At 44.7% G+C, this 72,089-nt stretch overlaps 1 protein-coding gene across 1 annotated transcript; it reads right to left on the bottom strand.

Annotated features, from left to right (window-relative positions):
* Nucleotides 1-41,809: 41,809 nt before the first annotated feature.
* GALR1 (galanin receptor 1) lies at nucleotides 41,810-53,354 on the bottom strand. Its single transcript, XM_059894870.1, has 3 exons — nucleotides 52,689-53,354; nucleotides 48,715-48,780; nucleotides 41,810-42,127 (listed from the first exon to the last, which is right to left on the bottom strand). Exons 1-3 carry the CDS (start codon nucleotides 53,352-53,354, stop codon nucleotides 41,810-41,812), a joined length of 1,050 nt encoding a protein of 349 aa, XP_059750853.1.
* Between the last annotated feature and the right edge of the window lie 18,735 nt (nucleotides 53,355-72,089).

Here is a 72,089-nt window from a genome sequence, read left to right as displayed (position 1 = left end):
GGGTCTTTGGGGAAGCTTATCTCCTTTTCTGACACTTAGGGTCCATATCGAACCTGATGAGAAGTCTCTAGTAACTGCAGGCTTTTCTGTCTGCACCCCTGCTATTGTAAAGGGTCTTCCCAGTGTCCAGGACACATATATTGAAAACTAAGTAACTGCAGTGCAATGAGAGGGTTTTCTAAATGGACTCTGGAAGCATCTTCTGACTGATACACAGCCCCTCCTCAGCAGAGGTGGGTACCCAACACCCACCTGCCCACGGCCAGGGCTCCCTTCCTGCCACAGGAGGGGCCATCAAAGCTGCAGAACCCGGGATCCACAAGGACTGACCTTCCAAACACCTGTCATCTGATGGCACCTCAAATCCAGACGGCCTGGCCCCGGGGAGCCTGAAGGTGCCCCCAACGAGCCGCAGGGCTGGTCCTTCCCCTGGCATCAGACCCTCCCTCGGTGCCTGCCCAGCCCTGCAAGCCCCGCTGAAGGAGGTGGAGGGTAGGGACCCCGGGCTTCTCTCGATGCCTCTTGGCCTAATTAAATTCCCCCCCAAAGACCTGCTCCAGCCTCACCGCAGGCTTTTGCAGACTTCGCCCCACAGACTGTGCAGTTCAGGAGGTGAGCCTCCAGCTCAGCCCGGCAGACAGTGTTCCCCACAGACACTCCACCCGACGTGACAGCTACAGGGCCACTAATCAGACACCCTGAGATACAGGGCATGGCAGGAAATGTGTGAAAACACCACCCGCCCCAGACACATGCACAGCCCTGCTGGGCCCAGAGCCCCTTGGAGAAAGAAGGGCCCCTGAGGCCCGGTCCTGCTGACCCTCTGAATTTCTATCTGCTCCAAACACTCCCCTTTCTGAGGTCCCCTAGCTGTATGGACCCTGAGGAACCCGACCCCTAGTTCGTGGCTTCCTGAAGGGCCCCAGTACTGAAGCCCCTGTGGTTAAGGACATTTTGCAGGGAAAGGTGCATTGGACCAAGAGCCAAGTGTGGTTTCAGGGATTCTTTTTTTTGCTTTTTTGGTTTGTTTTGTTTCCATGGTTGAGTCACTTAATCTCTCTGAATCTCAGCTCCTGATTGAAAAGACAAATATCCTCTTTCCGCCACCGCTGTCTATTAACAAATCCAAATTCCATCCAAACAGATCCTGCAGACGGGACCACAGGACTTAGGAAATCCTCAGGCGGTTCAGGGCACTTCTCGTGGGTGTCAGCACGCTCTGCCCTCCCAACCCCAGGCCTCTGCTGGACCCGGTCACCGGGCGCTGCTTTCCCGACATACAAAACGCACCTTCGCAAATCGGTGCCTCTTTAAATCCTTTCCAGCTCTAGAATTCAATTAATTCTGTTCCACCAGAATTAAGTGTCTGAGAGGCCATAAATGATTTAAATTGTTATTATTGCTGTGGTGGCCAAGTCAGCAGGCGATCTGGGCTTCCAGAGGTGTGATCAGATTTTCCGCAGCAGAATCCCCTACATCTGTGCCCCAGGGGCTGAGATCCGTGCACCATTAGCATTTTAATAGGAAGCTTGTGAAATCCGGAGAGCTCAGGACTCCAGGAGAGCCTCTCAGGGGTGCTCCTGGGCTGATGTTTGGTGAAGGGGGGTCTGCGGGCTCCCTCCGAGGAGACCACCTGTCCCCCAGGTCCGTGGGGCAACCAGAAGGTCATGGCTGCCCCAGGCCCTGCACTTGGTCCTGCGGAAGCAGAGGCAGCGTTAACCGTGGGCCCCGGGGCGGGCGATGCTCCTCGCTGGTGACTCCAGAGCCCACGCTGTCCTGCAGGCATCACACCTGCCCTGGAAACTCGCCTCCCTGCCTCTCTTTGCCCTCCACCACCGCTCAAGTGCATCGCTGGTCCACTGGGCCAGGCAGTCCGGCTTCTGGACAAAAGCCCTGAGCATTCGAGTTACTTCATTCTCTCACCAAGCGCACGGCTTATCTAAGCAGAAGGCCAACATTGTGTCTTTTTCCAGAAGGGAAACAAAATGCAGAATCATGTGATGTCTGATGGCATTCTGCTATGTTCTCGGCATTATTTGGAAACTAAACATTATCTCGTTTTCAAGTTTCTAAGTGTTTTGCATACTTTCTATAGCTTCTTGCTTCTTGTTATTTCCTCTCGCTCTTCCTCTGCCTCTTTTATGAAATAAAATCCCTGTCCCAACCTTTCACCGGTGATTTTTGGTGTGTATTGGATATATTTGCAGTTTGCTGGTGCCCATCTGTGATTAATCAATCACAGGGTTTACCAAGGAGTTATTTCATCACACTCGTCAGCTAAGGATGGGTGCTCTCACTGAGTAGATAACATCATTTTAATCACGTCCATCGGGCACTCAGACTTTCACCTAAGACACAGCTAGGATACTCGCCATGTTGAGAAGCCAGTGTGCCAGCTTTGACTAAATGGATTGCGTGTGGTTTAAAGGCACTGAAACAGCTGTTCGCTTCCTTGTTAGAAAGTAGAATGTAGAATAAATAAAGGTGGAAGTTCGCACTGTGCTGGGCAGAGCAGTTTTGTTTTTTTTTTTAATTTTTATTGGGGTATAGTTGATTTACAATGTTGTGCTAGTTTCAGGTGTACAGCACAGTAAATCAGTTATATATATATATATATATATATATATATATATATATATATATCCATTCTTTTTCAGATTCTTTCCCCATAAAGGTTATTACAGAGTACTGCGCAGAGTTCCCTGTGCTGGTCCACAGGTCCAAGCTGGAGAAAATCCAGGACTTCTAAAGCCTTGAGTAAGTGCTGAGCGGCCCCACTCACCTGCCAGGGGAGTACATCGTCTCTGAAGGTTGTGGCTTTTGTCTCTGCCCAGGAGAAAGGCAGCGTGTGCTGCATTCTCCCTTCTGGAAACACAAAAGCCTGCAATTCGGCTATTGCACTGTAAGTCAGAGTCACATTTTCTAAGTCGAGCATTTAGTCTGTTCATACCTGACGGACGAGGTCACTTTGTTCCCTGATGAACAATCGCCTCCAAACCAATAAAGAGAAAAGAAAAAAGGTATCGCCCAGATCAGAGCACAAGATGGAAAGCCAGGCTCATCCTCTGCGCTGTCGGGTCAGAACCAGGAAGCAGGACACAGGGTCTGGGTGCAGCCCTGCTTCCAAGGGACCGTGTCCTTGGAGCTCAGTGGGGTCTTAGGGTGAAGAGCGCTTAGGTCAGCTCCCTGTGACTAAGAAGGTCCCCGTGCCTGCTGATGTGTTCTAGTTGCTTCTACAGACGACTCTGCTGGTCTCCTCCCCGAATCTGTGGTCACGCGTCCTTCCCAGCACACCTCCCTGAAATGCCGCATCCCCAGCCTCCAGGACGTCTTCAGAAGAAAGCCACCTCTGGTTAACTCACACACACAGGCACTCAGAGTGGTAATGATGACGCAGGGCATGTTAATGCCTGAATTAGTGCGTATGACGCTCCTTGATCTGTATACACCCTAAAGGGATGCTTTGGTACAGGGCAGTTCCAGTAAAGACGTCAGTGGCCTGGCGCTCGGGACAGAACACATCCAAGCTTATGTGATTCTGACAGCCTGAAGGCCACACATGCGTTACCTATGACTGTGTAATGAGTTACCCCAAACACGATGGCTACACTGTCACCAGTGAATCACTGTCACCGAGCTGAGAAGAAGGGGTCGGACGGCAGGCTCCTCCAGGAGCCAATGGCGCTTTCTGGGGTCCAGAGGCTGCCTGCATCTGTGGTCCACAGAGATGGAGATGGTCTTCCTCCATCTCCAAAGCCAGCCCGGCAGCACCAGCCAAACCCTCTCTCCATCTGCGTCCATCACCACCTCCCCTCCTCTGACTCTACCCCTCCTGCGTTCATTTCATAAGGGCCCTTGGGGTTACACTGGGTCCCCGTGGTCATCAGGATAATCTTCCTGTTTTAAGATCTTTAATGTAATCGCATACAAAGTACCTGCTTCCACGGAAGGCGTCACTACTTCCTGTGCTGACAGCACGCCTCCTCCTTCTACCTCCAAACACCTCCCAGTATCATGTCTTGTTGGACTATTGCAAGAGCTGCTGACGAATCTCCCAAACTCTATTCTCCGTCCTCCCAGTCGTCCTCTGTCTTCCTGCCTCCACGTTACAAGTCTGACAGGTAACTCACACGGAGGGTAAGTCACACGGAGGGTAAGTCACTCCTCTGGGGTCCCATGGGCCCGATTGCTTCATTATACTCATTTCGCCTGTGTTCACACATGCGTCCCCCCACTTAAATGATGAAGTGATTGAGGGTGATTATCTTGCACAACTTTGGCCCAGCTGTTCCCTCTGGAGTGACACTGGCTGAGTGCCACCAGGAGCAGGATCCGTGTTGGAACTCAGCGCCAAGAATGAGGCTCTGCAAAGTGGCGGCCACCTCACGGGGCGTCTGCGTGGCTCCTGGCCCTCTCCTCCGGGGCCATCCTCCCCCCCCCCCCAGTGCCGCTGTGCACGTTTCCTCTGCATCAGGACGCCTAGGGTATTCTACCCCCGACAGCCACCAGCGCAGGGTCTGCACATACTTCTTCTAATTGGGAGCACAAGTCATGTCATCCTGATTGAAATACAGCCTCTAAAAATTTCTTTTCATTCTCATTTTAGTTGTGACTTTTTAAATTACAAAATTTATATCTTCTTGTGGTTTAAAAACAGTACAGGAGGACTTCCCTGATGGTGCAGTGGTTAAGAATCCGCCTGCCAATGCAGGGGACACGGGTTCAATCCCTGGTCCAGGAAGATCCCACATGCCGCGGAGCAACTAAGCCCATGCACCACAACTACTGAGCCTGCGCTCTAAAGCCCATGAGCCACAACTACTGAGCCCACAAGCCACAACTACTGAAGCCCGCGTGCCTAGAACCCGTACTCCGCAACAAGAGAAGCCACTGCAGTGAGAAGCCTGCGCACTACAATGAAGAGTAGCCCCCGCTCGCCGCAACTAGAGAAAGCCCACGTGCAGCAACGAAGACCCAATGCAGCCAAAAATATATATAAATATATAAATAAATAAATTATATATACATATATATAAATAATGAAATAAAATAAATAAAATAAAAATAAAATAAAAATAAAAATAAAAAATATATATATATAAATAAATAAATTTTAAAAATAATAATAAAAAAACAAAAATAAAAACAGTACAGGAATTTTAGAATAATAGTCAAAGCCCCCATTTACCTCCTTTTCATCTCTGTGACCCTACCCTGGAGATAATCACTGTTGTCTATTGAGAACTTATCTTTATACATCATTTCTGCATATTTCCAACTCAAATAGAGTTCCAATATGCATTTCCAAATATGCCCTTACATGTGTGTAGGTTTTTATACAGATATTCTGATATTCAGAATTTTCCATTCAAGCTGTTTCCAATGCTTTGCTGTCACAATAAAGTTGCAGCGAAGGTCAGTGTGTGTGCATCTCTCTGGGCTTGTGGCTACTTGTGCAGGAGAGTTTCCTGAAAGCACGGTTGGTGGGTCAAAGGATGTAGAGGTTGCAGAGTTGATAAACAGAGTTAAATTAATCTTCCAAAAGACCGTACCAGTTTCTATTCCCACCAACAGTGTGTGTGTGTTTCCTCATATGTTTATCAAAATCTGACAGAAGAAAAGTGCATCCCACTGCTTTTAAAATTTGCTGATTACTGGAGAGGTTGTAAAACTTTTCATATGTTTAATGTCCAGAAGATTCCATTTCATCCAAGGGCAGGAAGTAGTGAAGGAAGGCTGGAGAACACAATGTATCAAATACCAGGGGCCAGGCCCTGCAACACATGCTTTACACGCAGGCGGTCGGCGACTGATTGGTTTTTTCACACGAGGGCTCTCAGCTTGAGCTACATCAGCTTCACCTGGAGGGCAGGTTACAGCACCGGCTGCCCACCCCACCCAGAGATGCTGGCCCAGTAAACGGCGTGGGGTCTGGAGAGGTCCAGGAATGCTGGCTTTGTTATTCCCAGGACCACCTTTTGAGAACCGCTGATCTCAAACAGATATAAGTTTCAAAATAATTCCCACATCCAGCATGCATATTTTTTCTTTATAAGAACTGGTAACTTTTTGACAATAAAATCCAATAAATACCTAAATCCAAAAGAAAATGCATCCGGTAGGTGAGAAGAGAGCCTCTGGGGTGTAAAATGAAACAAGGCTTATTTATTACACCTTTACTTGGGCAGATTCCACACACCACAAATATCGTACAAGTCAGTAAAACAATTCCTTTCTATTTATGTATAAATTACGGGATGAAATGCGACATCAAGGCAGCTCAGAAGGGAGTGTTGAGATGCCAGCCAACCTTTCTAGATCCTTTGGGTAGAAGTCACATTTGGTTTTGAGTTTTCCAGGTTAGTAGTAAGTGTACTTCCCTTTTATCTGGTATTTTTCCGTCTTTACACTTTTAAAGGAACAGAGGATTTGATAATAGATTTCTACCTCCCTATAGTGTGTGTATGTGTGTCTGTCTGTCTTTCTTTTCTACATGGCCATATAAAGCATTGTTGGAAATGCTATTTGACAGTTTTTGAAAAATTCATTTCTGCTTTTAAAAATCCCATGAATGAGTTTCATTTTCTCATTAAAATACTTAAAGTCTTAATAACAAAATTCCTTTACTGAGAATATAAAACATGATGACCTAAAAGTTTCTGAAGGAGTCATTCTTTTCCCAAAATTGTGCAGTCTATAAAATAGGGAATTTTTCATTTTATTTTTACCCATTAGTAACCAATATGTCCTGAGATTTTACTGTAGAAGGAACAATGTATTGAGTGCTTTGAAGAGACACAAAAAAAGTTTCTCTTCACACTTTATGTAAACAAATAGCCCATTAAAATATGAATTAGACGGAAAAGTCAATCATGGAGCAAATAGGTACAAACTACCAGTAACAGCGACCACAACAGCCCACATACACGGAAAAAGAACTGGCCCCAAAGAGAACAAATAACAAAAGCAAAAGAAATGATCAAGCAAACCCTTCTCCATACCTTCAAATCTGTCCTGACATTATCATAATTAATATCAACAAATAAAGGAAAGAAGTAAATGTAAAAACAAATAGGAGAAGAAGAAAAAACACATTATAATTTAAATATACATAAAAGCTCTGAGTACATCTGAAAGCTAGAACATGTGGAGCAAACACACTGAGTTAGAATATGCATGTATTTATAGTATAGAAATGTACCTTACATCCTGAACATTCGGGGGATACCTTTTCTTGCGGCAACCATGGAAAATTCATAAATTAGGCTGAAAGATGACCAAATGTTTTTGATCCAGAGGGAAAAAAATTAACACAAAATAATACTGTAATGCTAGAATGATAAGGCACAAGTCAAAAACAATGGTCTATACTTAAAGTGAGTAATTATGCACCGGTTTCAAGCTCAATAAACTGAGTTCCTACATTGGTCTTCAAAATTAAAATGTATTGCTCTTCTGAAGACACTTATAAGAAAATGCAGAGATAAGAGCCAGACTGAGAGAAGATCTCTACAAGTCAAATATCTGAAGAGAATTGTTTCCAGAATAAATAAAGAACCCTCAAAATCAATAATGTGAAAAAGAGCTACCCGGTACTTAAAAATGGGCAAAAGATTTGGACGGACATTTCACCAAGGAATATATATGGATGACCGAAAAGATAAAATGAAAGATGCCAACATCAGTAATCCACAGGAAAATGTAGATTAAAAACTACGAGATACCACCATACAGCTGCTAGAAAGCAAAGACCCCGACACGTCAAGTCCTGGAGAGGATGCTGAACCAGATTTCTCACGTGTTGCTACCAAGAACATAACGTGCCACGGCCCCTGTGATAAACAGCTGGCAATTCCTTAAATGTTAGACACACTCACCATACAAGCGAGTTCCTTGTGTAGGTATGTACCCACGTGAAATAAAAACCAGTGCTCACACAAACACCTAGACGTGAATGTTTACAATTTCATAATTTCCGAACCCCAGAAAGATCCCCATGTTCCTTGCCTGGGGAATAGAGAAATAAGGTGGGGTGTGCTTTACCCAGCACTGGCACCTCCTCGGGAACAGGAACAAACCACATAACAAATGAGCCTCTGCCTGTTACACCAGGTGAAAGAAACCTCGAGGGCTGCACCCTACAAATCCATTTCTGTGACATGCTGAAAAGGGCGGAACTGCAGGGACCAAGAACAGACCAGTGGTTGCCACGGGTTAGAGGGAGAGAGTAATGGGCGTGCAGTGGGGGCTTCCCCACCCCAGCTCTGTCTGGAGATGCTGCAACCCTTCCCCGCATTTCTTAGTTAAAATCCCTCGTACGAGTTCATGGAAGAGAAAGCCTGACCCCCTCAGCCAGTCTCTCGGGTCAGGCCACCAGGGTCGGCCCCGAGATGGCAACTAACCAGCCTGGCTAATACAAAGGACATGCAGTAGGGCTGCTAATGGAAAACGTGCAGAGAGCAGACATGAGCAGAGCAGTCACCTTGCCTTGTCTGAGATATTCAGAATATGCCCCTCACATTGCTAAGAAAAATAGTCGAAGAAATCACAATTCATATTGCAAAAGAAATAAAAAAGCCAAAGAAACTCACGAGATACAAGCAAAACAAAACAGAAAAGATGATCCATCATTTAGAAATCAATGTGAATTAGTTATATTACATTTTGAACTAGAAAAAACTCACTATGAGAAAACATCTCCAACGAAAAGCAAGCATATGGCATTTCCACAAAATCTACTTACCCAGGGCCCTCAAAACACAAAGCTAGTACAGCCAATATTTTATAATAACTATAAATGGAAAAGAATCTAGAAAAATGTTGAATCACTATGCTGTACACCTGAAACTAATACAATATCATAAATCAACCAAATCTCAATTTTAAAAAAACCTCACAAAACTAAAATAAAAGACATAGGGAGTTTAAAACTTAAAAGAAGAGGCAAGTTAAACCAGTAAATGTAGACCAATAGGAAGGAAATTTGGAACGTTAATATAAGAAAATGCAGAATTCAACATTCAGTGTATTAATCAGTATTTCAAAAGGTCATTCTTATTGAAAAAAAATGCCATGTCCAAGTTAAGATATAAGGATATAACTAGGATAAAAGAGTCATGATTTTCTCTTTCTCTCTCCGATTAAAGAAAAAAAAAAGGAAAGAAACCCAACAGCAGTAAAATTCAACTCTCAGTCGAGTAGACAAAATAAAGGTGAGGATTGGGAGTGGAGGTCAGCACACTGCGGCCCACGGGCCAAATCCCACCTTCCTGCCGCTGACATGTGTCATGTATGTGCTGTCAAAGCTTCACTCACTCTCCCGCAGTCAAGCTAAGTGGTCAAGACAGAGATTTCATGTCCTGCCCCGTACGTAAATCATTCACCAACCCCTGATTTACATTTAAGTCTGATTTGATCCAGATTGTTGGACCTCCCTTCCCAGAAACCACCTCTCAGGCCACACAGAAAATCTCAACAAACTCCAAAACAGAGAAATTGTATAAGCTGTGTTTCTCTAGCCACACGCAACAGGAATAAAAATGAATAAAAACACAAAGGGAAAAAAATCTCAACAATTGGAAGTTTGAAAAACACCAGACTGGTGTTCTGACATTACCATAATTAATATCAACTAATAAAGTAAAGAAGTAAATGTAAAACTAAAGAGAACAAGAAAAAATACATTAAAGCTTTAATATGCATGAGTATAGGCCCCATTACTTCTATATTTATCATAAAGTGAAAAAAAATTTGATCAAAGATTTAGTTTTAGTGCACTTCACTGTATTTTTATTTACAAAAGAAAAGAAATCTAGTTATGAAACAATTGGTTGCATTAATTACGGTAAACCCATACAAAGGAACAATGCAGTATGCATTCATTAATGACATAGAAAAAATGATCAAAAATTTCTATAACTAGAAAAGCAGACTATCAAACACTGATAATGTAATTATGGGTAGTTTTTAATTGTCTTGTTTAAGCATTTCTGCCTATAATTGTCTTACTTCTATAATCACATGAAAGCCATTGATATATCTTATTAAGTCACCAGAAATAACCACAGGAGAAAACAATATGATAAAATTCTCAGCACATAGAATAGAACGAACTCTATTTGAATTGCATATTTTCTTATTCTTCCAACTATTGAAATCTTTGAAAGTGAAAGTCATTTACATTGAACTCTGTTTGGATGTAATGTGACTTACATTTCCAACTATAGTCTCAATGTTGAAAATACTCCCAGCAACAAAGAAAGCGATATTGCATCTAATATGAAGGTGACGTTTCTCTTTAGACGTGGAAGAATCGTTTACTCTCAGGAATAAGCTGAGGTCAGTCCAAAGCGTCATTTACCTGTGGCCCTGCTAGGGGCTAGTTCCCCAAAATGGTAAGATCTGTTTGTGCTGGGGGTGGGAGGAGAGTTCTGTGGTCAGATGGCTGGAAGATGCTGAATCTAACCCAGTTTCTTTACTACAGTGTCTGAGGATCCTAACAGGCTAATAACACAGCCTGCGTCTCCAGGAGAGGGTACTAAATTCAGGTGCATTCAAAGCTTTTAGGTGTTGCTTGATTTTTGTTTCTGTCTTTGTTTTTAATCCTGGACCCATTTTTTAGGAAGTAACTCTCACAGTTAGTATCCTGGCAAACATGCCTTGGTAAATTCATCCCTAAACAAACAATTTAGGCCTCTAAAAAATGCAAGAGGATTTCTGGCAAGTTAACAGCAATAAATGGCTTTCTGGGTTTTACAAGCCCTGTGTCCCCTGCCTCCAGCCATTACATGCATGGGCCTGACAGGAATGATGTAAAAGCACCCAAAGAAACCAGCACCGTGACAAGCTCCCTTGCTGGACCAGAGCCTGAGGACCTTTGTGAGGAAGCCAAGGGAAGCCTGGGATAGCATCCAGAGATGTGATTTTGGCTCAGATGAACCATGTTCTTCCAGAATCGCTGCATCATTGGTGGGTGCCAAGGAACAGCCCCTCACTCCCACCTGCATCACTCACACCTGCTTCACTCACACCTGCATCACTCCCACCTGCTTCACTCCCACCTGCATCACTCACACCTGCATCACTCACACCTGCTTCACTCACACCTGCTTCACTCACACCTGCATCACTCACACCTGCTTCACTCACACCTGCATCACTCACACCTGCATCACTCCCACCTGCATCACTCACAGCTGCATCACTCCCACCTGCCTCACTCCCACCTGCATCACTCACAGCTGCATCACTCACACCTGCTTCACTCACACCTGCTTCACTCCCACCTGCATCACTCACACCTGCTTCACTCACACCTGCTTCACTCCCACCTGCATCACTCACAGCTGCATCACTCACACCTGCTTCACTCCCACCTGCTTCACTCCCACCTGCATCACTCACAGCTGCATCACTCCCACCTGCATCACTCACACCTGCATCACTCACACCTGCTTCACTCACACCTGCATCACTCACACCTGCATCACGACCCTTCCTTAGTGAGGACCCAGCACCTGAGCGCTTCCTGGAGAACCGTGTACACCAGGAGTCAGCAAACATTTTCTGCAAAGAGCCAAATAGTAAGTATTTTAGGCTTTGCAGGCCCTACACTCTCTGTCACACTGCTCAACCCTGCCTCGTGGCCCCGAAGCACCAACAGACAATGGACACACACGACTGGTTCCAGTAACATTTACTTAGGGACGCTGAGATTTGATTTTCACATCATCTTCATGCGTCACAAAAGATTCTGCTTTTGGCTAAGTGTTCTGGGCAGGAGATCAGGAAAAATGCAGTTCTCCTGAGTGCTGCAGACACAGCCGGATTCTCTCTGAGATCACAGCAGCTGCCCATCGGCTGGTCTTTCCTTTGAGTGGGATTGAGACCACAGCCTGCTTTATGCAGTAGCTGGAACGCCAAACACAGAGTCATTTTTCTGACTACCTCCACCTTTTATAAGTAATATTTCCTAATGAGGATGGGCGATTTTTGCCAAATAAACCTCTCCCATTCCTCTGTACGTGAGACATTCAGAGCTGCGCTCAGAGCAGACACACCCCTTTAAGCTCTGTTTTGTGTTCACTTTACTTCACAGACACACATTCAGTGAAGGACCCAGCCCACGTGGTCCCCTGTGCACGTTGTGGCCATCCCCTGCCTTGTCAGGACACGGCCTGTCCAAATACGTCATTTGGGGCGATTTCTAAGCTTTTCCTGTTACAGTGTTACCGTGAATATATTTGTTCAACTTCATAAGGTCTTTTTCCTTGAGATTTATTCCCTGAAGTTGAACTTCAAATGAAAAATGAAAAACAGTACTTTCAGATAGATAAAATGTTATTTCTTATATATTGCCACTTATTTTTAAAAAGTGGATTCTAAAGGGCCCCAAATATGCATGACTAGAAAACAATGTCCTACACCTACTGCTAAGAAGATGTTCAGTGAGGACACAAATGACTTAAAAAAAATTCCCAGAAAATTAAAACACTCTAAAAATCTGCTGGGGACAAATTGATGCTTTGCTCACAAATATTTTGTAATTGAGTTTCACTTGGGTTATTGTATTATTGTCCATAAAATAGAGCTGATATGTGACAGCATGCAGAATCCCAAGGAAAATTGGACACAGTCAAGTAATACTCACCCAAAGTGACTGTGAAAACCTCAAATGTAAAAAAGAATCAGTAAATATATTAGAATTTCATAATTATGCAAACTAGCATGTCCAAGGGGGTTTGTTTGCATTTTTACTTAGTTTTTATTCATAAAGTAATCAGGTGGGTGTGTGCCTTGTGGGTACAAGGAATAAGTTCTTTTCTTTTTTTTTTTTTGAATGTAAGTTTTATTGTGTGTGTGTACCACAGGTTCAATATATATGAATTATGTCAAATTGATTACATTGTTTTTCAAAATAAAGAATTTTTGATACTTTACATCAGCTTCATAACATAAATGCTGAAAAACTATATTTTTTTTTCTAAATTTCAGAAATAGCCATTTTGCTCATTCGGTATACTATAAACCACTGACTTTATTAAAAAGGGATTTGTGACCTCTTCCTTCCAAAGAAATATTTCTCCACTCACACAAGTTTAATAGAATGTTCCGCCATGAACTGACTTCCCACTTTAGAGACACGAGATTTGCGTCCTGAAATCTCTTTCTTGCAAAAATGTCCAATTAGCATCCTAGCATTACAGAAAAGAAATGTTTTTTTCCAGAAAGGAATAAGTTCTTAAATGAATAAGGGAATGATAAAAAAAAAAAAAAGAAGAAAAATACAGATACTCACCAGGGCTGCTATCAAATTAACAAAAAATCTTACCATTGCAACAAAAAGAATAAAATATCTAGGAATAAACCTACCTAAGGAGACAAAAGACCTGTATGAAGAAAATTATAGGACACTGATGAAAGAAATTAAAGATGATACAAATAGATGGAGAGATATACCATGTTCTTGGATTGGAAGAATCAACATTGTGAAAATGACTCTACTACCCAAAGCAATCTACAGATTCAATGCAATCCCTATCAAACTACCACTGGCATTTTTCACAGAACTAGAACAAAAAATTTCACAATTTGTATGGAGACACAAAAGACCCCGAATAGCCAAAGCAATCTTGAGAACAAAAAATGGAGCTGGAGGAATCAGGCTCCCTGACTTCAGACTATATTACAAAGCTACAGTAATCAAGACAGTTTGGTATTGGCACAAAAACAGAAATATAGATCAATGGAACAGGATAGAAAGCCCAGAGATAAACCCACGCACATATGGTCACCTTATCTTTGATAAAGGAGGCAAGCATATACAGTGGAGAAAAGACAGCCTCTTCAATAAGTGGTGCTGGGAAAATTGGACAAGTACATGTAAAAGTATGAAATTAGAACACTCCCTGACACCATACACAAAAATAAACTCAAAATGGATTAAAGACCTAAGTGTAAAGCCAGACACTATCAAACTCTTAGAGGAAAACATAGGCAGAACACTCTATGACATAAATCACAGCAAGATCCTTTTTGACCCAGCTCCTAGAGAAATGGAAATAAAAACACAAATAAACAAATGGGACCTAATGAAACTTAAAAGCTTTTGCACAGCAAAGGAAACCATAAACAAGACCAAAAGACAACCCTCAGAATGGGAGAAAATATTTGCAAATGAAGCAACTGACAAAGGATTAATCTCCAAGATTTACAAGCAGCTCATGCAGCTCAATAACAAAAAAACAAACAACCCAATCCAAAAATGGGCAGAAGACCTAAATAGACATTTCTCCAAAGAAGATATACAGATGGCCAACAGACACATGAAAGAATGCTCAACATCATTAATCATTAGAGAAATGCAAATCAAAACTACAATGAGGTATCATCTCACACCGGTCAGAATGGCCATCATCAAAAAATCTACAAACAATAAATGCTGGAGAGGGTGTGGAGAAAAGGGAACCCTCTTGCACTGTTGGTGGGAATGTAAATTGATACAGCCACTATGGAGAACAGTATGGAGGTTCCTTAAAAAACTACAAATAGAACTACCATACGACCCAGCAATCCCACTACTGGGCATATACCCTGAGAAAACCATAATTCAAAAAGAGTCATGTACCAAAATGTTCATTGCAGCTCTATTTACAATAGCCAGGACACGGAAGCAACCTAAATGTCCATCATCGGATGAATGGATAAAGAAGATGTGGCACATATATACAATGGAATATTACTCAGCCATAAAAAGAAATGAAATTGAGTTATTTGTAGTGAGGTGGATGGACCTAGAGTCTGTCATACAGAGTGAAGTAAGTCAGAAAGAGAAAAACAAATACAGTATGCTAACACATATATATGGAATCTAAGGAAAAAAAAAAAAAAAAGGTCATGAAGAACCTAGTGGCAAGATGGGAATAAAGACACAGACCTACTAAAGAATGGACTTGATGATATAGGGAGGGGGAGGGGTGAGATGTGACGGGGTGAGAGAGTGGCATGGACATATATACACTACCAAATGTAAAATAGATAGCTAGTGGGAAGCAGCCACATAGCACAGGGAGATCAGCTCAGTGCTTTGTGACCGCCTGGGGGGGTGGGATGGGGAGGGTGGGAGGGAGGGAGATGCAGGAGGGAGGAGATATGGGAACATGTGTATATGTGTAGCTGATTCACTTTGTTATAAAGCAGAAACTAACACACCATTGTGAAGCAATTATACTTCAATAAAGATGTTTAAAAAAAAAAAATTAACAAAAAATCTAATAAGCCAGAGTACCACTGGGAGGCAATTTAGAAGCCCAGTTATGGCTCTTGCCTTGGTAGAAACCAAGTCTTTCCTTGTGTCTTAGACCATCAAACAATGATTACATGTTATTAAAGCAAAATTAAATGTTAAAGTACATTTGTCAGCAATAATAAAGCAATATTCAGGGCACCCTTATTCCGAGAATTATATTGTTATTACAATAAAACCCCCCAACGTTAAGGCTGGAGAGAGTCTGGGGAATACCCTCCTTCTGGTTTAGATGAAGTGAAGCCCACAGTTGCCCTGTGACCGGCCCATGTCACCGGGGAGCTGGCGGCAGGAGGGACAGACCGCACAGCCCTCCCACCTTCCAGACACGCTCTCCTTCCATCCAGATCCCCAGGGAGGACCCAGCGAGGGTACCGCAGGGAGGCTGACTTCTCTGGACTCCCCAGGAACAATACGGCACTTTAGCCATTGCCCATAATGAGGTTCCAAACACAGGAAGCTCTTATGGAACCATCCACCCATCAAGATTGGGAGATTGGGATTGACATATATACACTAATGCATAAAAAATAGATAACTAATAAGAACCTGCTGTATAAAAAAATAAATAAAATAAAATTCAAAAATAAAAAAAGATTTTCTAAACAATACTGGGCTTCAGTCTCTGGCAGAGCGCTGGATTCTTGAGCAGTAAAATGATTTAAGTTGCTCAAAATCGGTCATTCTGCTGCTGTTATTGCCAGCTGCAGACAAGGAGAAGGAATTCCTCCCTCTTCCCTGTGTGCCCTGTTCCCTCATCTGTGACTCCCTGCAATCATCTGTTTGTTCTGCCCATGCTTTTCTGCGGTATTACAGCTCTCACTCCCATAAGCGTCTCTGCACACGCTCTGGGTGAGGCCCTGGACCGGAGAGCAGGGACAGAGGTACCAGTCTGGGTGGCCAAAGACAGAAGGCATCCCACGTCAGTCAGCTGCCTTAGGTGACTCACTGGAATGTGAGCAGATTCCAGAGCATTTAAGACTATCTAGAGAAATTCCCAGAACCAGTTGGTGAAGGAAATTTAGTTAGAAAGACAAAAACAGAGGGAAGGAAGGAAGAAAAGGAGGGAGGGAGGGAGGAAGGAAGGAAAGGAGGGAGGGAGGGAGGGAGGACCTGGGCATCCTATGGTCCAGTAGGAAGGAGCTCAATCTATTATTATTTGCACATTAAAGGGTCAGACGATACCTTTATGCAGAAGAAGCTTGGAGCATCTGTATTACATGTCAATGTATAGTCCTTTTCCATTTTCTTAAAATTTCAAGGTAGGCAAAGTATTTGCAGATACACAAATAGAAAATAAACTAAGACCCATGAAGAAGGCAGAAGGGCACAGCCCACATGGACCCTACCTTGTAGGGCTGCACAGACAATTTGCACAAAATGGAAAGTTAAAAAAATGCACTTATCTTTTTTGTGTGTGTATGTGAATAGCAACGGTGAACACATTTATTGTACATATTTCATAGAGATGTATTTAAAAAACAGTTGGCAAGGGATTATGGATCATTTTTATGTTCCTCTTTGCGCTTTAATGCATTTTCCAAATTAAGTTAAGAAATAATAATTTTCTAATTAGAAAAGCCCGATGTCTGTTCTTTTTTAAAAACAGAAAGCTAGTTCGGGAGCAGAATTTCATGTTGCGGCATGCTGAAGAAGGAGTGGGCTGAGGCCAGGCATCTTTGTTCCTTGGCAGGTAACCCGCTTTCCGACCTGGACGTTTCTATAATGTTTCCTTATTTTGTAATTCAGAACAATTTGCAAAGTTTGTCTAGGTATCAGGTTTTTTTCTACTGATATTTCCTGGAGTATACAAAACTCATTTAATATCCAGTTTTCCTTGGATCAGAAATTTTTTTCTTGTATTTCTTAGATAATTGTTTCTCTATGTTCCAGTTTCTCCCAGGGAAGCACACTCTGATCTCCACTTTTATCATCTTGCTGTCAGAGTTTTTAACTCTTTAGTATTTTGTGAGAGTTTCTCAGATTTCTTCCCCACATCCAATGTCCAGAGCCCTGCATTCTCCCGATCATATTTTCATCCTCGTAACAATGTTTTAGTTTTCTTCCCGTCCTTCCTCACATTTGTCTCCCTCTTTAGCTGATGGGGTTGTCTTTCCAACCCAGTCACCTATTGGTAATGCTTTTTCCCTATAGTTGAGGTCTTCTTACATTCTATTAAGGAGTCCAGTTTCCCAACATTTTTAAGAAAAGGACTTAAGATTTCCTCTTTTTGTCCTGTCCAATTGTTTTCTTGGATTTATTCTCTCTGAAAGTGTACAGATGGCTGCAAAATTTAGGTTGAAGACAAGAGAATTCTGATACCTGAGATTACACATCTTCCCAGGTGATACAGCCCTGGGTCTCTACAGAAATCACGGTGGACAGTGAAATGTCTCCATCCTTTCCACCAGACAGTCTCTGCTTCATGAGGCAAAACCAGGACCGTGCAATGAATGAAAGCCTGCGTGCATTGCTTGTCAATCTAGCTGTTTTTAGATGATAAAGGTTCCTCGGGAATTGGACACCAAGATGCCTATTAGTTTTTGGTAGCCTTTCAAATTTCCAGGTTTTCTGTGAAGCAATAGTTATTTTACAGGAAAAATGAGAAAAATCGCTATCAGAATTGACTCTCAACCCAGTAATTCTACTTTCTAAGCTGTCCAATTTACCTGATTTAGTGCAATATATTACACTGCAGATAATTGAGAATGTTTAAATAATTCATCTAAAAACTAAGAATACCCAGTCGAAGAAGGGTTTAATGACACCCTAATTCTATTAATGGTTTGGTTACATGAAAAAAAGCCAATGGTGTAACAATGAACGATTAATTGAAGGTGAATATGTTATCAATGAGGAAAGTAATTTTTCCTTCCATTAGTAGACTTTGGTAAGCTGACTTTCACCCAAAAAATTCTACGGAAACACGGGGCAGAATAGAGCAATCCTTGTTCTGTCAGTAGCTGTAAGCCTGTGTGGACAATTTTCTTAACTTCTGAGCCCAATTTCCTTCATCTAAAAACATGAAAGACTTTAGAAGGATGATCCCTGAAGTCTTATTTGGCTAACCTTCCATGATTTTCTCCCACATTTTCCTCATTATTTTATTTCTTCAAGTGAATAAAATATCTATAATGAGCATTACCTGATGTAAAAATAGGAAGAGTCTCACTTCTGTTGTAATGCAAAGCCACACCAGAGATCATTTTTATCTTTTAGGAAAACAGCTTTTGCCTGAAAGGCTTGGGTGGCGGCTTTCAGTTTCACCAAAAGTGATGCTGCTTGCGTCTCGCTGGGGCAATTGTGAGGGAAATTGGTTCCTGGCGGCAGCTATTCCCACAGACTCCTTCACCAGCTCAGGGACCTGGAAGTCTCAGGCTCTCGGCCCCGGAGGGCGCTGGGGCACCATCTCTCCGCACCACCGAACTGGACCAGGGCGACTTTTCACACGGGAAATGCTGACGGTGGAGTGATCATTTTTCCTCACTTTTTTTGGAAATACACCTAATACTCAGCCTTCATCACATTGCACAACTAATGGGATTATGTTAGTATTATACGTGGCATGGAAGGAGTCCCACAACAATTTAAAATTTTCAAGAACTTTTTTCCAGTTATCTCTGGAAGAGAGGAATTCACACACAAGAAATAGCAAACCTTTGTCAATGTAATAAAAAATCTTTCCAAACGCTCCACTTGGAATTAGGAAATGTTATTCAAACCTCACAAGAAACCACCCGTGAGAACCAAAGTAGCCAAGAAGCAAAAGACCTCGTTTCAATCAATTCTTAGGGGTGTGCAGGGGACCTGGTAAGATTGTCCTAATGCTTATCAGACCCCACGACACCAATTACCTGTTTCTCGGGTGGCGCAGTTGGTATATTTGTGTACATGTCAGTCTCTCTACGAGGACATAAACCCTGGGGTTCTACTTGCCCCCATCTCTTCTGTGCCCATCACAGCTTCCGGCATACAGTAAGCATCCAAAAAATCCTTGAACAGATAAATGACTGCAAGGCAGTAGAAAACGTTACATAGAAATGACTTGGAGGTTATGCCAATACTATTTTTCTTGTTGCAGAGGAACGGGATTACAGCCGTGACATTTCCACGAGTGCGCAGTTACCCCAGAGGGGTCCTATGGACATGACAGCTAAAAAGGTGCTCGCCAGTTGAAGGGCTGCACCGTGGGCTGGAATATTCCTGTCATGTCAAAGTCACAGCACATGGTCAAAGTTCACGAGATGATAGTCAAGTTCCTACTCATTTCTCTCTGTTCTTGAGGATTTCTTCTATAAAGCTCCTTAACTACAGGGAGGCCAATGAGAGGATACAAATGCTTAAGTATTTGGAGAGTTGGTGAGGTGGAACAAATACCTATGAAAAGTTAACTGGAAATTCAATGATTTATAAATGCCTAACATGGCATTCCCTCCATGTAAGCATAGACCCAACAAGGGAGACATAGGTGAAGTTTAACAAAGAAGAGGCTGGGTTTGTCACCCGCCCTGACTAATTGGACTTTCATAATATTTTTCTCTTCATCCAAACCTCCATTCTCCAAATAGTGATCATATATGGCAGAATAGGGCAATTTCACTACGGAAAACAGTATGGGGGTTCCTCAAAAAACTAAAAATGGAGTTACCATATGATCCTGCAATCCCACTCCTGGGCATACATCCAGACAAAACTCTGATTCAAAAAGATACATGCACCCCTATGTTCACAGCAGCACTATTCACAATAGCCAAGACATGGAAGCAACCTAAATGTCCATTCACAGATGAATGGAGAAAGAAGATGTGGTACGTATATACAGTGGAATATTACTCAGCCATAAAAAAGAATGAAATGATGCCATTTGCAGCAACATGGATGAACCTAGAGATTATCATACTAGGTGAAGTAAGTCAGACAGAGAAAGAAAAATATCACATACTATCACTTATATGTGGAATGTAAAAAATAATACAAATGAACTTATTTACAAAACAAAACAGACTCACAGAAAACAAACTTATGGTTACAAAAGGGGAAGCGGGGAGGAAGGGATAAATTAGGAGCTTGGGATTAACATACACAGACTACTATATATAAAATAGATAAGCAACAAGGACCTACTGTATAGCACAGGGACTATACACAATATCTTGTAATCATATATAATGAAGAAGAATATATATCTCCATGTATAACTGAATGACTTTGCTGTACACCTGAAACTAACACAACATTATAAATCAACAACAATTTTTTAAAAAGAAAAAACAAAAGAACATGGAGATCTTTTTAAGTGAGCACCTTAAATTGCAGAGAACTGGGAAATTTTAAGTGAATGTTTCATCATGTAACACTAGTGGTAGGTTGTTTAATAAATAATGTTAGGACAATAATTTTAAAAATATTGTGGGGCTTCCCTGGTGGCGCAGTGGTTGAGAGTCTGCCTGCCAATGCAGGGGACACGGGTTCGAGCCCTGGTCTGGGAAGATCCCACATGCCGCGGAGCAACTAGGCCCGTGAGCCACAACTACTGAGCCTGTGCGTCTGGAGCCTGTGCTTCGCAACAAGAGAGGCCGCGATAGTGAGAGGCCCGCGCACCGCGATGAAGAGTGGCCCCCGCTCGCCGCAACTAGAGAAAGCCCTCGCACAGAAACAAAGACCCAACACAGCCAAAAATAAATAAATAAATGAATAAATAAATTTTTAAAAAAACAAAAAAAAATATTGTTACATCACTATACCTCATTGTTAAATAAAATGAATTAAAGAGTACTGAAATTATAAATGTAAATCAACTAAGCACGTAAAAGTACTGCAGCAGAATGCAGGTGAATTGTGATTAAATTTTGGTAGAGAAAGGCCTTTCAAAGCATCATACCAAAGACAGGAAAACCTAAAGGAAAATATCAAGAAATTCAACTGCATAAAAATCACAACTTTTTATCAAAACGGCATGCAATCAAATTAAGAGCCATACACCAAACCATTCAGTACCAACAACAGGGGTGACAGGAAGAGGAGGTGGAGACCCCACTCACACGTTTCCCAGTCCTGGCTTGGGCTGTTTTAGGCCGTGTGGCCACTTATAACCTTTGGAGGCTTGTTACCCATTTTATACAAGTCAATTCTGTAGGCGGTGACCACACCCAGAGTTCTCAGGGCACCTGGACAGATTTCCTTGCTTTCGGTCTTTATATTCATGCCTTTTTGGACCAGAGTGTAATCAAAGAAGAACGGAACTAACACCATGTTGAAGCGATCTCCCTCATTCTCCAGCGTATGTATTTCATCACTTTAGCCCTGCACATCAAGAGTTAGGTATCAGGGCAACGCTGCTTGTGACCACATAGCTCAGAAAATTCCCTGCAGAAAGTTCCCATCCCACTTCCCGGGCTAGTTATGGTTACTATCTGTTGTAGATAAGTTCGCTTTCAGCCTAGAAACCTTGCAAATGAGCACAGATAAGGATGGTGAAGTGAAAATAACTGCTGACAACTTGAAGTTTTGCAGGACCTTGTGATCCAGCCCACATAACCAAGCAGAAGAGCAAAGAAATGTTATGCTTCCCTTGAAGGCCAGGTGCTCCAAAAAGTCTGCAATCCGCTTTTACCCTTTCACCTTTTTTTTTTTTTTTTAATTTTATTTATTTCTGGCTGCATTGGGTCTTCGTTGCTGCGCGCGGGCTTTCTCTAGTTGCATCGAGCGGGGGCTAGTCTTCATTGTGGTGCTCAGGCTTCTCATTGTGGTGGCTTCTCATGTTGCAGAGCACGGTCTCTACATCCGTGGGCTTCAGTAATTGTGGCACGCGGGCTCAGTAGTTGTGGCGCACAGGCTTAGTTGCTCCGTGACATGCGGGATCTTCCCAGACCAGGGCTCGAACCCGTGTCCCCTGCAGTGGCAAGCGGGTTCTTAACCACTGCACCACCAGGGAAGCCCTACCCTTTCATCTTGAACCCACCTGCTTCCCCTTTTCCATTAGCAGAAAAGAAGCCTGAGTTCTACTCCAAGTTAAGATGCTTCTTTAGGACGTTGTTAGTCCACCATCTTCTCCATTTGCTGGCTTTTCGAATAAAGTCGCTATTCTTTGCCCCAACACCTTGACTCTCGACTTACTGGCCTGTCGTGAGGCAAACAGGATGGGCTTGGACAGTACAGGAAGGAGACAACTTGAGGCTGTCTGGCTTCTGCAGGAAGCCTTCATCCGATGTCTTTAATCCAAACTTTGCCCCGAGTCATCTTATTAATTCATAGGATTTACAGGGTACCCCTTCCTCAGGCTCATCTCTGCCCTGAGACAGTTGGAAGATTTCACTGGGGTATCTGCCCCTCAAACTCTCATCTAGCCTATATCATTAGGGAACCAGAGCAGTTGGCGCTTCCAAACTTGAAAGGCACGGAGTTACTGAAGATTGTCTGTATCCTTTTGTTTCTGCTTCCTCTTTCAGGCAACACAGCCAAGAGCAAACCATTTCCTGCCCGGGTGCCATCCCCTCACCCCAGGCACAAGCTGCCTCTCAAGTTCACAGGTGCTTTGGACGACGTGCACGGCCAGCCACCGACGCTTCATCACCGTCCACCGCTAGACCCCGAACCGATGCCTGATCTGCTAGGTTTTGGCTCTGTACGTCCAGTTTCAGGATAAGCTAAATTCTCATAACCCACACCCTCCATGCGGCAGTGGTTCACGACCACGAGTTTATTTCTCATGCGCACGGGGCAGTCGGGGCCTCTGGCTTCACTTTCCAGGAGCTGCACCACCTGGGGACAGGCCCCCTCCACAGAGGGTCACCTGCTGGCGATTCTCAGCTGCAGCCTCAGCCCCAGGACGGGACTAGTCAGGTGGCCCAGCCGTGGGCGGGAGATGCATCCCCACCTCTGCCAACGGGGGCGGGGGAGCAACCTGTGTGCTGTCACCTCCACGTCTGCGGCCACCGCTTCCTCCCCCCGCCTCCCTCCTTCCTGGAGTTCCCAGCTGTCCCAGCCCTGTCAGGTCCCATTAGGTATATGTGGTATGTGTGTGGTGTGTGGTTTGTGGTGTGTGATGGGTACGGCACGTGGTGTGTATGTGTTTTGTGTGTGTGTGTGGTGTCAGGTGTGTGCGTGAAGCAGGCGGAGCTGGGCCATGAGTGGATGGAAAGCTATAAGGGGAAGACCTTGAACTCGCCCCAGTGAGTACTTACTGAGCCCTGTGGAGCTACAAAGATCAGGAAGACGGGCTTCTATCCTAAAGGAATTCAGAAGTGAATTACAGGGAGAGAAAACCCTGTTTCTACCAACTTCACCATGAAGGTGACGACGGTGACAATGACGAAGACAACAACTGACATTCAGGAGGCATTTAGCACTTGACAACACACTTTGTCACGTCCACTGGTTCCCGTGACCCTCGCGACCACCCAAGAGCGCGGCTTGGTGATCGCACTCTGCGCCGTGCCGTTCCTCCTGCAGCAGAGGGACGGACGGACGTTCCATCCCGTGCACGTTGCGATGTCCAAGTCAGCTGGACCAAAGGCCAGCCTGGCCTCACACTCTTCACTTACTGTGCAGATATTAAACGTGACCATGTGTTGATGTCAGAACAAAGTAAGAGACAGAAAAGAGGGAATGTTCGCTTGGCAGATGGAAATGTGATGAACCAAATGTGCAAGTCTTCTGACTTGTTTTGAAATCATTTTTTCAAAAATAGCTAAAAATGTCTAGTGACAGTCAGGGAAAGAACAAAACAAGAAAAAGAACATTAAACAAACAAACAAAAAAAAGCATACAGATTTCTCTGGTCTTTCCTGGCAGAATGTGTCCTTCACAGGAAATTGCATTTTAAGATCCTCTCAGGTGGAAAGAGCCCCTTCACACAATGCAGGGCTTTGTCTGGGTGGAAAACAGGTGTTACCCTGAGGACAACATCCACCCATGGTGAGTCTGTGCTGGGATTGTGTGCCCACCAGCCCTTCCCCAAGGCAGAACTGTCCACCCCTTTCTAGATCAACACTGGGGCACCTGCACGGCCAGCTCTTCAGGCCAAAAAGAGGAAGATGAAGAATGAGGGTTCTCACTGGGTCATTTGGGCAATAATTTAAGAAACAACGCAGGGTAAACGGTCAGTGGATTAACTCCAGTAAAACTGCTTTTCCTCCAGCAAGTCCATTTCTCCAGCATGTACCGTCTTCCAGCGATATTTTCCACCTTCCAAGTGCTGCCCCCCTACCCCGGTCCTCTCAGGTGATCTTCTAACTCCAGCCCCCAGTCGCTCCAACCTTCAGACACATCAGCATCTTATTTCCCCGTCAGTCTATTGTTTCCACCTTCAGAACCCTTTGTGGCTATTGGTGACTGCTTATACATAATAATGTATATCAAGCACCTTTTCCTGTGCCAGGCTCTGCCAGATGCTACGGGAATGCAAACATAGCCTGGGTCCAAGGAGGGTCAGTGCCCAGGGATGAGCACCTGCCCACTGCCTGCAGGCATCACGGGGTAAGGAAACCGCTGCATCACACAGACTGGGTTCCAGACCTCATCCTGTCCCTCATTTCTGCTCAGACCACGAGCAAGTCACCTTATCTCTACGGACATCCATTTCCTTAACCGCAAAATGTGAGCAATCATGCTTATTTCTAGGTTTCTGAGGCTATAAAATAAAGAACGTAAAGAATCTTGAATGATAATTATCTTGGGTGTTTGCGATGGTTAATTTTGTGTCCACTTGACAGGACCACGGGGTGACACTTCTTAAACTTTATTCTGGGAGCGTCTGGATGAGATGAACATTTGAATGCTGGCCTGAGCAAACCCGCTGGCCTCCCGAGTGTGGGCGGCCTCATCCAGTCCACCGAGGGCCTGAAGAAAACAAAAAGGAACAGGAAGGGAGAATTCTCTCACTTCCTGACTGTCTGAGTCTCAGGACAGAGACAGGAACATCTGTCGTTGTCTCCTGGTTCTCAGTCTTCAGACTCAGACCGGAAGTGGCGTCAGGTGTCATTAGCTCTCCCGTGTCTGGACTTCTCAGCCTCCATGGTCGTGTGCCGACACCTCATAATAAATCTCTTTATACGTATGTATGGTTCTGTTTCTTAGGGGAACCCTGGCAAATACAGTGTTATGCAGTGTTCAGTCATGTTAGTTTCATGGACCACAAAGGAATGACCTTCAATTGCAGAAATTTGACTTTGAATTGCCTATGGAGGAGGGGAGGAGATACTTTTGGGCAAAGAGCTTTAAAGTGATAACATTCAAATCAATCTCAGAGCGTTACCACCCAGAACCTCTGCATCTTTCCCTGAAAACTCTCAGCTCACTCCCTAAGACCTCGTAGACTTTCCCACCTGGCCCTCACCCCTGTTGGGCTGACCTTGGTAAGAGCCCCCGAATCCTCCCTTTTTCCTTTTCTAATCCATGGTCTCCTCCTCAGCCCAAAGCCGCCTTCCAGCCGCCTTTCCACACCCTCGGCCTCACCTGGCTTCATTTTCCCACCACAAACTCCCCGCGAATTCCCAGATCGGAGCATCTCTTGTTTGTGGAAAAGCTTTAGCCTCCTAGGCGCTCCCAGAGTTCCAAAGAGCAAATTTAATCAAGAGAAGTGAGAAAATGCAGAAATAAAGGAAATTTGTCGAGCAAGACAAAGGAATAATACTTTAGCCCTAAAACAAAATCAAGGACCTTTAGTTCCTCCTCAAGGGCTATAGATACTATTGAGCCACATCCTTGAGCTGTTTTGCAGATACTAAAACCCTCACCAGGTGGAGAAGTTAACTGCATGCTGACCACCAGCCCGTAGACCCCAGACCGGTTAGAACCAGAAGGTTGATGATTGAGAGTCCCGAAACGTCACCCTGTTACCTCACCATCAACCAATCAGAGAATTGTGCACGAGCTGATCACACACCCTGCAACCCACAACCCTCCCTTTGCCTTCAAAACCCTTCCCTGAAAGCCATCGGGGAGTTCCGGTCATTTGAGCATGAGCTGCCTATTTTTCTTGCTTGGTGACTTGTAAGAAATGCTGTACTTTCCTTCATCACAACTCGGTGTCACTAGATTGGCTTTGCTATTGGGGGAGCCAAGTTTGGTTCAGCAACACACTGAACATCTTTCAGAAAGAATGGTCAAAATTAACAGTGTCATATATCTTAAATTTGGAAAAAACAAGAAAATGGATTACTTTCGAGAGGCGCCAGAAAGAAATGCAGTCCTACTGACACTTTGATTTTAGTCCAGGGAAATCTGTGTAGGTCCTCTGACCTACAGAACTGTAAGATAATATATTTATATTGCTTAAACTGCTAATTATTTGGTAATTTGATATATCAGAAAGCGAATACTAATACACACACCGTGTGTATATTGGCTGCTAACTTTATGTGTATCAAATAGAGAAGAGGTGCAGTTGATCGGGAACAGCTTTTGCCTCTTCAAATTTAGTAAGCATGGGACCCAGAAAACTAAGGCATTTTGACAGCTGAACTTGGAAACAGTAATATAATAAATCATAATTTAATTTCACTGAAAAAATTAATAGCGTCATGCTGTCATCTATTCTTTCTCTGGGGTTGGATTCTTCACTCCCTGCTGAAGCTATTCTGATCCCACTGACATTGTCCTCTGTGGAAAATGTAAGGGTCACTTTGAAAGCTATGTTTTATGTAACTTCTTTTTGACTGCAGGTGGGGTTTTACTGCTCCATGTTCTAGAAACTGTGTTTTATCTGCAACACCTTTTTCTTCTGATTCTCTCCGTGGCTCTGGCCATCCCTTTACAAAGGTCCCACAGGGCCAATCCTCCTCTGCCTGCCCTGAGTGGGGTGGCCTCACCGATGTTTACCCTTGACCCCCTGGGTCTCTTGTCACACTTGCAAGGTGATGACTCCTGAATCCAGGTCTCCACCCAGACTCTTCCCCCGAACTCTAGACCTGTGGTTGTCAGAGTGCAGTCAGCACAAGTCAAAACTGCTTTCACACTAATACTAAGACGGAATTTGCCTTTGTCAGTGTGTTGGCATTTGTGCTGATGGAGCACCAGCGATGGCAGGTGAAACCACGGGCTCCCAGCACCAATCAGGCCAGCGGCGTCCAGCTGCACTGGGGTCACCAAGGAAATGGAACGTAAAGCAAGGTCACTCCCCTCATTACATTACATGTATTTATATATACGCATTTTTTTACAAACATGGTTATCTGGGTTAAAATATGTGATGAGTTAATTACAGTTATTTTAATAAACTAATATAGATATTTTAAATTTTCTGTTTTAATTTCTAATGTTGTAAATATGGATAGATACAATCCACAGAATGTCTTCACTTCTGTCACAGACCCACTGAAGCATAGGTCTACACTGCCAGACATCTTTCAAAGGCACCCTCTCCCTTATCAGCTAAAAAGCAGACTCTTGAACTTGACCTAAAGGCCTTTGTATAGTGGTCCCCCCTCCCTCCCACGCCCCTTTCTACCTCCACTGCCGTCCAAACTGACCCCCAACAGCATAACCTGCTCTCTCACTCCCCTGCTTCCTTCACTTCCCCGCTTTTCTCCTTTCCCTGAAATACCCGCCCTCCCTTTTCCGCAGGGGGGTGGGGCGAGGAGGGTGCACAGGTGTTATCACATCACCACTCCTGCTTCTCCACACAAACCTGCCCCGAAGGACAGAGACGCAGATGCCCTGGGCTCCCAGCAAGAGCACACACACGGTACTGGCTTGTTTGTCCGAGGCTTTAGTGCTCTCATTCGCCCCCCACCCCACCGGACGGAAAGGCAGGTGGGTCTCCTCACTTGTGGATCGCCGGAAGCTCACAAATCCCTAGCACGTAGTAAACTCTCAACAGTCATTGGATGCAAAATCAGCTGTGGCCTGGATCATCAATTTTCACAAGCTTTCCAAATGGAATTGACATATAACGTGTTTGGAAAATTGTGTCCTTAGACAGTTCATTAATAGATCTTTGCTACAGGTCTGTGTGTTGAACAGTTTAAGGATACCTAAAACAGACATGGTAAATGATGGCTGTCACCCGCTGAACGCACCCTTTTTCTCTATGACTTTGCCAAAGTTAGAGAATGATTATCTTTTTCTTTGAAAGTAAAAGAAAATTCTTCCACTTTCTTGTTAAGAGTCAAATGCCATGGCGGTGGCAGTGGTCCAACCATTGCAATCAGCCAAGGCCAGTGGGCTTCAAGGGCCGAGGGAACAAAGCAGACGAAAATTTTACATTGTTCTAGGGTCAAAACCAAGAAGCACCATACGGGGTCTTTCTGGCAATGCTGGTCCTCCGTGGCTTTCCTCTCTCAATTATATGACTTTCGCTTGACCACTCATATGCCACTTGATATTTTGGGGAATTTGTTTTATGAACAACTTATCTTCTCTCATAAAACCATACGGTTACCTTGCTTGAGGGGACAAGGAACATTTCTTACATTATATATTATAATACATATTATACAGATTATAAATATATCTTACTATAATATATTATATATACTATACTTACTGTAATATATTATATATGTATATATGTATATATATTTTTATACTTGACAATGCTTAACATGCTGAATTACACACAAATGCTATTCAAAAAATGTTTATGCATTAATTAAATATAAAGAAGATTCAATATCTATCTTTGGACCACAAACTATGCTTCATTAAGGTAATATAATCTTCCTAATATAATCTTCCTTTCCTAATTATGAAACCCTTTCTACTAAAAGAGATAAATTACAGTACGTTATACATTTGGTATGAATCAGCTCAGCATATTCTTTTGTTTGGCAATTATTCAAATAGCGTAATTTAAGAATATGGATACTTAATCTGCCAATATTCTATACCTAGAGTGAAATCCCCCTCTCTAGAAACAAATTCCTAGAATTTTATTCATTCTCTCTCCACTTCTCTGAATGAGGTTATTTCTTTTTTTTAATTAATTAATTTATTTATTCTCTTATTTTTGGCTGCGTTGGGTCTTCGTTGCTGCACGCGGGCTTTCTCTAGTTGTGGCAAGCGGGGGCTGCTCTTCGTTGCAGTGCGCAGGCTTCTCATTGGGTGGCTTCTCTTGTTGCAGAGCACGGGCTCTAGGCTCGCGGGCTTCGGTAGTTGTGGCACTCAGGCTCAGTAGCTGTGGCACACGGGCTTAGTTGCTCCACGGCATGTGGGATCTTCCCAGACCAGGGCTCGAACCCGTGTCCCCTGCATTGGCAGGCAGATTCTTAACCACTGCGCTACCAGGGAAGCCCTGAATGAGGTAATTTCTTAAGAGACACTCATCAAAAATTATGTCTCGATAAGAGACTATAATATGCATCCTGTGACTAAGTTAGGCGCCAGAGGATAGAGTGGCCTTTTTTATATATGAATACCTTGATTTCAAGTGTGTGCAAGCATGCCCTCCTCTCACAGCCCCACAAAGTCAAATATGCTCAAACTGCATTTTACGTAATAGCAACAAAGAAAATGAGCAGCTTTAAGTGTGCCGATTTGAGTTTCTTAAATGAGAACTGTAAAACTTGGTAATATACTCCTCAGGAAAGCTTTACGCACTGAAGAAGGTAAGCACCCACACAAGATTATGTTGTGAACTCAGCACCTCTGGCCTGGCCCTCGAAAGGTGGAACCATGAATCTCAGAGTTGGAGGTTCATTTAGCAGACGTACTCCATCTCTGCAAGGAAGGAAGGCACGTGGGCTAAAAGGGCCCATCAGCCCCAGAAATGCACGTCCTCTTCACTGCCTCTGGAAGCCCTAAGGTCACAGTTACTAATGGGTCAGGAAGAAAGAAAGGAGCGTTATCTCCCTGGATCCATCCAGAGTCTACCAATGACATAAAAGATGTTGGAGATGTCAAGGGTGGGGAGGTATAGGCAGAGATTCCTTCTCTCTCATCCCATCAACGCACCGATGAGTGTCTTGGATGAGCAGAGATGGTTCTGAATTCACCCAGATGCTGGGCTGGACCTCAAGCTGGGGCACCGAGGATAGATGAGGAGGCAAGCTGCACCTGGGGCAACTGCAAGGGGGTGAGTGTAAAACTGTGACAGGAGAGACTCTGATCATCCAGGGGGATGCTGTCCCCCCCCAAAATTAATTTGTTGAAACCTAATCCCCAGTGTGATGGTATTGGGAGGTGGGGCCTTTGGGAGGTGATCCTGTCGTGAGGGCAGAGCTTTTAGGAGTGGGATAAGCATCCTTATAAAAGAGGCTCCAGAGAGTTCCTTCCCTCTGCCATGAGAGGGCACAGCCAGAAGACAGCTATCAGCCAGGAAGCAGGCCCACACCAGACACCGGATCTGCTGGCATCTTAACCTGGGATTTCCAGCCTCCAGAACTGTGAGAGACAAATTTCTGTAGTTTATAAGCCACTCAATCTATGGGTTTTGTTATAGCAGCTGAAACAGACTAAGAGGATGACTGATGAAAAAAACCCAGTGGAATCCTGGGAGATACAGATGGTACAGTCAAGTGGGATAAAAGGGTAGGAAGCCAGAAAAATGGAACCATGAAGACACACAGTGCTGCAGTGGAATCTTATTGATGGGTGCTCCAAAATATTTCATTAACTCCTTATATCCTCATATTTATGTATTTACAGCATGTCATTACCACTGGAATTTTTTACATTTTTAAGTGACATTTTACTATATCATTGAATAGTACCTATACCTGGGGAAAATGCATTTTAAAATGACATTCATTGAAGACATAATTTTCTCTTAACTACCCAGTCTATTAATTTTTCAAATATTTTTCACTTAAAGGAAGCATAAATGACTCACTAGTGTTTATTTATACCATACATCATAATTACAGTAATTGTTATGTTTATTGTAAAAATTATCTTGACAATGGATGACAACATCTATGGATCAAGATCTTTTCTCTCATATGTTTAAGGGAAATCCTATCAAATTTGTGTATGTATGCCAAAGGAAAATATGGAGCTTCCTCTTACTAACTGAAAAAATAAAAATGACAGGAAGTGGAAAGGAAAATTAAGGTACTACTCAACCCTCTGCAGCACCACAGATTTGGACACAAGGATTTACTATAAGAGCAGAAAATATTAAAAAGCATTATTGCTAATTAATTATCTCAAAATAGAGTTCATTTCAGGGTCCCTCAAAATTATAATTATGATAAGAAAGTGCAAAGGAAACATGAAAGAAAGAGGGGACTAGAGTGGATGAATCTGGGCACCCAGCTCTGACATTCCAAAGCCCTGTGACAATGGCCAAGACCCTCATCTTAGGGGTATGAACAAGCCCCATGGTTTGATATGGGTGTTCTGAAGTTTCGTCAATGATCAAGTTAAGTTTGAAGTAGCATTGTCTGTAGACTGAATAAATTAGTCTCACTGTGTGTATTACTAGTTTTAAAGCATGTAGACTGTTGTGATTAATAAAATATGAACCATTTAAATGTGTAATTGATTTACTGTGGCATTTTTTTCATTTTGTATTTTGTGTGTTGATCTTGTATCCCGTGACCTTGCTGAAATCCCTTATTAGTTCAAGGAGTTTTTGGTAGATTCATTGGGATTTCCTATGTAGACGATCATATCAGCTACAAATACAGTTTGATCCTTTGTGATTTTATGCCTTTTATTTCTTTTTCTTGCTTTTGGCAGTGGCTAGAAGTTCTATACTATGTTGAATAAAAGTAGACATCCTTGCCTTTTTCCTGATCCAAGGGAAATAATAAATAATATGCAGTGTACGAGGCAATTTTTCTAAAATTCCTTCTTTCTCCCTCCATCACTTCCACCCATATTTATATTCATTGGAGAGAGGTCTAGACTGATATTCAGAAGATATTGGCAATGGCTGTTTTTTGATAATAAAATTTTGGATGAATGCTTATTTCTTTCTAACTTCTTGTAATTTTGTGACATTTTAATAAAAACAATAGACATGCATTCTTTTTAAAAATAGAGAAGGAGCAATGTGACAGGGAGGAGGAGGAGGAGGAGAAAACATTTGCAAATATAGGTGTCAGCTTTCCACCGACGGGATCCATCCATATTTCCCATGACAGCGCCCAGTGTGAGTGAAACGAATTTAATACAACAACTTTGCACTGTGTTCCTATACTTAGGGAAATACCTTAGAAAATGGTGCAATTATGCTTCGTTTGAAAATAACATACTTGTAGATAAGAACACTTTGAGGAACAACTTTTATTTTCACTTCAAGAAAATTGATCCAAATTATAGATTCCAGCTACCTTTCATGCAGAACACAGAGGCGATTTAGAATGACTACATTTGCTACGAAGTAAATTAACATCACCTCTTTATTTAGGGGTTTTGGCTTTGCAAGTTTAGTGTTATTCATGCTATGTTTATACATAATATTCATGCTAAATTTATAGATGGTGAGACAAATTTTAGAGAAACAAACTTTAGAGAAGAGTTATAACATCATCGGGTGTCAGAAGATCCGTACTCAGCATTATTTATGTAGCAGTGTTTAAGCAATGACATTGGTAAATAAAAACACAATATACATAGAATTTCTTCCTTATCCATACTACTATGTTAGTAGGCGATATTGAATTGAAAAACTTCAAACACAGTATAAGCTACATTTATCTCTTAGAGATAATAATGTAGTTAAAAATTAGCAGCCACACATAAAGACATGCACATGTTTAATTTAAACACTGAGTTCAAAAATTCACATGTAACGATTCTGAATACTGTATTTATGCCTCTATATCTTAGGGGAACAAAGTGAGTGTATAGGTGCTCTTTTCCACCGAGTTATTTTATTTCATTCTCTTGAAGGAAAAATGATGATACCCTCTGAAACCCCTACCTGTAAGTTATCAAACTCCTTCACACTCTTGAAAACTGACAGATTTCTATAGCTGTGGTCATGTAATTGTTGAACAGATATTTTATGAATTTGTTCAGAGTAAGCAATAAAAATCTGAATGATTTAGGTCCCATAGAAGCGCTTTTTTTTTTTCCCACAGAACTGCTGAGGTTTAGACTTACAAAGAGCCATCTACTCAACCTGATGGCTCACAACACCTGCGGTACACCTGGAAGCCTTAAAGAACTGTCTGTGCTCCACGTCTAAACCAATCAAATCAGGTGGTCGTTCTGAAAATGTGGTCCCTAGACCAGCAGCATCCATGTGACCAAAGAGCTTGTTAGATATGTAAATTGGGGACCCCACCCTGCATCTACTGAATCAGACGCTGTAGAGGTGAAGCTCCAGAATCCAAGTTTCAGACGCTCGGTAAAGTTTGAGAACCACTGCTCGAAGCTAAGAGCAGAGCATCCGGACCTTCTGGATCTCCCCAGATCATCCGAATGTGCCGTCAGTTTGGGGACTCACTCAGCCTCTCCATATTCTTCTTTCATGTGAGGATCCCACAGACAGCATTTCCCACAGCAATTTACCAGCAGAATTCAAGCAAATCTCAAGCTCCCTAATGTTCACTACCTTTTCTACAAAGCTCCACAACTCTCTTCCTCACTTAGGCAGATGTAAGGTGAGAAATTAAAGGATTTGGTCAACCAGATTCAAGAAATCTTTGGATTTCTATCCCCCACTGTCAAATCTTCGATCGTTATAAAATATACGGCAGTGAAACATGTCTCTTGGAGAATCAACATATGGAAAATAACATTTATGTGTCCTCTGCTGGCTCATAAATATTCCTAAATTATAAGCAGATTTAATTTTGAGAGAAGTATGAAGTGTAATTCTTTATCCATGCTAGCCCTATTTTGAAAACATCACGAACCCACGAGTCTGCTCATTCACTAAGTGTCTTCTGGCTAAGGTTCCTCTGCGGGGCCCATGAGGCTGCAAAGGTAAACAGGACAGGGATGCCTGAGATACCCCTGGTCTCATTTCATGTTTGCTGACCTGAGCTGTAGCACTGCAATCGATTTTTTAGCCAGTTCCACGTACCAGCAACAGTCTCTTTCGAAGAAAAATGACACACTTTCCATTTTAAACAATATTTTCTCATAGCCAAAGCTAGGTGGCACTGGCAAAATGTACCAAAACAGCCTGCTTATGCTGATTTTCTTTTCTTTGTAACAAGATGAGGAGATTTCCACTGGAAATCAACGTGACCCCCATCCACTTCTGCTTTCTTGGATCTTTGCTGTTTCTAAATGGAGGTCTTGTTCAACAAGTGGTACCTACGATGCCAGGTGAAGGACAAGACACCTGTTTATGTTCTGATTCTGAGTCTCCCACTTAGGGTTCTTCTGTGTCCCGAGGTCCCACCCATACTTCGTCTTCACTCACGACAGACCAGAAAGTTTTAGCCCAGGGATGGTGGAATCTCCTTAGAGAAATGGATGCGATCAGCAGCTGGAGTGGGTCGGGGAAGACGACCAGCACAGCCTGATGAAGCGAGCCCAGGGGGCCCACTGCAGCCACAGGCAGAGCCCAGCCACCTGAGCCCTCCCACCATCCACTGGGTCAGAACCTCTCAGAAGTGACCAGGGCCACTCCCAGGAGCTGAGCTCATATAGGTGCGGCCTCACCGAGCCAACTCCCCAAAGAGGGCCCCCATGATGGACTGTGCCAGTGGACCTGCTCTACTGCCTTCCGACTCTATGCAGAAATTGGTCATTTGCGCTCCCTTAGAAAGGTGATTTGCTCTTAACGTTTGCATTTCCGACACTTCACTGTTAAAGGGAGGAGTGGTGCCAGGGTAATCAGGAAAAAGCTAACAGCTCAGAAAAAAAAAAAAAAAAAATGAAGATATGGGATGTGTAGGGCGCCATTCATGAACCCCTCAAAGATGACAAAATTCAGATCTCAAGCATAGAGACAATGGTCGACCTTAAGGAAGCAGCAGGGAGAATGAAAAAGGCCAACTATGAGTCATAGAAGCAGGGAATGAAGGGGTCATCAGGAAGAGTCAACCCAGACAATGGGTGATAGAGTCCTTGGATGAGTGGTCTTGACTTTTCGGTGAAGTATCACATGGAACTCGGAAGGCAGACTGAAGCAGAACTCCTCTGGCTGAACGGAAGAGGAGGACTGGAGTCTGCTCCCCGCCAGCCCCCTTCCCGACTCCCCTCCCCAGCCAGCAGCCCTGAGGGGGACCCATAGGTGGCCCAGGGCTCCAAGGGACAGGATCTGTGGCCAACACTTGGATGAGGCTCTGTGATTTCCCGAACAATCCGGCGATCCTTTAAGGGCCCTGGCATAGCCCACTCTGTCCTGAAGGTCTTCCCTGTTCCTCGCGTCCCACACAGAAGCAGGGAATTTACATGTTTTCCTAGAGTCTGACACTTACTCCCAGTCGTGACCAAGCCCCAGGCCCCCTTTGCTACATCAGCCCCGTGGGTCACAGGTGCCCCTCACCACACAGACACAGACTGTTCCCTCCAGGTTTGCCTTCACTGCTTTTGCAGGCCTGGAGGTCTGTCCTCCACTGGCTCTGATGCTGAAAGGCCGTGAAGGACACTCACGTCAGGCTCAGCTCCTTCTCCGCCAGCACCAGCTCCAGGACCATCCACATTTCTATACACCATAGGGCGTGTCAGCGCGATTGTCCCAGACAAGCTCATCAAATGGGGAAGATGAGCTTAAGGGACACACTATGGTCTTTAGAACACATAAAGATTTCCCATTTCAATAGGCAATATCCCATCTTCTAAAATAAGGTTCTGTAGTACATGGTGTCCCAAAGAAAACCTACAGCAGACCACAAAATTCATCCCAAATTCTAAATTACCTTACAAATCGCCACAACCTAAGAGTCTAAAGAATCTGAATGGTGGATTCCAGTTCTAATCTATTCTAGCAGCCAGTGGCCTGTGACTTCTCTAAATGCTGAGAATTGGGGGTTGTGCAATACACCTTGAGATTTCCAGAAAACCATTCCCCAGCAAAAAGGATGGGGCTTGCATATGATCTAGCAATCCCACTCCTAGGCATATATCCAGAGAAAACTCTAATTCGAAAAGATACATGCACACCCACATTCATAGCAGCACTATTCACAATAGCCAAGACATGGAAGCAACTTAAATGCCCATCGACAGATGAATGGATAAAGAAGATGTGGTACATATATACAATGGAATATTACTCAGCCATAAAAAGAATGAAATAATGCCATTTGCAGCAACACGGATGGACCTAGAGATGATCATACTAAGTGAAGTAAGTCAGACAGAGAAAGACGAATATCATATGATATCACTTAAATATGGAATCAACTATGACACAAAGGTGCTTATTTGTGAAACAGAAACAGACTCACAGACATAGAAAACAAATGTATGGTTACCAAAGGGGAAAGTGGGCAGGGATAAATTAGGAGTTTAGGATTAACATATACACACTACTATATATAAAATAGATAAACAACAAGGTCCTACTGTATAGCACAGGGAACTATACTCAATATCTTGTAATAAACCACAATGGAAAAGAATCTGAAAAGCATATATATATATATATATCTGAATCGCTTTGCTGTACACCACAAACTAACACAACATTGCAAATCAACTATACTTCAATTTAAAAAAAAAGACAGAAAAGGATGGGGCTTTCCACCCCAAAGTGACACCAAAAGCTTTAGCTACAGGATCGGCTCTTTGTACAACTGTCTGAATACAGCAAACTTGGCCAATGTTCAAGCAGACTGGGAGAGAAAGCCCAGCTGAGGGTATTTCACCAGGTGCACAAAAGTAGAGCGTTTACTCGCCACCCTCCCCTCCCACTCTCCATCCCTGAGATGTCCCCACCACCACTGCCGCCCCCAGGACAGAACCCACACTCTCAGGGCAGCAGGAGGTGCCCTGAGCGTGAGTACAGGACCCAGAAGAGGGGGGCAGTGCCCAGGGCCTGTGAACGTCCTGAAGATCTTGCCGCACTGAGCAGACCTGCCCACCTCCGAATCCCAGGGTGGCAGCCCAGGTGCAGGAGGCGGGTGTGCGTGCACCTGGCACTCACACTCACGTAGGAAAAGAAACCACCATCTGGACCATCTGTGGTGCTTTCACGAGTAAAGAAACAGAATCCTGAGCGATGGAGACGATGCAGAGCACGGTCCCCTAGACACGCTCGCCTGACGTACACATAGCCCACATCGAGGAGGCTGAAGCTTTTAAAATCGTCCTGCAGGCTCAATTTTCCACTTCTAAAAGAGAAAGTATTAAAATACAGCACAAATTAAATCCATTTTGCAATTTTTTTCTTTCCAAGACAAATCACCATCAGCATTTAAGGCCACCTACCCTAACTACAGAGACTTTTAAAATAAACACGTCCTTAGACAAACAAGTCATTAACATCTGCTTGACAAATAACTTAACATGCAACGTCTTTTAATGGCCGAGAAGAACACAATTACCTTAAATAGAAGGTCATTTAGAAATGTAAAACCAGGAAGATATTTGTAATCAGTGCAGTTGGAAATCGACAAATTTTAGATGGTAAGTTTCCAGAAGGAGCCACCTTGATCTCTTGACTCAAGTTACATGACCAGGTGGCTTATATACATATTTAATAGCTTTTTAAGCAAGAACATGACTAAGCTGAACAGTACGTTGCTTTACTCAATGCAAGGCTGCTTGAACACAAGCACTTGGGATCGTACAGGTATCTGTGGCATCTGTGGAAAGGGAATGGATTCTCTCCTGCCCAGAAGTCTGACCTTGGGTTTCAGCTAACTTCTTGGAATCATTTGTGCACCATCCCAATGCATCTGAGACACTGAGCAAATGCAATCATCCTCAGGGTCCCAGTTGGAAGTTGAGTCACGGAAGCTTTTAGCCTTGCATGGCTCACACAGTTCAGACATCCCTCCACTGGTATGCCTGGGGTGAAGGAGGAATTTTACTATGGTATATGTCAGAGTGAGGAACTCTGCCTCGAAGCAAGTTAGGATAGAAGCACAGGGGTTGGGAAAGCCGGAGGAGGGGGAAACGATAGTTTGATTCCCGATGTGTGCAGTAGAACGATCCCATTTATAGCAAAAGGATTTCCCTAAGATATTCCGAAAATGGCCTCAGCCCTCACCTTGCTGAGCACATGTGTGGTCAGAACAGCAGAGAGACTATCTAAACTCTTGCTGGGAACACAGGACAAGACAGTCCCTTCATCCGAGTCCCTATCTTCATCAGCAGGCAACTGAAACTGTTGCTTATGCATATGAAACAGCCAGCATGCCTGCCCATTATGTAAATATTCCAGAGCCACAGCCCCATGGGGAAGGAAAAGGCCCAGAAAAATAACAGCTGCCCTGGGGCACTAAGACAGCCACATCTAAGGAGAAAGCATCAATTTTCTTTGAAATTCACTGAAAAACAAGGTTTATCTCTTTCTAACTTACTTCACTCTGTATGACAGACTCTAACTCCATCCACCTCACTACAAATAACTCCATTTCATTTCTTTTTATGGCTGAGTAATATTCCATTGTATATATGTGGCACATCTTCTTTATCCATTCATCCGATGATGGACACTTAGGTTGCTTCCATGTCCTGGCTATTGTAAATAGAGCTGCAATGAACATTGTGGTACATGACTCTTTTTGAATTATGGTTTTCTCAGGGTATATGCCCAGTAGTGGGATTTCTGGGTCGTATGGTAGTTCTATTTTTAGTTTTTTAAGGAACCTCCATACTGTTCTCCATAGTGGCTGTATTAATTTACATTCCCACCAACAGTGCAAGAGTGCTAACACACATATATGGAATCTAAGGGGAAAAAAAAAAAAAGGTCATGAAGAACCTAGTGGTAAGACGGGAATAAAGACACAGACCTACTAGAGAATGGACTTGACGATATGCGGAAGGGGAAGGGTAAGCTGTGACAAAGTGAGAGACTGGCATGGACATATATACACTACCAAATGTAAAATAGATAGCTAGGGGGAAGCAGCCGCATAGCACAGGGAGATCAGCTCGGTGCTTTGTGACCACCTAGAGGGGTGGGATAGGGAGGGTGGGAGGGAGGGAGATGCAAGAGGGAAGAGATATGGGAACATATGTATATGTATAACCGATTCACTTTGTTATAAAGCAGAAACTAACACACCATTGTAAAGCAATTATACTCCAATAAAGATGTTAAAAAAAAAACACAAAAAACAAGGTTTATCCAGCAGCCGGACTTCAAAGACGCACTGGGTGTCTCTCCTTTAGCCTGGCCTCTGGGAGGAAGGCAGGGGGCTGGGTTATACAGTGAAGAAGGGGCGGGGCCTCTGAATGGGTCCCGTTAATTACACATGAGGACATCAGAGCCCCAGGAAGCAGCTGGCCGGCAGATGCAATAAACGTTCTTCTGCAACCCCTCGCTCAGGAAACTTTACAGGGCTTTACATCTTTGCAGACCTACGTTATCATCAGCAACAAAACCCGTTAGAGGAAGAGATAACCTCAACTCTGAACAAGAGGAATTGATTAAAATGACGATGGCAGGAAGAATATCCTATCTGACTATAAAATGAAGCGATCTGCTTTTACACTCGGCACACTTGGGTTTTGCGAGTCCGTGATCACGTCATCTGGGAGGGACCAAGGCATTACAAGGGTAACTACATCGTGTCGAAGCCCATTCTCAACACTTCTTAGAAAAGAGCAGCATTGGCTACTGTATTTGTTTTAATACTTCATTTGAGTGCGTGGAAAACAGAAGAGGAAAACAAGAGAGCAGCCATGGTGCAGGGAATCGCCGTCATCCAAGCAAGTCCAAAGGGACCCGGGAGGCAGCTCTTTGTGCAGCTGCGTGCGTTCACACACCCAGAAGTTGTCCCGGCATTCACAATGGCAGCTTCAAGTTCCACAAAGCACATGAGGTATCGTCGTCAGGATAAAATGTATCTGCTGCTACAGTTGAATAAAGTGCAAAAAATTTTCCGTGCAAAGGACTTACATTGTTCTTAAAAATACTCACATACACATATACGTAATTTATTCCCCTGGCCATCAAACATGAAAGCTCATGCTTTCCCACCCTCTCTGATAATTTTCTCCTATTCTGTCCAGAGAACTATTTATACCATTGCAAATGTAAACACTGCTTTCTGGAGGAATATAATTAGTGAAAGTAAATTCATGAACTAGAGAAGTTATCATGCAAAGACTTACATCGAGTTGGGTTTTTTGATCTAAAATTTGGTATTTCACATGAAGTACTGATTTGACACAGGTGTACATTACACAAAATTCTTTTTTAAAAACTCTTCTTGCTTTTGTATCATCCTAAAATATATCGAAGTCTTACAGTCTGAAAATTATTTTCTAATATAGGATCATTTAATCTTTTCATACTATTTTCTCATTGTAAATATGAAATCATCACAAAAACTACATTTGAAACTCAAGTCATGATGATTTGAACCCCAAATTAACATTTCCAGAGGGAATGATAATTTGGGGTAAATGTGCATTAGACATCATTACAAATTTAATGAAAAAAGCATTTGTCTGTACAAGATATGATATCCCTACGTATAGCCATTCATAAAATTTGCTTTCTTCAAAATTTATCTGAACCAAACATTTAGTATGCTTTCCTCACATGGCATGACAATTATCTCATATGACTTGCTAAGTTCTGAATTTATGGAAATTATTTTCTGTACATCATCTTCACTGACATTTTTTAAATTCTCTCTTTTGGGTAGATTCCATTCAAGGCATAGCTAATACCTTGCCATATATATATAATATATATATATATATAAAATTTTAATGTCCAGTTTCATTCTCAGAATCTCATTCACAGCTTCCACTATTAGAATAGTTGCAGGTGGTGATTTTCCCTGATTTTTCTAGTCAACTCAATAAAGACTAAGTTCACAGGATAGCTTTTAATTGACATCCCGATGGCTGACACCCAGGGTCATGGCCACAACACCTGCTGACCTCCTGAGATAAACTTAATGGACCTCATGATCGCAGACAGATGCAGCACAACTCAGAAGCCCTGTACACTATTTACAACTGGGAGCAAATGTGACATGTGCACTAAACTTATTTCCATCAAATAGCAGTGTCTCAATATAAATGGTCGCAAAAATAAAACTCAGGGAACACTTTCATGTGTCCACGATCGTATTTTAAAACACACAGTTTTAATATTACCCCTTATCTTAAAATTGAAGAACTAAAGCATAAACACGTTTTCTAAATAAATTTGCTTCAAAATGTAGATCACAAATATTCCTGACCATCTTTCTAGGTCCTTATTCCTTATCCTATGAAGAATTGAGCAAATCTAGGGAATTCTATTAAACTTTCATTTCTTAAGAGGTATAAAACTATTTTATTCTCTTTTGCTTATGGAGTAGAATTTAGAAATAAAATAAAATTTAGAAATAATCTTCACTAGACCTAGGGATTTTCCAGGTAGATCAAAGTACTTTTTAAACACAAGTGGAATTTAACTCATACAATATGAATTGTTGTTAAGGTAACGAGTTGCTGCCTTGCTTAACACCTCATTGTATTTTTTTATGTGTCTAGTCCACAAGTATGAAAACGCCGCATGAAGAACACGCTGATCTTTTTTCACACGTGAGTGCAATTGGTTGATGGTGGGGTGTCTATTCGACTTTTATTTTCTTTAGTGTCATTAAGAGGTGACTTATTGCGAACGTGGCACTTGAACACCTGCTTATAAGCCTTCCTGAAATTTTCAGAGAGAAACGCGTAAATGATGGGATTCACGGAGGAATTACTGTACGCCAGGCAGTGGGCGGTGATCCGGAAGAGGAAGGAGGTGGGTGTCAGTGGGAAGACCCCAAACTCAGCCCAGAGGTGGATGACGTGGTGTGGCAGCCAGGAGACCCCGAAAACCACGACCACCACCAGCACCGTCTGCGCGGTCTAGGAGAAGGAAAAGAAAGGCAATGCATCGATTACAGCAGGAAAGGAACCCAGCATTTTACAGCACGCCCTGAGAGAATTTTCTGTGTATTTTCACAGGATCAAGTAAGTACTAAATCTGCCTTAGGTGTTAGTTAACCTTCACTTCGTGCAGCAGTTTTGTTCAAAACTTCCCCGGGACCGGTCTTGACCCTCCATAGGGAATAATCCTAGCAGGTATGTGAAACGCATGTGGATACCAGGAAGCGTGCTTTGAGTCATGGCAACAGGAACACACAGATTGAACACGGTAACTTTACACCCCGTTGCACGGCACACAGTGGGACTGAGCCCAGGGAGGCAGCTCGGCTGAGCTCGCGAACGCTGCTCCCAAGAGCTGCCTCAACAGACAAGAAGAGATGTTTATTTCACCTTGCTGAACTTGGACACACTTAGAGACCCCAACACATGCAGTGGGTCCAGAGAGCCATTTCAGGGCCTGTCTCCCTGTTTGCTCGTGTCTCAACCTTTCCCTGCCGCTCCTAAATCTGAAACACCTAGAAATCAGAGGCAGGGTCCACACGCGTCCTTTGAGATTTCTGCCGAGCAGATGATGGAGAAGACCTTCCCCGAGCAATAACCTCGTTACGAGAGGAGCCTTCCCTCCCGTGCGCCGCGCGTGCGCCCCCGTTTCCCCGCTGCATCTGTTCTGAGTGCCCGCCATGGGCTGAAACCTAAAGGGCTGGGATTAAGTCTTGGGACACTTTTCCTGTGTTCCATCACCACCAAATCAGGACACGTTGAAAAGCTAACCGTGCAACTAACTGAAAACTCCATCTCTAGGGATTCGAACAAAAGACGGTGGGCTATTAACATTTTTTAAACTATAAAATAGAAAGCCATCAGCTGGTTTCTTCCTTAAAAGGTTGTAAGCTGGGCTCAACCGCCTGACGGCAGAACCAGGGCTGGGTGGGGGGCACCGAGAGGCGACCTCGGCTGACGGCTGGCTGTGCATTCTTCACTCGCTGCCCCCAATCCGGGCAGACCACATCATGATCCGCGGTGTAGATGAGGAAACTGAGACCTAGCCTGGCTAGGACAGTGCCTGGTGCCCCCCGGCGGGATGCAGAGTTACAGCTGGAGGCCGGTCTATGTGATCCCAAACCGTGCTCTGAATAGCTGGCGCTCAGGGAGAGGACATCCCACAAGATCTACCCGGTAACGGCAGCTGCATCCCTGTGTCTGAGCACCCAGGGCTGTCTGGACCGCGGAGCCTTAGGGCAGGTCTGTGGGCTCAGTCCTGTAACTGAATCACAGGGGGGGGATGTTTGCTGGGTCCCTGCCCTGCTCCAGCACCCATCCCCCTCCATTCTCTTCTAGGGCGTTTGCTCCTCGAAGGTGAAAGGAATATTAAGGACACGAGAGAGAGAGAGATGCTTTCAGTCTCTCCCCTGAGGTTGGGAATCCAGTAGCCTCTCTTCCTCCTCAGATCAAGCCCAGGCTGTGATGCTCTAAAAGACCGCGTTGAACATGCAGAGCGGAAACGTGACCACCTGAAGCCCTGGTGGTCAGGACGCCTCCCAGAGCAGGAGAGCGTGGGTGCCCCTCGTCCCCTCCCAGCCACGGCCCTAAATCGACTGTAAGCCCTACCTGGTGGTCCCCTGTCCACCTTCCCCTCTACAGAGACTGGGATCTCGACTGGGGTCCACGAGTGTGTGGGGGGAGGTTGAGGGGAAGGAGAGAGAAGAAGGAAGGAGGCTTCTTTCTCTTACAACCTCGCAGGGTGGAGCAAAGTGATTCCACAACTAGGAAACCACTGGGGACCCACACATTCTTCCCCGGGAGAAGCTCAGACCCCGGCCCCACAGGAATGTTCCCACAAGACAAAATGACTTTCCTATTACTTCCCATGAACTAGAATCCTGCTGTTAAGGACAACAACGTCCCGAACGTAAGGACTAAGACTCCTCCAGGAGGGACACGACGTAGCAGACTGACTCGGGGAAGATGTCTGTCCAAGAGACGGGCTGGAAGCCGGGAAACCCGGGCAGAAATGGGAGAGGAGATGCTCAGACCGCAGGTCGAGGTCAAGGCACACGTGGTGGTCAGGGGGGCTGGAGATGAGAGCCAAGCTCACCATCAGAAGGTGCACGGATCGTGCAAAAGCCGAGGACCGACATCAGCCATAAACGGGTTAACGACCTGTGAAAAATGATGTCACCTCCCTGAGCTTCACTGTCCTGGCCTGTGAAGAGGGTGACCCAACCTGATGATTCCCTGACTGGGCCTGGTCCATTTCAACACTTCAAACAACTCAGGTACAAACCTGATGACAGGTTTTTATAGGGTGGCAGGTATACAGATTGAAGCCACCGACCACATGACACACAAAGCAAACAAGCAATCTGCTCACATATATTAAGGGACTGTCTGCTATCAATCTGTTTATCCATTAGTGTGTGGGATACATTCCCAGATGATTTAATAAAAAGCATCTAGACGTAATTACACCTGCAAATAGAACAGAACACATCATCTGTTCTTTCTAAGACAATAAGAAGATCTCTGTGCTTCACAAAATACTCTCTGATATTCTGTTGCATTGCTCCTTTTAGGAAGTTCTTACTAAGTACCAAGCTTAGGGCAGAAATATACCCCGGCAGCTTATTGATAAGAGCCATATTGTATCTTTGCATCATTGTAGGGCAATGGGCAGTATGGTATGTTTTCTGTGGGGTGTTTGTTACTGTCTTTTTACCCAAGTCCATTCAAAATCTATCTTTTATTTTTAGCAGTTCCACTGGTCTTTTCAGAACCATGAACGAGGTTCTTTTTCTTGGTCTACCTATAGCTTTGAAATGTGACCGGATTCCAATTACAATATAAATCAGGAAAGAATACTCAATCGGTACTTATATAAACTCTATCATCTATCGAAGCCTGTTCCCAAAAGAGTTTAATAGAATGTTTGTGCTCCCAGCTTAGTGTCAGCAAGGGTTCACTATTTATTTTCTGCCTGTTTCACAGGCATTCAGCCCGTCAGACAGGTGGGCGCCCTGCACACGGGCCCTGGCGCTCAGCCCCACAGGCGTCCACACGGCCAAGGCGTCACGTTAGGCGAGCACATCCCTGCGTGTAGGCAGAGGCGGTACATGGCTTCTTCCTCTGTCTCCTTTGCAGCAGAGGCTTGCTGCAGATGCCTCTGGGTCCAGGGAACTGGGAAGACATGGGAGGGAATGCAGGAAAGAAGTCCACACTGCAGAACGGGGCCTGCAGCCACCACTGCTTCCAACACCCGACTCAGAAAGCAGGCGCCTGGAATACGCCAGCTCCAGGTCAAGACCCGGTCAAAATAAGGCGTTGTACTAACAACCACAAACCCGGCTTTCCAGCAGATCAGCGAGCCATCATCATGCAGGGCAGAGCTTTGCGAAAACTCTGGTATCTAGGTCTCGTGCCCGATGGCTCTGCTTCCATAGGTCACGGGGATTAGGTAGCTGCCCAGGAACCTGCCTTTCTAAACATCTCAATCGGGTGTTGGAAGAACCGGTGAAGAATTCCACAAAAGCCACAACAAAAGCAAATCATCTCACCCAACCCAAGTGAAAGGCTAAAGTATTTCCTCAATGTTGACAGCGCCTAGGCTGACCCACACGTCTCCTCGGAAAGATTCGCAAAAGCTGCTTCCTCTCTTCTCCTCTGAAATGTCAGCAGGTAAGGAGACAAGTCCCCTCTGTGGGGAATGAGGCTGTTTTCATTTCTTACAGTATCACTGGCCTCAATCACAGATGGATGTGCACCCGACGCACCTCCTACTTCCCCCATGTGTCCGTGCAGAGTACGGAAGCACCGTATCATCGTTTGATAGAGAAGAAGTCATCATTTAAGGTCATGTGCTAAATCTCTATACTAATTCCTATACTTGAGGTTGGGTGCTTTATTAGCCTGCCTTCTTTTTACTCCTCACTCTGAAAGTATATCTGGAAAATACTAATTTCTCCTCCTCCTCGGAGATGCTCCTTTTCAAGCCATCTGAGACATCTGTTTTTTTTCTTCAAAGAATTTTATTCATAATCCATCTAATGGAACTTGGCAGAGAAGAAAAAAGTGACTAAAAGATGAGAGTGATGAAAAACATTTTGTAAACTGTATAAATGACAGCCAAAAAGCTTGCTGAATTACTTCAAGCCAGAAGGGGAAAAAAAAGAACAGCTGTTGAAAGAACCTCGTGGTTGAGAAGGTACCAAAAGGGCCTCGCATCTACTTCCTTATTAGAAGAAACCATCCGGTGGGGAGGTCTATCCCACTGGGAAGTCTTCTGGAAATTGTTTAAGAATCTCGTTTTAGTATCTGATCAGCTTTGTGCCAGAAAACGTTTCTTTATGTCCAGCAGAGCCTGGCATTAATCAAGCACAGGGCTCTGTACTATGATTACTACTATTTTGGCAACGGAAATCACACTCTTCATTTGTATTTCCCTCCAAACATGCAGGATAACTGTTCGGCACGTTTGTGATGAAAGACCTAACTCTCTGCCCCGTGAGCGCTACTAGCCTTAACACTAAGGGGTCCCTATGTGGGTGGATACAGCACAGAGGAAGGCACCCTACTCAGCCACTAAGACGGGAGCTGGAAACGGGCGCAGCTGAAATGAATGAACTATCAAAATCTTATCACCCCGTCATCCGCCAGCAACTGAACATGTATACATGCCAGGAACGCTCTTCTGTGCGAAGACCCGGGGCAACGTCACCATGAGCCAGTCCATTCTCTGCCTTCAGGGCTGACAGTCAAGCTGGCTTTCCGTCCTGGACCCTCCACTCTTCTTCCTGGGTCTCCCGTCTCCCTGTCCTCCTTCTCCTCTCTCTCTCCCATTCCCTCTTCCTACCCCCCCCCCACACCTGTGTGCCATCCCTTGCCTAGACGCAGGTGCACACACACACACACACGCACACGCACACACGCCCCAGCACCACACTCTATTTATTCTGTGCAAACAAAGAGGCAATTAAATATACCAAAAGAGATCTGCCATCTGTTCAGTGGTTATTAAGGGTCAGAGGTTGTGAGCATGGAAGAGAAAAGCTTCCCTCCTCCAAATGCTGAGAACTTCTCCCATGGTAAGAATTACATTTACACATATGTATATAATATATACCCACACATATATATGTACACACACACGCACCCCCATACACACACGTATACACATAAAACCAAACGATGTAAATGTTAAACTAATCACTAATCTTTAGATCTTTTTACTGTAAAACAGAAGCTTTTCTAATCATTTCTTCCAAGATCTATTTTCATTCTTTTAATCACTTTTTCTCCTCTGGAATCTCCACAATTTCTCTCCAATAGTTTTCAAGTATAGAGACTAAAACTAACTGTAGCGTGCAAATAAGATCCAGCCAATGCTAAAGAAAAGTTTCATTTCCTTCCTGTCAAGAGGCAGAAAATCTTTGGCATCAATCATAAGCAGGTACCACATTCCAAGGGCATAACCTCTGAGGAAGTTCAGCAAGCCCCCTCCCTCCCCGAGGGTGTTAACCTCTTCAAATACAAGCTAAATTTTGTGCTTTTTAACCAACTGTCTGCCATTTCTTTTCACGGACTCCGAAAACAGGTGTGTTTTTAGCCACATTATTATTTATAAACAAGGAAAAGTCAGGAAGAGCTGTACTTTATTTATGCAGAAGTTTTTAAAGCAAATATGATTAAACTATAATTTCTGCAAATTATGTGTCCTTGATCATAATAAATATTTAGAAGGAAAAACAAGGTATTTTAAGATGTTATGAGTAATATTTGCGTGTAAAGATGTCTGGTTATAATCTCCTCCTCCCTAATCATATGGTCTAATAATCTCATCAACTTTCATTCTACTTTCTAAAAATCAGAGATGATATAGGTATTATCTGAATAAGAGGTAAACTAATCCTGATTTGTAAAATAGTTTTTCCTCAAAATGTGAAGTGTGATAAACTGCAGGATGTTAGATGCTGTAAAACTCTTCAGGAGAAGCTTCTGGAATTCAGAATTCACGGGATGAGAAAGACGATTAAAAATGGGCTGAATTCCCCTGAGGCCCCTCCCATCTCTAGTTCTCTCCCCTCGGGGCCAAAGTCAGCACAAGTCTGGGAGGAAGAGAGAAGAACAGTGCGTCTGCTTCTGAGGCTTCAGGGAGAGACTGTAACAACACTCTCTCGAAAGATTATTAAGACAGGGCCTTCTGGAATCACATCAGAGGTGGTAAATACATAATAAAATGACTGTACTTTCATGCAAAGTACGGATCCAGCCACTCGGCACTCTGTCCCAACCAACCTAGAACATACCTTCTCAAGAGGCTCAGAATCCAGAAAATACACCTTTCCTCCCCTCCCGAGACTTGCATCCACGTTTTCGTGCAGCACGATCACCTGGCCACCCTGAACAGCCGACTTCCCATTTCTACCCTCTGCCTAATGGTAAGAGGCTCATTTCAAATCTCTGTACCCAGGAACCAAAATGTCACAGGCATTGGGTGGATGCAAGCAGAGCTAAGAGTATACATAAACTGAGCTCTAGAAACGGCGCATAGGCTGTAAACCCATGAATATTACCTTTTTCTTCGATGCCTCTGACTTCTTTGACACGTTCTTCAACTTTTTATGCAAATGATTAAGGACCTGAAAAACACAGACTAATAAAATCGGTTTGTCTCAGACCGCACAAATCACTGTCCGTTTTGCATCGACACTTCTTGACGTTCTGAAATGGGACCACCACCATCATTTACAAGGTCATTCAAGCTGAAATTCACATGAGGTGGTGGAGTAACGATGACTAAGAATTGCCAAGGACACCTGTTCCTCTAACCCTGAGGGGCGCCCAGGTGCCATCTGCGGCCGGAGCACCTGCTGGCAGAGAGTTCTGGTGCAGGGAGCTCTGCGGTTTCGTCCAGAAAGAGCCACACCGCTACCCACATGTGCATCGTTGTTGGTCTCGCTTCCACGTTGGTTTCCCCCAAGACTCTACATTTTAACAATCCCAGGTCCCTGCCGTATGTTAAATCCTAGATACATGGAGAAACTACAGACTGCCCTCCAGCATCACTGATGACCGGCAGACCATTCACCAAGGTTCTACAATTAATGTCCCATCAGGAAGGCTTCCAGGGAGACACTGGTTTCCTTCCTTAGAGAAACTAGCTTTGTCTTCTCTCGCCAGTGTAATGCTCAGGAGAAATGATGTGAGTCACTTTGGTTCTATGTAAGAATTTACAACATAAGCTATACAACAGGGCCAAGATGGCTGTACATATGCCACACTGGTGTTGAGTTCTTTCTTATGCCCCATCTGAGTGAAAAGTCTAAGGAAAATTAGCTCTGGGTGACTAAGGGCTTTAGACTGTCCATCTGTTACTCAATGAGTCTCTCCAAAAACTGGAAGCAGTGTCCCAGCCACCTCTCTGTCCCCCTGAAGCACCGCAGCACGGAGGTAATTTAACGGAACTGGACTTATTGTGAAAGCCTGCTCCGTTCGGCTGGATGCAGCCCTTCTGGAGGGCCCTTCCCTGATTGTGAAGCCACGGGACTTATTCACCCCCTCGGGATTCCTATGCAGGTCAAGCAGCCATCATGGGGGGCGTGAATTTCCGACTCCAAATTCCCAGCTCTGCTGAGATACTCCTCACTTCCTACAGGGGCTTAGCGTCTCTACAAGACAAGCCTTTCACCTGCTACAGGGACATTTGGGATCACTCTCAACACTTTAACAATGGGTTAGTTTACTGTGCTGCCAACAGAAACTGGGGTATAAAAAATCAAATCTAGGGCAAAGATAGAAGAGAGGCTTTGGCAGGAACAAATGAGGAGAACTTTCAAGGGGAAGGAAAGGGCTGGACAGGACCCTGCCTGGAGAGGACCGGCCTGGCGAGGTTCTCTGGGGACAGCCTTCCCAGAAGACCACAGGAGGACACTGGTCACCGAAAGCAAGGGACAAGAGGAGACGCAGCAAAACAAAATCAGAGAGGGCCACCTGGAGAGGACTCCATATGGAAAAGTCAAATGTTACCTGCTTCATAACACTACCCCGGGGGTTACTCATTCCTTCCACAAACTCGGGGGGATCACGTCTCGGTAACTGCAAAACGCCTAAGGAACGTTGCTGAGTGGTCAATGGAGAAAACACCCAAGCATGTTCCTCTTTGCTCTGTTTCACTTCGAGAGCCCACACTATGAACCCTCATTGATAAACTGTGATGCAACCCAATGAAGGACTTGTCACCAAAGGAGAAAAACGTGGGTTGCACGATGGGTTATGATTACATTTCTTTGGAAGATGATGACCATGGCATGGTGGCATTTCTCCGTCATTCTGTACATTTAGGAGTATGTGCAGGAAACCCCACACTCAAACCTGAGCCAAGGTCATCCTGGGTGTCGGATGTCTCTGGGGATGTGGGGGAACTTGGCGGGTGGGCAGGCCCAGAGGTCATGTTCATGTCGGGAAATAATCAGTCCTGAATGTAACATTTAAGGAGCAAAATCCTTCAGCGCATAGCAGACACTTAATGACTGAACCAAAGGAAAGCAACTGGAGGTCATTACTCCCACTTTTTCAAGCCCTGGAATGAATATGCAAATATTACCTTGAATTCCAAAGAAATTTCCAGTTATGCTTAAAAGCAAACTATTTCCATATAAAAAATATCCCAATGATCATGTATTTTTTGAATTTTTGAAAAATTTTAAATTTTGCCCTATGTGTGACTTGTATAAATTCTCAAATGACAGAAATGTAACCTAATTTATTCCTAGACATTTACCTTGTTGTTTCCATTAAGAAGACCTGAATTATGTTCCCCAAAGACTTTCGGGAAATGAAGGAAGAATATGCTTCAAGTCTAATCCGTGTCAGGATGAATGAAGAAGCAAATATTGTAAGAATCCTCTAGTCCCAAGGTCCATGCCCTACAGGCCCTCAGCAATTGCCCCTCTCTTGGGGGACCGGGAATTCCTGCACTGAAATCCTCCCTGAACCGTTTACCAACTTCATAATCTGGGTCAGCTGCTTCACTCCTCCAGAACCCTCTTTCCTTATCAATAAAATATGCACAATGGCTCCAACCCACTGGGTGGCCTGCAGATTAAGTGAGATAGCGCACACTGGAGACCACTGGGCTGTGCAAATCAAGCTTTGATTTGCATTTGCACAAGATGAAATGAATAAAACAGCCATTTACCGAAGAGCTAAGCTGCAGTGATCTCCCAATTTCCCCATCTTTACCGCACCTCTTTATATATAACCCTTTGATGCAGGACATTCTTTCAGATCACATCCAGAAATATTACCATTCAAAACAGACATAACTCAACACAGATGACATGGGGAGAGGGGACAGACAAAACCAGGTGGCTTACAGTCAAGATTTCTGCTGGGGGAAAAAAAACACAAAAAACTCTATGAATTGAATATAAGAAATGACTGCTGTTCTACCTCATCTGATTATTCAGAGTCCTAGAGTCCCGGCCTTATGAGAAATAGAATGAGAGATACGAAGACAGAGATGAAGATAGAATTGTGGAAATTTCAGAATGTGGTTACAGCAGTATTTTTCCCACGGTGGTGGGTCTGGGGAGGGTGTGTCAGGGAGAGCGGAGCTCACCCCGTGAATCACGTCTCATGACTAGCCAGCATATACTTTTACTCCAGTATAAACAAGACTTTGAGATCAGTATAAAATCTTCAGACTCATGTGTTATTAATGAAAGAGAAGGTGATTGTGCTGAGCTACGAGGGGGAGGCTTGCGCCGGCAAGGTAACAGCCATCTTCCCAATAAGGAGGTGCCGGGGTAGGGGACCAGAGGTGTGTCAACAGTGTGTCTCTCAGCGGTAGGGCTTTTGACCTGCCACCTGAGTCACTTCATATTCCTTACCCCTTCCTAAAAGGACTGAAACGGGGAAACAGCAGCTGGAAGCCCATCCATCCCAAGTTCTCTGGAGACTCCCTCAAGACTCCGTGAAGAAATACTGTCTAACCACTTGGATTTGTAACGCCCAACTTGTGTATAAGACGAAAGTCAAAGCTCTGTCGCCAGAAGCAGCGGCTTCACAGAGCCGGTCCCCGCCCGCCCCCCAACCCCGTGCACCCCGCGGGCAGGGAAATCTCCCCATCGGGCCCTGCGGAGGGGCGCGGACCCTCCCCCCGGCAAAGGCGTGCGCTCAGGAGGATGGAGCGCTCGCCGTGACCCTGCGGCCACTTGGGGTGGTCCTCGCGCGGGCTGAAGGGGCGGCGCGGCTTTCACCTACTGAGAAGTGGGCGCTGACGCCGCCTTCCGCCGGGACAACCTCAGGGCCCCGGGCCGGGGCGAGAGGACGGACGCCCGGGAAGTGGACCTGCAAACTTTCCCTGGCGTTGCCCAAACTCCGAGGAACTTCCGCGCAACGTCAAACCCGCGAGCCCAAGCCGAGGCCGGGGGAGCAGGAATGGGGCACCGCGCGGTCCCCGCAGAAAACTCTGGGGAATGAGGGCAAAGGGGCGGGGCCGCTGCGGGTCCCGGGAAGGGGGGCCCTCGGACCGCCCCGCGCCCACCTTGGCGTAGCAGAAGCAGATGAGCAGGAGGGGCAGCAGGTAGCCGAGGACGAAGGTGCACACCACGTAGGCCTTCTTGTGGCGCTGGCTGGACCACTGTTCCCAGCAGAAGGTCTGGTTGCTGACGTCCCGGTGGAAGAGGCGCTGGTGGTAGGCCACCGGCGAGGCCATGGCGATGGACAGCGCCCAGATGAAACCCACGCCCAGCAGCGCGTTGCGGGACACCCGCAGGGCGGAGGAGCGCCGCGAGTGCACGATGGCCACGTAGCGGTCCACCGACATCGCGGCCAGGGTGAAGATGCTGACCAGCATGGACACGGTGAAGAAGTAGTGGACGAACTTGCAGATGAAGGCGCCCAGCACCCAGGTGGGCAGGGCGTACACCGTGGCCTGGAAGGGGATGCAGAAGAGCAGGTAGGCCAGGTCGGCGATGCTCAGGTTGAGGATGAACAGGTTAGTGGTGCTGCGTGGCTTCCCCGACTTGCTGCGCGCCAGCACCGTGATCACCAGGCTGTTGCCCAGCACGCCGAGCGCGAAGATCAGGCCGAACACCGCCAGCGTGATGAAGTTCTCCACGCCGGTGCCGAAAAGAGGCCCGGGCTCCGGGCCGGGGGGCTCGGGCCCGCTCGCGTTCCCCTCACTGAGGTTCCCGGCCGCCAGCTCCATGGCGCGCGGGGGGCGCCCGGGTCGCGCCGGCGAAGGGTGCTGGCCGGGGAGGGAAGGCGCGGCGGGGCGCCGGGGCACCCAGCCCCTGGCACGCAGAGCGCGAGTTTCTGAGGCTGAGCCTCCCTGATGGGCACGCGCCCGGGCGCCCGTGCCTAGTGGCACCGTCTTTTTGCACGGGGCCGCCCGAGAGGGGACACGGACCGGAGCCGGAGCTGGACCTTCCCGGACCGGGGCGGTTGTCCGGAGGACGCAGGGCTCCCCGTGTCCAGGCACCACCGCCCGCTGATCCGCCCGAACCCGGGAGGAGGGACCTGCCGGTGCAGCCCTGCGGGTGGAGAGAGCCCTCTCCGCGCCTTACCGACTCCGAGCCCCTGCAGGTCGTCTCGCACGTCCCGGGAGTGGCTGCGGGCTGCACCTGTTGCTCTGAGCCGCTCCCTTCCCGCGGCGCTGCGGGGACACAGCCGGGCGCGCGGCCACGTACCGCGCGGTTCGTGGAGAGGGCTCCCCTCGCCTCCCAGCCGGCCGGCGCCTCTCTCCCCTCGCGGTTTCTGGTCAAACGGGAGAGCGCTCTGCGCCTTTGCGGGCATTGGCCGGGGGCCACTCCGTCGCCACTGAGACGTAGGCAGGACTCGGCCCCGCGGAAATCCGCGCCCGCCGGGGGCCTCCCCGCGCGGAGAGACCGGACGAATCCCAATGGGATGGGTCGCCGCCCACCTCCTCGCCACGGTCGGCCGCGCGCGCTCTCCTCCGCGCGGCGCGGACCTGCCTGCGTCCAGCGAAGGCGACAAACGCCGCGTGCAGCCCCGGCCCCGGCAGGGGAAGCTGAGCGCGCTCCGTGCGCGCCGGGCGGGGAGGCGGCGGCGCGCAGGCCTCGATATCCGTCAGCGCCGTTCATCCTCGCCCTCCCTGCCCCAGGAATAAAGCCCAAGAAGTCGGTGATTGGCCCTGAGGCCACCTGGAGTTTTTGTAAAGTCCCTAATCCCAACCGCCCCTCCCTGCCCGCTGCTGGAGAGCAAATAAGCAGGAAAGAAAAACTAGTGGCCTGTTTGAGTTTTCTTGATAAATGTGGATAAGATGAAAGGGGAAGGTGTCGTGCTTACATCGTCCAACTTTAGATCGGTTTTGCCTTATGTTACTCATCTGAGTGACATAAACAGAAGACGTGAAATTTTCGTGAAGTGAAAAGAACACGTTTAATACCACTGTTGTAAAATGTGGATCCGCCCCCCCCCCAAAAAAAGAGATGTTTAAGTGTACAGTAGTAGTGTTAGTAAACATTATCCTTGTTTATAATCTTGCTGGTTCACAACTAGAGAGGTGAACTTGATTCCTTTATTCGCAGTGTTTATATGATTTGTCCATAAGAATCCTGGTACCTTTCAGCATTCTCCAGATGATGCCTGAGTGTCCATTATGCGCCAGACACAGTGCTTGAGGGCGCTGGGAATACAAAGATGAAGGGGATGATGCAGCGTTCCCTCGGGCAGGTGCTGACTTTGCCTGGGGAAGTCTGGGAAGTAATTAGTATCTAATTTCTCTTTGACTCTAACTTGCTAGTTCTATTCTGCTTCATTTCCAGAAAGATCTTGATGCAGTTCACTGAACACCTACTAGGTACCAAGCACTTTAGTGCATTCATTGTTTCATTTAATACTCACAATTCCCTTGTTAATATCCACACACATTTCCCGAGGATGAGATTGAGTTTAAGTAACTGGCTGACCCAAGAACGCCCTTGCCTTCCCTAAGAGGATGCTTGGAAATCTCATTCAACTGTCCTGCCCTTCCGTGTCACTTTTCTTCCCAAGGGGCTCTCTGACCTACACTTTCAGGGTACCCTGTGTTGGACAGCCTGTTGCATCAAAAGTTGTTTGTAATTAGATTTGGGGAAGAGTTTTCTTATTACTATGAACTATTTTCAACATGGAACAGATATGATAAAACTCTATGAAATACTCATGTACCCACCATGCCGCTTAGAATAATAAAAGAAATTATCAGTAGACTTGAAACCACTTTTATATATTTCCCCAATCACAACCTCCACCACTGCCCCCCCCCCATCTCCAGGTAACCGAAATGCATCCTCTATCAGTCATTTATTTATACATTTATGGCATATGCATATGTTCTTAAATAATATACTGTGGGATTTTTGCCTTATTTGAATATTATATGGTTAGGATTATATTTCCCTTAAGGTATACTTTGTCTGTTATTACTGTAGATATACCAACATTCTTTGCATTTCACTGGCCGGTTCTATCTTTTGCAATCTTCCTATGTCCTGTGATTTCCTGATATCTCTTGGATACAGCACATAACTGAATTACTTGAAAATCCAACTTGACAATCTCTAATTTTTTAACTGATGAGTTTAGTCTGCTTACATGTATTGTTATAATAAATTATAAGTCTAATCTGTATGGACTTATTTTTAACATTTTATTTTATACCTCCTATTTGTTTTTTATTTCCATGCTTCTTTCCCCCCCCCTTTTTTTTTTGACATCTTGAGGGTTGCACTTGAAGGTGGCTTCTTCCCTGTTTTTGGAAGGGGAAGGAATGTGGTCTGTTTTTATTCTTTTACTAGTTACCCTTGACTGTCTGTTATGTGCCTGAAATTATTTTAGGTTCTGAAAATAGAGCAACGAACAAAGCCAAGTCCCTTATTTCATGGATCTTATCTTTTATTATGGAAAGAAGATATTAAAAATAAATAAAGCTATAATATGCCATATAAATACTATGAAGGAGGAGAAGGCAGGATAGGATACAGTGACTGGAGAGTGTAATTATACGGCAGTCAGGGAAAGCGGGAACCTGAAAGAGGTAAAGGGGAAAGCCTTTTGTCTTAGTCTGTTTGGGAGGCTATAACAAAATACTATAGACCAGCTGGCTTATAAGCAACAGAAACGTATTTTTCACAGTTCTGGAAGCTAGAAGCCCAAGATCCAGGCACCCGCAGAGTCGGTGCCTGCTTCCTGGTTCATAGGTGGCTGCCTTCTTGCTGTGACCCCACGTGGAGAAGGTTCAGAGAAATTCTGCGGGGTCTCTTTTATGAAGGCACTCATCTCATTCCTGGGGTTCCACCCTCCTAACCTAACCACCTCCCAAAGTCCTCACCCCCTAATGCCGGCATGCTGGGACTTAGGATTTCAACATATGAACATATGTCATTCAGATCATAGCACCTTTTGCATATTGAGTGTAGAGCATCCTAGTGAGAGGGAAAGCAACCAGGCAGGGACATGCTTGGCATGTTTGAAGGACAAGGAGGCCTGAGTTCCTGGTGTGGAAATAGCTGGGAGATTCCTAAGTTGTGATGTCAGGAAAGATGAGCTGGAGAAAGCGGGAACAGATGCTATTGGACCTTGGAGAGCAAGGAGAGAGCCTCAGAATTTATTCTGAGTCAGATGGAAAGCCACTAGGGCACTTCACCCTGCATTTTAGAATGCTTGCTCTGCTTTCTGGAACAGACCACAGAAGAGCTAAGAAAGAGAAAGAAGACCAGCAAAGAAGTTTGCATTAATCTAGACAATGGAAAATACCAAGAGTGGCAAGAAGAGTTCAGATTTGGGATATTTCAAAGGTTGAGTCAGCGAGATGTGTTGGCAGGTGGATTTAAGGTGGGAAAGAAAGAAAGAAAGGATGATTTGCAGGGCCTTAGTCAGACAGCCTGGACGGAAGAACCACCATTTACTGAATTAAGACAGAGTGAAAGGGGAGGGTTTAGAGGTGGGGGAAATCTGTTAAATTGTAGATGTTTATTAGACATGGGATAGGTTAGTCTTGAGTTACTGGGAGAGATCAGTATCTTAATAATTGATAGAATTTAAAATTAATTGCTGCCATTACCAAACACTATAAACAACACAAAGTCTTAGAGTGTCTTTTAACCTCAGTCACCCTTTCTCCTCCCACCTTGCCATCCTCAGCCCTGGTTGTGCTGTCCAGTATTTCAGTTCTTTGAATTTCCCCCTAATCAGGCATCGTTATGGCTGGATTACACAGCAGTGTTCCTCTCACTTATCCACTTGCCTGCCAATCGCAGTGTCCACCCTCCTGTGTGCTTCTTAGGCCTTTCGGGGAGATCATTTTCCTTCTTCTTAAAGAATTTATTTCAAATTTTCCTTTAGTAGGGGTCAACCATAAAAATTGCTCATTTATTCCCAAAACTGTGGTTAGTTCAACCATCAGCCGGTGGTCGACCAGATGGACAGCTCTTGGCTCTCAGTGACTTGAAGACATTATTCAACTTTCCAGAGTTTTTATTTTTGCTCTTGAGAAGTCAGGCCACGCTATCGTCATTCCTTTGTAGATAATTTGACTATTTTCTCAATTTTTAGTATCTTCTCTTTATCTTTGGTGTTTTATAATTTCACTTTGTTGTATTTGATTGTTTTCATTTTCCATCCTTCTTGAGGTTTGTTGAGCTTCTGAGGCTGAGGATTAATATTTTCCATCAATTTTGGAAAATTCTCAGCCATTATCTCTTTAAATATATATGTATTTTGGCTGCGTTGGGTCTTCGTTGCTGCACGTGGGTTTCTCTAGTTGTGGCGAGCGGGGGCTACTCTTTGTTGCGGTGCACGGGCTTCTCATTGCGGTGGCTTCTCTTGTTGCAGAGCACGGGCTCTAGGCGCGCGGGCTTCAGTAGTTTTGACACTCAGGCTCAGTAGTTGTGGCACATGGGCTTAGTTGCTCCGCGGCATGTGGGATTTTCCTGGACCAGGGATCGAACCCGTGTCCCCTGCACTGGCAGGCGGTTTCTTAACCACTGTGCCACCAGGGAAGCCCTCTCTTTAAATATTGACTTTTCCCATTGTTGGCATTCTCGTCCTGGAATTCTGAGAGACACGAGTGAGGCCTTTTCACTCTCTGCCTCAGTGTCTCTTTTTCTTTTTCAATTTTATTGAAGTGTAGTTGATTTATTATGTTGTGTTAATTTCTGCTGTACAGCAAAGTGATTCCGTTATACACATATATATTCTTTTCCATTATGGTTCATCACAGGATGTTGAATATGGTTCCCTGTGCTCTACAGTATCTGCCTCGGTGCCTCTTAATCACTTTTTCATAATTTTAATTCCTTACTCTGGGCCAATTTGTCGGTTTTCCTTGAATTCTACAGCCCCCGTTTCACTGTTCTCTCTTGATCTGTAATAGATTTTTTTTTTTTTTCAAGTTCACCAGGACTAGTTTTATTAATTTTTTCTTTCTCATTGCTCATGTTTCTAATGACCTCTCTGATTCCTTCAGGTGTCTCAAATGTGCTGATTTTATGTTCTGGAAATTCTGAAGCCCTTGCAGCCCAATGATGCTGTGCACTCTTTCCTGGGCACCTGTTCCTGTGGCTTCTTCTCAGCTGCTTGTGTAGCATCGTCCTTTCGATTTCTACTTGGCCACAATGCGTCTGTGGGAATTTTACAAGACGTGAACTAAGAGGACCTTCTTACAAAAGTATTTGCCTTTGCTTCTGCCATTTGCCCCCATGGCTCCATCAACTCGGGGATTTTTAAGTTAATGTCTCAGCTTGATAAGCCTCAGAACACACGTGTGTAAATTCAAACCCCATGGGAGGCGGGTGATGTGGGCACAAGTTCTCAGAGAAGCCCTTTCCTCCCTCCTGGTGCTGAGGCTGGCCCAGTGCTTTCTAGACCTTTCTTCTGGCAGATGGTTTGGCTCCTCCTCTCCCTGTTGGAAGGTCACACCACCTGCCTTTACCTTGTGACTGGCTATGCTGCTCTCAGCTACAGAAATGAGTCCCACCCAGTTCCCTCAGGCTTTGGTCCAGGAAACACGTGTGTGCGGCTGGAAGGTTTCCAGAGCTAAGGCTTTCAGCGATGCCAGGGACCCCATTACTTTCACCCAGGGCGGCACGGCCCAGACGGGAGGATTTTTCAAAGTAAACTTTAATGCTGTATCATAAATATATTGGGGGGGGGAGAGAAATTTAGAAAAATACCTTTAAAGAAAGATGTGAAATGAATAAATAAATAATAAATAAATAAATAAATAAATAAATAAAAAGAAAGATGTGAAAAGTTTCCTGGGAACGTGAAGAAACAAATCTGAAAAAACAGGTCCACATCCAGGTACTTCCTGTTATAGGTCCGCCTAGTAGAGGGCACCTTAGGATTCAACGTTTACGTCCATGGGCTGTCACTGTGTTGGTCCTGTGTCGTGAGGGACCACCCTGAAGCACACGGGGGATGGGATTTGTGAGCAACTGACAGAACGATTACCCTGGGTTTTCAAGAGGACATGAAGGTGGGCGCGCAAACTCGGGGCTCCATCCTGCTTAACGCGCGATTATCCTCCTGAGAAGGGGTTCCGTCCGGCCAGTCCTGCGTCCGGACCTCGCCGGTCTCGCACCAGGCGCTGTGGCCACAGGGGCCCGTCCACAGCGGAGCCGACGTCTCTGCGGCACCTTCTCGGCTCTCCCTGCTCTCCCGGGGGCTCGCTGCTCCAGCCACATGAACTCTCCCCCCGCACGCTGTGCTTCTCCATGAGGCTTCGCCTCGTTTCGCGCTGCTCCGTCCATCTGAATGCCACGTCTCCTTTTGTCACACCCGGGAAACGTTTACTTCTCGTTGGCGCCCGGCCACCCTGCGGCCCTCTTCCTGGGGTGTCTTTGACTCTCCCGTTGGGGCGACCCACTTCTCCTTCTGCTGTCTCTTCTCGAAGCACCTGTGAGTCATGATTCTGTGTGTCGAGGGCACGCGTTTCCCACTCTTGAACCCGCAGACTCTCTCCTGGATAAATATTCAGATCGCTTCCTCCGTGGGATATTCAGATTCTCTCCTCCGTGGATTTACTCTCAGCTTCTGGAGGGAAGCCCTGCCTCAGCGCCGCGTCTGCTGAAAGGTGGCCGCAGCCCCCCTGCAGCTACGGCCTCCTTCTCCACCTTCGTGTGCCCTGGGCGCCCTTCCTGCTCACGCCGGGGCCTCCCCAGGACAGCTGTCTGCTCACCCGCATCATCTCCGTGGGGAGGGTGCGAGCTGGCTGGGCCCTTGCTCCCCTCCATCCCCCGAGACCCAGGAGAGGCCAGGTGCGGTCCCACCTGCTGTCTGGTGGCCGTAGGCCCTCTGGGCTGCAGAGTCAGTGCAACTCTCCTCTCAGATTCTGAGACGACAGTGCCTCGGACACCAGGCCCCCTGCTGCTGAGCGCCAGGCCCCGCCACCTGGGGCCCTCGGCTGGACCAGTTCCACTCCACGTGTGATATTCTTGATCTTTACACTGTTATTGATTATTTGGGCTGCGCCTGTCCTGGCAGCTGTAGTGGGTGACAGTACCCTCTAGAGTATAATGCACTGAGGTCCCATCGTGTAGAAAACCGCTGATGTGAATGCAGGCTTTATCTGCCAGCATCCCTGGCAGGTGCTAGGAACATCGCCTTCACACTCTGTAGTAATCCTGATTGCTACCTCGACATCCTCACCTGACTCCAGAAATGAGCACCTGCCCACGCTTGGCCCCGTCAGAAGACTCCAGAGGCTGTGCTTCCCCTGGGGTTCTAAGCTGTGATATGTACATAGGGTGAGAGCTGCCTTTCTTGCCATGGGAAGTGAACCCCTTGAGACCACAGATAACATGAAGGAAAGCAAAGCCCAGGGATGGAGAGAGAGGAGCCCAGACCACAGCTCTACAGCTGCTGGATCCAGCCATGCCTGAAGACTTCCCAGTCACATGAGATAATGAACTCCTGGTTTTTTTCAAGTGAATTTTAGGTCAGGTTCTGCCAACTGAGAAAGGTCTGATACAGCACTGCTTCATGGGAATTATATATAACACATCTCAACTATTTAGATATTCATGCTCAATTTGAGAAATAAGATATATATGAAAGAGAAAAGAATATAAAAGATGATATGAATTAAATGCATCAATGCTTGAAACCAGTTATTTTTGGTCTGTTTTCCAGATTAAAAATTTCTAATTTTTACATTTTTTATCTCTTTGTTTCTTCCTCTTTATTCACATTTAAGGTAATCATTATGTTTACCCTTAACATTTCTAAGAAAATTGGGCTCAAAGAATAGTGAGAGGCCACTCAACATTTGATTTAAAAATCATCTTTGTAAATAATTTTTCTTCCTTTAATGCATTGATTCATTCATTCCCTGAAGGAAACCACTTAAGCCATCACACGATCCTCCCTCTAGGAATGAAATGTAGAACATTTACATCAAGAAAGGACCACTCTCAGGACTCCCCTGGCGGTCCAGCAGTTAAGGCTCCACACTTCCAGTGCAGGGGGCATGGGTTCAATCCCTGGTCAGGGAACTAAGGCCAAAAACTTAAAAAAAAAAAAAGGATTACTCTCTGTGCAGCTTTTTCTAAGAAACATTTCTTACTGAATTGTAATAAATACACACTCCCAAAAGTGTGCAAATCATAAGTTTACAAATGGACACATTTTCAAAGTCCTTTAACACATAATGAAAGCTGCATTTCTAAGCCTCCTGTAAAACGCAAGTCACTGTGCTAGGTGCTGCCAGAAAATCAAAGATGAGAAAAGCATGGGTCTTGAAATTAAAGTCGTTTGCATGTCTAGAAGGGGGATTGGGTCCTGTGACACAGAAAACTTAGGTGAGGCAGAAAGCAAAGCATCCTTGAATGACATTACTGCTGTCCTGAAACTCCTCATTTAACCTCATCAAAAGCGAGCAAAATATCCTCGAAATAACTCGGGTGACTGTGAGTGTCCTCAGTGAGCTGCTTCCCGACTCCTGGCTGCTAATACACCTGGGTGGGGAGGGAGGAGGGGGCTGATCTTTGCAGCATCACGGATGTGCCCATGAAGCCTGTGGCTGACTGTAACTAACAAACACTTTCTGGCTAATTATGCTGAGGAAATGCCTTATCGTCCACTTACATAACTGATACTTTATGACTTTTGACATTGTTCTTTCTGAAATACCGGTTGAACTTCTTTAATTCACCTCTTTAAAGTCAGTTTGAACTTCAGTATTTAAAGTGAATGGTGTTTTGTTTTGTTTAATTTATTTATTTTATTTTTGGCTGCGTTGGGTCTTTGTTACTGCGCACAGGCTTTTCTCTAGTTGCGGCGAGCAGGGGCTACTCTTTGTTGTGGTGCGTGGGCTTCTCACTGCGGTGTCTTCTCTTGTTTCAGAGCACGGGCTCTAGAGCACAGGCTCAGTAGTTGTGGCACACGGGCTTAGTTGCTCCGCAGTATGTGGGATCTTCCCAGACCAGGGCTCGAACCCGTGTCCCCTGCCTTGGCAGGTGGGTTCTTAACCACTGCACCACCAGGGAAGCCCTGCATTTCAGCATTTAAAAGGTGTCATTGATTTCATCTATCCAGTTGTATTCATCAGTTTACTCCTTTAGCCCTTCTGTTTTATTCTAAGCTTTTTGTTAAAGCAACTGGGAGAACTCTGTCCTTCATATCAGGGAAAACATGACACCCTAGCACTGAGGAGAAGCGTCCTCCCCTGGCCTGGATTTCCATCCGTTTCTCTAACACTTACCTACTCCAGGGTCAGGGGTCAGGGGTCGGGGTCAGAGAGCCCGTCAATGCCTTGAGAAGCGGGTCAGCTGAGAGCACCAACGACACCCACTCTGATGGTGACGGGTTATGCCTGCCATGGACTCGGCACAGGGTAACGATTTCTGGAAGCTCCTAAGCTTTGGTACTTTGCCAAATGTTTACAACGTAGCTGTGGCCGTTGACTGATCCAAAGTGCAGAGAGGCAGAGTCTACAAAAGAGAGACTATTTCATATATGCAAGCTCTTGCTAATTTGTGTTCTCCTGATCTGTTTGTTGAATAAATGAAGAAAAGCTTTCAAACAGCCAAGTTGGATCTGTCGGTCATGATTTTATTTTCCTAAAGGACGGAATGGGTATAAAGAATTTTGAGTTACAGGGACTATGGTGAAATGTTATCCAGATCTAGCTAAGATAATTCAGGAAGGTGGCTACACCAAATGACAGCTTTTCAGTGTAGATGAAACAGCCTTCTCCTGGAAGAAGATGCAATCCAGGACTTTCATAGCTAGAGAGGAGATGTCGATGCCTAGCTTCAAAGCTTCAAAGGTCAGGCTGTTGTTAGGGGCTACTGCAGCTGGTGACTTGAAGTTGAAGCCAATGCTCATTTGCCATTCCAGTAACCCTAGGACCCTTAAGAATTATGCTCAACCTACTCTGCCTGTGCTCTATAAATGGAAGCACAAAGCCTGACGACCACACATCCACTTACGACATGGTTTACTGAATATTTTAAGCCCACTGTTAACACCTACTGCTCAGAAAAAAAGACTCCTTTCAATGTGTAACTGCTCATTGACAAGGCACCTGGCACCCAGGAGCTCTGATGGAGATGTACAGTGAGATTAATGTTGTTTTCATGCCTTCTAATACAACGTCCATTCTGCAGCCCACGGACCAAGGAGTAATTTCAACTTGCAAGTATAATTATGTAAGACATACATTTTGTAAGGCTACAGCTGCCATAGATAGTAACTCTTCTGATGGATCTGGGCAAAATAAATTGAAAGCTTTCTGGAAAGGATTCACTATTAAGAACATTCGTGATTCTTGGGAAGAGGTCCAAATAGCAACATTAACAGGAGTGTGGAAGAAGTTGAGTCCAACCCTCATGGATGACTTTGAGGGATTCAAGACTTCAGTGGAGGAAGTAACTGCAGATGTGGTGGAAACAGCAAGAGAGCTAGAATTAGAAGTGGAGCCTGAAGATGGGACTGAATTGCTCCCATCTCATGATAAAACTTTAATGGATGTGGAGGTGCTTCTCATGGATGAGCAAAGTGATTTCCTGAGGTGGAGTCTCTGCTAGTGAAGATGCCGTGAAGATTGTTGAAATGACAGCAAAGGATTTAGAATATTCCACAGACTTAGTTGATAAAGCAGTGGCAGGGCTTGAGAGGATTGACTCCAATTTGGAAAGGAGTTCTATGGATAAAATGCTGTCAAACAGCATTGCCTGCTACAGAGAAATCATTTGTCAAAGGAAGAGTCCATCAAACTTCACTGTTGTCTTATTTTCAGAACTTGCCACACCCAGCCTAGCCTTCAGCCACCACCAACCTGATAAGTCAGCAGCCAGCAACACCCAGGCAAGACCCTCCACCAGCCAAACGAGTACCACTTGCTGAAGACTCAGATGATGGTTAGCATTTTTTAGCAATAAAGGTGAATTTTAATTAAGGTATGTACATTAGTTTTTAGACATAATGCTCTTGTGCACTTAGCAGGCAACCGTACATATAGTGTACACACAAATTTTATATGCACCGGGAAACCAGAACATGCATGTGACACGCTTTCTTGTGATATTTGCTTTATTGCGGTGGTATCTCTGAGGCGTGCCCGTATTATCATTGTATGTACACAGAACTATAACTTACAAAAGAAATTGTGGAAACGTTAGTAGATGATGGAGTTACTATACTAAAGCACAGAGTGAAGAGCATGAATTCGGCAACTTACTCGCTGAGCGGTCTAGAGCAACCGACCCAATTTTTCCAGGCCTCAGTTAATGAATCTGTAAAATAGGTTTGTTTCCATCACTACGGGAGATAATGTACATAAAACCCCTTGCGTGTGGCACAGAGTGACATTCAGGAGTAACATTCAGCAACAGAGGCGGCAGTTTTCCTCAGAATGCGACTGCCACCCTGGACGGCGCATACCAGTCAACTGAGTGCTGAGGCCAGCACCAGCTCTGCAAAGCAGCAGAGAACCACGCGGCTAAGGAAGTGAGCAAGACACGGAGCTCACCCTCAGCAGGCCTCCGAGCAGGGGGTGCACGTGGGAACACAAGTTCAGTACCTCAACCTGTAAAGGTGAGCTCCTTGTTTCCAAAGAGAGACTAAAACCCCCGAGTCTGCATGTGAATCGAGAGGTTCGTAGCTGTGCGTGAGATTCCAGGGGGCAGAATTAATAGACACACCCCACTCATTAACAGCAGACAGACCCTCTGCCAGACTCCACTTAGTGAAATTAACAACCCAGAAAATAGGTATATATATGGGCCTCTGGGAAAGTTCCTTCAACTTTGTCCCCAGGATCTGTAGAAAGTTAACTTCACCAAGGGAATCCTTGAACCTTACCCTTAAACCCTTAAATCCTTAAATCAGATGTTTCCTGCTTGATTGTTTACAACTGGGCCCTGAAAATGAGTTCTGTTAAGCATTAACCAGAAAAAGAGACTGTTTACTGTCACTAAAGCTTTTGGCAATAAACCTGTTGAAAACTACACTCTAGCCCAACAAAGCGTGCCTTATGCATGGATAAATAGTAACTGCCAAAGTGGAACAAAATTTCCGTCAAATTAGACAGGATTTCTTGCCTCTGAAACTTGCCCATCATGCAATATTGCTTGAAATTTTAACTAGTCACTTCATTCTTTGGGTGTGAGGTCTTGATCCATTTTAAATGGATCTGGGAGAGAAAGAAAGAAAAAGCGGGGAGGGGAGGAAGGAAGAGGAGGGAGAGGATGAACGGGGAGGGGGAGGGGGAGGAAGAGGGGAAGAAGAAGAAGGGGAAGCAATAAAATCAACTCGGTACTGAATTGTAACCCAAAGTATAAAACAAACATCCCAGAGCCCATGCTTATGTAAATACATGATTAAATAAACGGGAAGGAAGAGAGAGGTTCCCATACAGAAGAATCCCAAATATTTAAGTGCATTCTACCCCCTCAAAGAGATGGATACAACTCCCCTCCCCTCAAATGTAGCCTTTTGTAGTAACTTCCTTCTTCCCTCCAAAGACCACAGTACAGAAAGGTGGCAGAGAGTAACTTTACATTGAGGAAACCTGACAGACGCCACCCCAGCCAAGTGACCAAGGTCAACATAAACCACGATGTCGTGTTGAAAGGATATGCCCTTAATTAGGATGCGATAAAAATGGCACATCATCTCTAGGCCTTCTTCCCGAAACCCATCTCCCCCGTGTAACCGTGGAAAAAAAAACCAAACAAACTCAAGTTGACAGACATTCTACAAAATATGCAACAGTCCTCCTCAAAACTGTCAATCATGAAAAACAAGAAGAATCTAAGAATTCCGGCACTTCCAGAAAAGCCTAAAGAGACATGAGGTTAAATGTCACGTGGTCCCTGCATGGAATCCTAGGACGGAAAGGAGACATTGGGGGAAACTAATGAAATCCAGAGTCAGTACAGAGAGTGGTTAGTAATGGTCTATCAGCATAGGTCCATTAACATGATAAGTGCACCATGGTGATGCCGTAATATATCAACACCAGCAGGAACGGGGTGTAGGGTACACAGGCGCCCTCTGGACTTTCTGTGCAAATTTGTAAATCAAAAACTTTTCTCAAATAAAATGTTTATTTGTTAAAAAGTAGGAAAGGAGTATGGCCCAGGAGGCCAATGTGACCCACTCTCAGTGTTCAGCTCTGAGCGCTGGCGTGTCCCCATCCCGGGCTGAGCGCAGCAGGAAGAGAAACGGTTAACAATGTGGGTGATACTAAGGAACACACAGCCCCATGGGGAAAAAAGACCAAAATCCATTATTTACAGCATGATAAGTTCCATTATGGAGACAGGGATTCCAAGGCGGTACAGACAAAGGGGAGAAGGAGGGAGTTAACACATTTGTACTTCCAACACATTTGTACTTCCGATGGCCCAGGCTGTTTTTGCTTATCCCGCATTCATCAGCTCAAACTCAGACTCACACATATTGACAAGAGAAGTAAACATATACTTTCTAGTGTAAAAGAATGAAGGAAATTTTCCAGGGCTCTTTTCTGGAAAAGTGTCATTGTTTCATCTCGTAGGACTCAATCAAGTGAAAACTATAGGTAGAAATTCCTCTTTTACAAGAAAACCAATGGAGCGGACAGACCAGTCCTCCTATCCCATCCACTTCACTTCCAAGTGCATCCGTGTCCTGTCAGGGCAGCGGGCACTCACCCTTCTCCCAAGCTAACCTGAAACTTGGTTCCTGTAGCTCCTGCATCCTCCGCCAGCAGATCCCTCATCAGTGATGCCAACTCGTCCTGGAGTGGTCCACCTCTGCTTGCTTCCATTTCCTCAGTCTACAGATATGCTAAGACCAAGTCATCCTGGAAGAAACTCTAATTCTGCTTTCCCTCAAGCTCCTCCCCCTTCCCCCCTCCACTGTCTGACTTCTCATAGAGTGCCGTGAGCTACAGACTCAGTTTTATTCAACCGTTACCCATTGGAATTTTGCTCCGTCCCTCCAAGGAAACCACGGCTTGCATCCCTAAAGACCTCTAGGAGAAGAGCTGCCCCACCGCCTTGAATGAAGACTCAGAATATGGAGTCTGGAACAGATCTCTATTTGATAGAGCCGTTGACATATCAGGCTCTGCTTGTTACTGCCGCCAGCCCAGCCTGATTAACATAACTGGCAGAGGTCAGACCACACAGCGTGTGCAGAGTGACGAGAAATGATAATGCATGACCAAACCTTGAGGAATCCTAAAATTCCAGGAATAAGAATATGAGAAACCAAAAAAGAGAGGGGAGAAGGGATCACCCTAGACATAGAAGGAGAACACGAGAGACAGACAGACAAAGAGACAGAGAGACAGAGAAAGCGGAGAACTTGGACATATAGACAATTGACAGCATTGTTCATATTTTCAACAGGCCAGGAAGAAATTAGATTAAGTAACTGTTGATTAACCAAATGTCAGTTTCAGTGGATTTTTTTTTGAATAATTACAAATATAGTATCCATAAAACGATGCACCCGGCTTTTATTTGCTCAATCCTGAAAGAATTCCTAACATTGTTCTATGTTCTTATCAGCTCTCATTTTTAATCCACTGAGTAGATAGACAACAGTTTACTTAGTCCTCTTCCTATTGTTAAATATTTAGATGGCTTATAATAATGAAATATGGAAAGCGAGGTCACAGTGAACAGTTGTGCTTACAGAAATTATTTCTTGTGCTGGCTTATCTCCTTAAGAGTAAATACCTAGAAGTGTGCTGATTTTATATGTGGTGCTTAGAACCACTGGCAATTATGCCACCAAAAATTATCTATTATTTTCTTCTAATTTAGTATATCAAGTCTTTCAATTTCTTAAGGTAGTTTAACAATTTCATTGAAAGCTGTGGAAGAAATCTCTCACGTTTCATGGCCTAATGTTCTAATCAGCTTGTTACACTGAAGTTTAACTTAATTAATCGTTGCATATTAATGCAATAATAACCCCTTTCCATGATGTGCCCAGTAACCTGCCTAATAAAGTAACAGTATCACTGGGAATTACACAGAAATGAGTGTCTTCTTTTTATTTGAAAGCAATGGTACATTGGTTCATTCTCTGACCCAGGTATATTCAATTATCTTGTTCTCCATGAGATCATGTAAAAGAACATTTATTGGGATGATTCTAAAACAGAAAAGCATAGGTAAGAATTGAAAATGGCCTATAATCCTGTTGCCCTCATAATCCATATTGACATTTTGCAACAAATGAAAGTAACACATGCAGATGGTTAGAAAATTCAAGTCCTAATGAAAGGCGTAAAATTGAATGTACCTAAAACAGACAAATTCCTAGAGACAGAAAGTACATCAGAGGTTACCAGGGGCTGGAGGGAGAGAAGGCTGGGTGATTAGTGTCTAATTGGTACAGACTTTCAGTTTGGGGCATCACAAAAGTTCTGGAAATGGAGAGTGGTGAGAGCTACACAGCATTGCCAGTGTGCTGAACGCCACTAAACAGTACATCTAGAATGCTTAGCATGGTAAATTTTATGGTATGTATATTTAAGCAAAATAAAATAAACTTTAAAAATTGGCAACCTGTAAAAAGAACAAAAAAAATGGATATAAAACCTCCGCCCCTTTAGTCTTTGCCTTTTCCCCCAAACAATCACTGAAATGGCTTAACAAGTATCCTTTGAGGAAAAAATTATATGCATATCTAGAAACATATAGCATAAAAATATTTTATTTACATGAATGGTGAGATAGCATATACAAAAAAATCTAGATTTTGCTTCTCTTTCTCTGAATATTTCTTGAAAATCTTTCACGTCAACGAATGAAGATCTACCTTATTCTTTTTCTCACCTGTGTCTTTACCCATTATATGAATTATCATAATTTATTTAATTAGTCTAGTCTACTGCCAGTGGATATTTAGATTGGTTCCTTGTCTATATAGCAATAAGATCTAGGATAAATGATAGATATTTCCAAGTTGCAGTTGTGAGGATTTTTAAATGATACTGATACCAAAGTGGGTACCATTTCCATCTTGATAATGTTGACACTCACTTCCTGCTGTTTTGATGGCCAAGATGTTATCTCAGTAAGTGGCTATTTAGCTCCTCATACAGCCTTGTATTAAGAAGCAATCGGATGACATTCAAGGTTCCCTCTGGTTCTGTCTCAACTGAACAAGAAATATTTACTGAGTGCCTAGCATGTGTCTGTCTGTGTCCTAATTATTGCAACTACATTATTTAAAATGATAAAGCCCCTGCCCCTAAGGGGTTTGTATTCTAAGGGGAGAAGACAGACAGTAAGCCTATGAACAGTGGTCACAGACCGTGATAAGTGGGTTGAGAGGCTTCTACTGCACGTAGGACACCAGGGAAGTCTCTCTGAGGAGGTGACAGGTGATCTGAGACCTGCCTGAGGAGAAGACAACAGCCACACAAAGGTCTGGAAAGAACACAGCAAGCAGGAGACAGGGCCAAGGCCTGACCCACAGTTGACACGTGCACGGCGCAGAACGCCCTCCAAAAGCAAACAAGAGCCAGAGTGAGTGAAGGGAGGCGAGGCTGGCACCAGGCAAACCCGAGGAGCTTCCCGGGGGTGTCAAGGCCCTGGTGGGGCTCCAGACATTATTCTAGCTGCAATGGGATGCTTTTGTAAAATGTGAAGTAGGGGAGGAACAGGAAATGATGCGTATCTTCACAAGCACGTTCTAGTGATTCTGTGGACAGTGGACTGAGGGCGGCCGGAGTGGGTGGGGTATCCAGGTGGGAGATTGTCCAGGACACCGGAGGGTGGCTTGGCATCAGATTTTAAGGACAAAGATGATAAGAAATGGTCAGATTTAGAATATGATTGGGAAGGAAAAGCAGGACAATTCCTAGGTTTTGGCCTAAAGCATTTGGACGGTGATGTCAATTCCTGAGATAGAAACGACTCCAGAAGGAGCATATTTGAAGGAGAAAATCCGTTGTTCTGATTTGGGTGCGTTCAGTGTCGGATGCTACTGGGCGCGCAGTGAACATTCCGGGCAGTTCTGAGCTGGGTGGTGGGAGGTGGTGTCAGGGGGCATCATCACAGAGATGGTCAAGGTCACCCTGGGAAGGTGCCTGGAATGGAGGAATTGGCAGACTGCAAAGAAGGAGGGGTTTACAAGACGGAGGAGGGCTCGGCGAGGCCTCCTGTAATCCTGGGGGAGGGGATTCGCGCAGAAGGGGCTGGTCTTCGGCTCCACCTCTTTCGGGTTCTTACTCCATTTTTTTTTTTTTTGCTCACATGTTGATGACTCTTAATTCATTTAGATCAACCTTATTTAGTTTATTGTCCTCGTCTGCTAGTTCCTCATTCCAGATGATTCTGTGAAGAATAACAGCCTGCTTCTTTGGATCAGATAACTTGTTCTTTTCTGATCAAGTCTTTTAAAAAGTGCTGTTGAAATCTCAGTATTGGTTAGTACAGGACTTGGAGCCTGGTGCCTGCGACACCTCTGAATGTCACCTGTTTTGCATGTCTTGCCACGATTATGCCCCCTTAAACCGAGTGACATCCGGCAAGTCAAGTCACTTCAGAAAGGTAAGCTCTTTGGGTTTCTACAAGGATAACATCTAGAGGGTGTGATTAATTAACAGAGGACGTAATAACAATAATGGAGACTGACCAAACTTTCAGATTCACATTTTGTTAAAATTACGTTTTGTTAAAATTAGATATTTGTGTCAAATGTGGACTGACCAGATGATTAATTTTGGATGTTGGCTGAAACTGTTTGCTAAAACAATCACTGATCAATCATTAAATGCTTACTGAATGCTTGCTACTCATTAACAATGGGAGACATGTTTTATGTAATGTATTCTGTCTTAGGTTAGATATAGGATCTCCTCTGGAAGAATCCACACATTTGTTTGTGATGTATCCATGATCGCCCTATTTAACTCTTTAATATCTTGACCTTTTTTGTATATCAGTCAAAAAGCTAAGAAACTTACTAGTTCTTTCCATTAGCCTTTGTTTTTCTCAGTTTGAATTCTTCTCACTTATTTCTAGGAAATGTTCTGAGATTTATTTAGAAGCTAGTTACAGTTTTGTTGTTTTATTATTTTATGAAATTATTATTCAAGTTAACATTTTAAAAATACTGATATGTTTATTGATAAACACAGACATAAAAATTTTAATACCTTTTAAAAGAACTTGTCCTCTGGACCCCATGGACATTCTGGCTACAGAGGGTGTCCACCCAGCTCGCACCACTCCCTGAGCCAGTGCCTCAGTTCCTCCACCACAATAAGTGTTCCATTTCGATTTGCAGAGTGGGCCGCTGTCCATGGTATTAAATCCTGTGTCCCGGGAGCGTGAACCCAAATCAGTCATCTCCCCGCTCTCCAGGCAGCTGCAGAATCCCATCCCACAAGTACACACCCATCTCCCACCGGTGCATTCCGGGCAGATCATACAGCTCCCTTGATCTGTAGTCTCTTTCCTTCCGTGTTAGGATAGCGTGTCCC

Source organism: Balaenoptera ricei, chromosome 14, assembly GCF_028023285.1.
Source record: "Balaenoptera ricei isolate mBalRic1 chromosome 14, mBalRic1.hap2, whole genome shotgun sequence".
In the NCBI taxonomy this organism is placed as follows: domain Eukaryota; kingdom Metazoa; phylum Chordata; class Mammalia; order Artiodactyla; family Balaenopteridae; genus Balaenoptera; species Balaenoptera ricei.
Note: the sequence above shows the minus strand (reverse complement) of the source record. Positions and strands in the feature narration are given on the sequence as shown.

Coding starts and splice junctions, on each gene's coding strand:
- GALR1 (XM_059894870.1), bottom strand. CDS start 53,354: ATGGAGCTGGCGGCCGGGAACCTCAGTGAGGGGAACGCGAGCGGGCCC. Junction 48,781..52,688: donor TCTGCTTCTGCTACGCCAAG/GTGGGCGCGGGG, acceptor TGTGTTTTTCAG/GTCCTTAATCATTTGCATAA. Junction 42,128..48,714: donor CAGAGGCATCGAAGAAAAAG/GTAATATTCATG, acceptor TCCTTCTCCTAG/ACCGCGCAGACGGTGCTGGT.